Below are 72,089 nucleotides of genomic sequence, written 5' to 3' on the forward strand. Positions count from 1 at the left end.
TTCAGTAATTTTATTTAAAAATATTTATACCATACGTCATTTACATGAAACAATTTAATTTAAAAAAGTATTTATATAATTTAAATTTTATAAATTAAATTATTCTTTCGGCGGCCGGGCCGTCCCTGGTCCTGATTCCTTAGCAGCGAAACCAGGAGATCAAGGGCCATGGCCCATGGATTACTCGTCTCTATAAATGAAATCAAATTTGCATGGAAAAAAAAAAAAGGGGTAATCATGGGGCCCATTTGGCATTTGCCCAAGAAAATGAGATTCTGATGCATAAGTTGACCGAAAAGGTCTGCCACTTCAGCCCCTGTTGAGTTTTGTGCTCCCGGTTTTCATAAAGCGTGGCACAATTTACGCAAGCCGGATCCCCACGTGGATTACCCTTTATGGTCCTCAACGTGGCTGCAAATTACCAACAATTTGTGTGACACATTTCTTTGACCATTTAAAGTGTGGGTTACAAAACCCATATGATCCGGCTTTGACAACTCTTACCATAATCTGCTGGTTCCATGCAAATTCAATATAATATTAATAGATTAAGATAGAAGAGTTTTTTTTTTTTTTTAATTAAATAGGTGGAATTTTTTTTTTTAATTAAATAGGTGGAATTAATATTTGCTTATATATAGTCTAAGATCTATTCGATATGCTCGAACTCAAACACGTGGTAAGGTGATTTTTGTCTCGACCCACAAATTCATTGTAAAGTTTATTAAAATTTATGATATTCAAGTTAATATGACTTGATCTGACGTAACACATTAAATTACAAGTCGATGTTCATATAATATAATCATTGGAGAGTGATGCATGAAGTTCGTGAGTTTTTGTTTTTTTGGGAGGGAGGGAGTGCGTATTTGGTCAGACTCCATCATAACATAGTGGGTTGATTTTATCACAAGGGAATATGATTAAAGGGGAGGGATTCTAGACTCTCAAAGTATCTTTAATTTCCTTCTACTAACATGTCTTAAAATTGTCCCCTAATTTGCCCGATTAAAGCTACAAAATATCTATGCACTAGAAACTTTTGAAACGGTAACTATTCGCAAAATAATTTTTAATTATTTACAAATTAAAAATTATAGAATTCTTGTATGAAACTTAAAATAGAGTAATATAGAATACATGAGGGACCCATATTTTATAAGTTATTACTAATAAATTTATTATTAATCTACCAAAATGAACTTAAATCATATTTATAGTACTTTGGGGATCTCATATTCCATTTTATGAAAAATATAAACAAAAGCTCTAAATAAATATTAACTATTAGTAAAGTAAGATTGGCTAGCTTTTAAAAATGCACAGAACTGCAAAAGTCTTATCAACAAAATATTGGATAGATCAATTAGAACTGGACTAAGCCTCATAATCAGTATTGTTACAAAGCCAACTGGGATGCTGCGATTGATAAGGCGAAGGGAAAGATTAGCATAGATGTGATTATTCGAGATAGATAAGGCTAGGTGATAGGTTCTCTTAATGCTCCTAGAAGTCCATATGCAAATTCTTGGATGGCTGAATCTTATGTTGTAATGGTTGCTACAAATTTCTTTAAATAAATGGGCATTCGATCATTTATAATGGAAGGAGATGCCTTACAAGTGGTCAACAATTTTTTAATGAAAAATCTAGACTGGTCACATGCAGGTTGGTTAATTTAGGATACCATAGCTTTGCTTAATTCTTATGTCTTTTGGTCAATTATCCATACAAGAAAAAAAGCTAATCAGATTGCTCATAATCTTGCTCGAGAAATATTATCTTTACAAGAAGATTCATTGGTTTGGAAGAAATTCCAACATGTATTCAGGCAATTGTATCTTTTGAGATGTTGTAAGACTTGTTGAGCAATAAAATAATTTTATCCTTATATCAAAAAGAAAACTACAACTCTAATTTAATTCTTCATTTTTTTTTTTTTGTTAAAGTTGGAAGAGAATATCTTGAACTGTTTTGCCTTTTAAAACACGCCAACTTGTTTAAAGAAATTAGAAGGGTGAGCCTAATTTTTAGCACCGAACAAAGAAGAGAAAGATGCGCGAGCGAGAAAGAAAGGAAAGTGACAACGTTTTCCTTTGCATTTTGGGGTATTGGTTAAAGCGAATAGGAAGGCACGTTACTCACTTCATACTCTGTAGTACGGACATCAGGAGGGCATGGAATCAAAGAATCACAACAGCATTCATTCTTTGGAGGACAGCATTTCTTTGTAGTGAATAATTTAAATGAAATTTAACTAAAAATATGCAAAGTTCCACAACTTACATAGAGTTTCCAATATTCCAATGAGAAATATAAAAATATTAAATGAAAAATTATTTATTATTTATTATTTATCAATTATTTGATGAAATATCGAGGGACGATGAAATTAAAATGATTAAAACGATGATGCTGAATATCTTTCTCTGATCAATCTCAATTGTTACAAAGTAGATGACCTAAGTATAGAAGTGTTTAAGACAGTTTGTTTCTTACCTGATAATTTTTAGATCAAAAATTCTATGTGCAGTCATTTTTGTGCACTCTTTTGTGCACTTCAGTGATATGATTGGTTGGATATTAAAAAAAAATTAATCCAGCCAATCATATCAGTAGAGTGCGTAGGGAGTACGCAAAAGTGACTGTATGTAACATTGCTCTTTTTAGATACATAATGGTCAGATTTCCTTATGCATAATTCTCTTAAAAAGGGGTCAAAAGCGATCAAATCTTTATTGAGTGGTAAAGATTGACATTAAAAAAGAGAAAAAAAGAGCATCCTTTGGGCCATATACCTTGCTCGTTTCAACTTTCAAGGTTTGTAATTGTAAATAGCACGATATTTTAGTATTTAGAAAATGAAGGGCCGAAGTTAATCTTAGAAATGAACATCATAAATGTAAATTTTGAAGGAGATGATGCACAAAAGGTGATTAAAGTCTTAAAAGAGATTAATGCTCCTATAGATGCTTGGATGGGGCAATTGTAGAAGACATCAGATGTGTCTTAACTAAAAGATTAGATTGAGATTTTGGCTTTATTTTTAGAGAAGGAATCAGAATAGCTCATGAACTTGCTAAGAGAGCTTTGCAGACAGAGGGAGAATGCTGCTCGATTGAAGATGGACCGACTGAGTTTAATTCTATTGTAATCAAAGAGATGATTTGTAATGAACAAGTTTCAGTTATGAATGAATAAGAAGCCGTGCTTGTTGATTTGGAGAGTTTGGATCCCCTCCAAGCCATGTTCCCCAATTATTTTTATAAGCAAATAGTTTTATGGGATGGATATAGTTTTCTTCCAAAATAACGCGGAGTCACTAAATTTCAATCATTCTATAAATTTACCACGTCTCTTTAAGATGTGAGAAACACCTTTTTTTTTACTAAAAAGACACGTGGCAATTTTATAAATTATATTTTAAAAAAAAATATGTGGTCATTACATGCGTAGGATACACAATCATCTTTATAGATGAATAGTTCGGAGGAAAACTGTGTCTTCATGGGATAGCTATCAATAGAACTAGATCCCACAAACTTTATATATATAAATATATATATATATATACACACATATATATGTATGTATATATGTATGTATGTATGAGGAAAAAAACTGGAAGTAGTTTTGAATGAGTCTGTAAAATGCAAATACATTTTTAAAGGTTGATGGACTATGTTACTATGGTAGTGAAATAAGAGTAGAAAGAAAATACATTTTGTAAGAACTTTTCAATTTAATAATATGTCATTTTGCGATAAATGAAAATATAAGAACATCCATACTCTCAAATTCCATAATAATTTTTCACATGAGAAGTGGTAGCTAATAAAATTGATGATCTGATCCCATAATCATAAATTGGGCAGTATGGTAGCAGTTTCAACTAATAAAAAAGCCACTTGTTTTGTTGGTTAGTGCCGTGAGAGGACTTTCAAGTAAAATTCATTACTTATTAGTGCTGCATCTGTTTAATTTTGATGGCTGGTTTGGACTTTTGAAGTATTTTAGAATTCCTATAATAATGATAAAATGGTTTGTAAATAATAATAGGTTTTATTAATTTTTTTAAATAAATATATTAGAAAATTTAAAAAAAAAAAACTCCGGTGGATGATTGTCAAAAAGAAAATGATAGTATGACTAATGGATATGTCAGTAAATGTATCAACTCATATATTTTTATTTTTATTTTATTTTTTCTTAATAATTAAAGAAGAGACTATTAGTAAATTTATATCTATATTTTTTTATTTTTTTCTTAATGGTTAAGAAGGTTTAAAGAAATTATCAAAGAAAAATTAAAAAAACTCATTTATATTTATATTAGTGTGTATATTGAATACTCATTTATATTAGGAGTGTCCTTATCAAAAATATCCAAAAAAGCAAAGGTGATGAAATAAAATATTTCTCTCTCTTTTTTTTTATAAGGCAAAAATATATATCCTAACTACTTTCAGAATCCCATCTCCAAGAAAGTAAAAAACAAGTCTTCTTGGAGGTTATTTTCGTCAATTTAAAGCTTTCAGTTTCTGTTCATCTTCAAAATCATTGATTCTATGCTTCACGCCAAAAGAACAAACTCAGCAGGGTAACAGCAGAAATAGAGAGCTAAAATGATGAGAAGAGAACTACAACAATATAAATAAAATAAAATAAAAAAAGAGACTTCTAAAGTGAATTAAAAAAAAAAAAGGGAGAAAGGACAGTTTTCTGAAGAGCTGAGAGGGGGAGGAGGTGTGCAGGGCATGTTAACAGAATCGATACACTTTGGTACTTTCAAAGACCCAACTTGTCTTGGTCCACAAGCAAACCTACAACACTTTTATCATCAGTATTCAGTAAAATGGGGTACACTTTTAAAATCATGGGTTCTGCTACTCATTCATGGTTGCTGCACCTTATTGGAGTATGAATCCTTTGAATTGGCCATAACCAAGCACTAGAATTTTGTCAAGCTACACACTACTTAGAATTTGTAAAAGTAAATCTGTGCATCATCATTCAGAGAACTGAATTGAAGTCACTGCTGCAAATATAAATAATAGTTAGACATACAGTGGATGGATCACCAAAAAGCATTTGATTTACTAACAAAAGTAAGGAAAAATGCTCTAACTACAGCCTACACAGGAAACCCAGTTTACCCAATTAAACAAAACAGCATGAGATGTTAGAAATCAAAGAATTATGCATCTGAGACCACACTGAAAACATCTTCTTCCACCGGAGCAGGCAAGTTGAGATCTATGGCACTTGTCTCCGATTTCAAAGGACTTGAAGTAGCAGCATTTGTGACGATTGTTGTAGTAGTTGTTGTTGTTGTTGAAGAAGAACCCAAGAGGTGAGATCTCTTGTGGCCACCAAGTGCTTGTCCAGACCCAAACACTTTGTCACAAAACGGGCATTCAAAGATTCTCTCATTGCCATCATTACCCGTTTCATCTCTGCAGCAAATCGTTTTGTGACTCCCCAGAGCTTGAAAGGATCGAAACGTTTTCTTACATTTCTCGCACCGATGCTTCCCTCGAACCTTCCTAATTTTGATCTCCTCGGATTCCCGAACCTTAACTTTGACCGATCTTTGGACTTGTTTACCTTGTTCTTCATCTTGCTCCTCGTTGTTTCTCATCCATATATCCCTCGAAAGCATCATCAGGCACATAGCAACATCTTCTTCTGGAGAAGTATCAGAAACCGAACTCAGCAGCTCGGGCGAGTCGACCAAACTGGAACTGGGCTTTGGCTTCTTCATTTCCAAGTTCTGACTCTGAATCTCCGACACACTCGGTTTCCGATTCCGCTTAGATCGTTGGCGAGTTGGGTTCTTTGACTCGGTCTCGCTCTCCCTATCCTGGACCACAGACCCAGCATCGACCGCAAAAGAGAACTCAGGATCTGCAAGTCTGAAGCTTTTCTTGGGATTTTCTCTCAATCCATAAACCAAAGCTTTGTCCTCAGCTTCTTCTCCGAGGCTTTGATCCTCTTCTTGTTCTTCACCCGAGGAAGAAGATGAAGATAAGGCTGGCTCAGTATGGCCACCGAGTTGCAGTGGCTTTGGAGGAAGAGGCAGGTTGGCCAAATGAGCCTTCATGTGACCACCCAAAGCTCTCCCATTAGCAAAAGTCCTGAAGCAGAGCTTGCATTTGTGCCTCTCCATTGGCACAGAAAAGAGAGAAGAAACAAAGCAAGCAAAGATCGAAGCTTTTTTTTTTTTTTTACTCTCTCTCTCTCTCTCTCTCTCTCTATCTGTGCCTATGAGACTTTGAGAAGCATTGAGAGATTGGGAACTTAAAAGGAGTAGGTGACAAGCATTCCTCCACCAAAAGACAGCACAACCCAAAAAATAATATGGTTTTTGGTATAAAAATACATATTTCTTAGTTAATTTTATTTTTCAGAGCGGCAACCAAAAAAAAAAAAAAAAAGACAAAGTGTGATCATGAGTGGTGAAAGTGGGACAAGTAACATGCAAACCTTGCCCCATCTGGATAATAAGCTCTTCTTTTTACCACTTTTTGCAAGCTCATAAATTGCCAAACTGGCAATTATACAGCTCTTTTCTGGGCTTTTAATACATTCAATTATATTCCATAAATATGAAGGGATATGGTGCTATTCATTGCCAAGAGCATCATCCCTCTCCAATTTTTGCCCCCTCCCATTATAAAGTTGATCATGCAGCATGGTTTTAATTTAAAGTTTGTTGGTCGGATTTATCATGCAAACCTTTTGTTTCAAAGCCATATTGCATGATTTGATCTTTAGCCGATTGAATTTTAACATCTTAACCAACTTTTCCCCGTCGGTTGTGGACATGTTAACAAACATATTGAGATGTCCAATTGCATAGCTCAAAAGTGCACCATTTCACGTTTTCCCTACCTCAAAACTATGCTACATGATGCTTCAATTTCTTTTGCTCAAATTTGGGACCCATTCCAATTGCGTTTTCGCAACAAAATTGTCTTTCCAAGCACCACCTTCAGCCGACACACCACTCCCCAGTCGTCAATCTTCTTATATAAGAAGTATTATAATTATAAAAAAATCTTACACAAATAAACTTATAAATTAATATGATTTCATATGATATGTTAGATCTATTTTATTATAAAAGTAGTTTAACAATCTAATATACCACAATAAGTCACGTCAATTTGTGTGTTTTCTTTTGTTAGATCTATTTGTATCTAAAACATTTCTATTTTTAATTTCATATTTCTTAGATTTTACCAACTCACGCGATTCTCCTAATTGAAAGATTTAGAGGAAGAGGAAGTATATAGTCCGTCAAATACACCACAATAATTAATTACAAAGCGCTGGTGTGCATGAAAATTGAGCTGCCTCTTTCAATGCCGTGTTCATAAATTCTGTGATGCATTTAGTTTAGTCGGTGAATATTGGGGTTACCAAGTCAAATGGGTGGCTGCTCAGTCTTACAACTCAAAGCACAGTACTGGGGTTTGTTTGGAAGTAATTGCAGCCAAGACTTTTGTCTAATGTTATTGGTCGTTTGTGCATCATATGAATTTTCAATGTAACCGGAAACTTCTCCCCACCCTACCTGTGGTATGAGTTTGTTTCCGGATACTTGGTCCAAATATAAGACGATTTTTTCTTTCTATTTTTAATTTTTATTTATTTATTTATTTTCGAAGAGAGAGTAAAATAAACCTCTGAATTAAGCAACTTGAGCGGAAGAATTGGTCCACTTGCTGAAGTGACTATACATCACATTGTGCATAAGAAGCTCCTTGATTTTCTTTTAATATATATATATATATATAAAGCTCTTGATACCTTCTCTTTTTTTGGGTTGTCTTTCTGCCTCAATGGAAGTTGGTAGCTAATATTCCACCAGTAAAAAAAGGCAAAATTGATGGTATATATCACAATTTAAAATTAGTGATACTTGCATGATTCATAAAAATTTCAAAGATCCTGCCTCCTTTTGTCACTGTAAAACTACTACAAGGAAATCTTATACCACATACCTCAATCTAGCTAATATGTAATTTGTTATTTTCGTCATTCTATTTAAATACAAATATTTAAATATTAAGATAAAAGGATAAAAAATGTAAATCACATGTTGATTAAGTGTGATGTGTGGTATAAGACTTTCATGTCGAATTTCTCTTTGCCAATGTTATAAATAACAATGGTAAAACTAGGATACAAAATGATAGGAAGAAATTGTAAATCTAATTGTTATCGATATAGAGTAGGTCTCGTTTGCTTTTACAACTCTTCTCAATTTATCACATCTTGTTTAATTATTACAATTTTTTTTTAAATTTCACATAAAAAAAATAATTTAACATTTTTAAATCTCAAAATAATATTAAAAAAATAAATTTTAATAATATTTTATTCGACTTTTAATTTGATCTCCTACAAAAACAAACAAGGGCTAAGTGTTGAAAAAGAAAAATATGAAAAAGTATTTATTTTGTTGCAATATAGTTCACCTTGTTGTGGGTGTTATGGCGCCAATAGTAAAGAGAAATGTTTGGAAATTTAATAAAAATAAATCTATTATCTTACGTAATTTTATATGATATGTCAATTTGTAATCCCTTAAATAAATAGATATGATATTTCTTGTTAATTGATGTTAGTTTGTAATCTCTTAACATTTGTCTAAAACTAAGAAGATTTAGTATTGCTAAGAGTTTGATAACTTGATGACATATGATCAGATTTTCTAAATAAAAAACTTGGATTCGAAATCGCCTAACTCCTTGCATAATTTTTTTTTTTTTAAAAAAAAAAAAGAGGATTTAGTATGGGATCGATGTCTTTTATTAATAATTATATTTTGTTTGTACTGTTATGTTAAGATTCGGTTTAAGCCTATTTTTGGACTGTGCTTGATTTTGGACTTTTGAAAACAGAGGTCCTCTCTTTCTAACATTAAAGAAAAGTATAAGCCCAGCTTAGATTGGACTGGGCCTTTCTGTTTGTATTTGATAAGCTTATTTTAATTTGGACATACAAATTACGGTCCATTTTCAAATTAAGGACTCCAATTTTTTTAAATAAGCCGCTCAGCCTCATAATTTTAGGAAAATTATAAAAAGAAAAAAGAAAAAAGAAAAAAACAAAAGAAAGAGAACTAACAAAATTAAAGCAAAGTCAAAAGAAGTAAGAAACTAATAGAAGCAAAATTAGAAGAAAAAGATAAAAGGTTCATCATCATCGACATCACATCCATTAGTAGTCACAAAAATACACGCCACACCACAATTCTAAACTTTGGGGGTTTACATCATACATGAATACTAACACAATGGAGGGTCCCAAAGCACCAAATCCAACTACCAGCAAGCATAAACCAATGATCAAATTCCAACACCACACCACCAAGCAACAGCATTATATCCCAATCCAACACTACAACACTCCATGTTCCGTCGCCATCAAGTGTTAAATCAATAGCATTGAAAACCAACAAATTTTAAACAATACTCCACCACCACAAAATGTAAAGAATGTTCAACCCACCCTATATTATGTTGCCCATAAAAAAATATTAAATCCTTAATTACTTGAACAAAAAATATTATGTACAATCATTTTTATATATTCTTTATGTATTTTATTAATGTAATTTGTTGCATCATTTTTTTAATAAAAATTAATTATTTTGACCAATCACATCATAGAGTACATAAAGAATACGCAAAATTAACTATATGTAGCAAAATTTTATTGAAATAGCACGCATTCCCAAATTTGTTGCGGAAACTAGAAGTTCACCTATGAAGGGATAGATATAAAAGAGTGATGAATGTGATCTCAACTATTTTGAGATAGAAAAGTTGTTGGGGGTTTTATAAAATCTCAAATGGTTCCAATCATATGACTAACGAATTATTTGGAAGTATAACGCAATTGAATATTTGCAGCCCAAAGCCCAATTGTAAAAAGGAATAAAAATCAAAATCTATTCCCCTGGTTTCTATCTTTATACCATTTTTTTTGTTAAGGCTGCGTTTGGATGTTAAGATGAACTCAAATTATCTAAATTGATCTATAAATAATAATATTTTGTAAGTTTTATTGAGATGTGTTTGAATATAAATAGGTTGAGATATGTATTTGAATATATGAAGTATGTTGAGATGAGTTTAATTTAGAAGTTGAAAAAGTAGTGAGTCCCATCAATGATTGATTTGAGATAAGTTAAGCTTTCTCCAACAACCAAACACAATCTAGTCAACCCAATTTTACAATCCTTGTCAAAACCTCCTCCTACATATCTCTTATTTTTTCTTTATTTATGAATAACCATTGTACAATAAATAGCACCAGATAGGGATAATAAAATATTATTTATCATCTTCTCACTTATTATTTGTTTATGTGATATTAAATGACTGAAAAGTAATTAAAGGATGATAAATAGTTTTTTAATAATTTAATATCACATAAGAATACGTGTTGAGAACGATGATTAAATTGAGAATGAATATACAACACCTCTCATAAAAAATATTATTCAAAGAGTAATTGGAGGGTCTAATACTGGCCCAACCCCGAACATTGGTGCTAATAATGGACAAAGGCCCAAGTTGCGGGCTAAAGGCCCAATAAGGTCTGATACTCTTTTGGTTAGCAAGATGGATAAGCGATAGGATGACAGGTGGATAACTCCTATTTAGTAGAGATAAGCTTCACGCCTACTTAGCCGTGATGATAAATAAGTCATAATGACGATCCTATGTGACTCTACACCTATATATATGGGTACCAGGTAACTCTAAAACACATATGATCATATACTTGACTTATTATATACCATTTTTTACTGACTTAAGCATTGGAGCAGTTGCAGGCACCCCGTGCTATCAATCTTTGATCTGCAGGCTGACGTTTACGCATGGTAGTCGGACACGTCCTTAATAGTGGCACCGTCTATGGGATCTATTTTCTCTAAATTCAATTACTCACTAGATATCAACATGGTTTGCATATGCCGACTGTAAAACATTCTCTAGAAAATTGCGAGCCAGAAACATTACCTATCGCCATGGAAGCACGATTAGCTACAGTGGAAGATAAGCTGAAGATGGTGTTGGATGCCATGGAGAATCTGAAAAAGAAAAGATCTAAAGCGAAGAAACTTGGAGCTCAACGACAAGGTCATGCCCAGCCACAATGAACAGGGTGAGGGAGAAGCACATAGTAATGAGGAATGAACTAGGAGGATGTAGAGAAGAAGAAGATGCATGAAAAGCTACGGAGCCTTACTGGAAAGTATGAAGAGATGGCGAAAAAGATGAGAGGATCTTCCTCAGTAGAGTACTTGTTGAACCTGATTTGGTGTATAGTGAGAAAATTATGACCATGCCGCTTCCATAGAATTTCAAAGTACCACAAATAGAGATGAACGATGATTTAAGTAACCAATAGATCCTTAGAGAATTTCAAGGCGCACATTACGCTCCACAGCTTTTTCGGAAAAATCGCCTGCTGGGCTTTTCCCCTAACCTTGAAAAGAATGGCGAGAGGATGGTTTGGAACTCTTTGGTCGACAGACAGCTATGAAGAGTTAGCCTAGCAGCTTCTAACGCAATTCATGCCTAGTAGGTGATATCGACGCCCAACTACATACCTTTTAATGGTCAAGCAAAGAGACAAAGAAAATCTGAAGGCATACCTCACCCGCTTTAACAAGGAAATGTTAACAACAGATGATCAAGATGAGAAGATCACTCTCATCGCCCTTCTAGGTGGAATCTGGCCACTCAGCCCCTTAATGGTTGAACTAGCTAGGAAGACTCCTTCTACCTTGAGAGAATTCATGGACAGGGTAGATAATTTTGTCAATGCTGAAGACACACTACAAGCCTTAGTAGATTCGAGGAAATGGGAGCACAAAATTGAATGAAAAATCAACCATGGTGACCAAAAGCCTACATCAAATGATCAAGATAGAAGACGAGAAAGGCAGCCAGAACACAACAATAGATTGATACACAATAATCTAAATGTACGAGAAAAGAAGGAGCCATACAGAGATCATCCAGTCTAGAATAGGTAGTCGTTATTGCAAATATCATCGAAAAAATTCACATTAGACGGAAGATTGCACGACCATGAAGAAGAGAGTCGCAAAGCTGGCGCGCACAGGAGAATTAGGGAGAATGGTCATATAACGTTCAAAGCCTAAGTAGCAATACGATTCAGGTAATAATCCATTAAGAAGTAACAATCCCAATAGGCGGTGACTGCATCAGGAAAATACTCACAATAACGATAAAGATCGAGCACCCCCAACTAATGACAGAGATAGAGACAGGGCGCCTAAAGGGGAAATCAAGACCATTCACCAGGCGTGGCATCTCCTCGTCCAGCCGAAAGGCACATGTATGAAGAGCAAGGTATGAATAAATTTATGTGGCGTATAGGTCCCCTAAGTATCAGAAGCTTAACACCCCAACGACCATATCCTTTGGGGAGGATGACCAAGAGGGAGTCTTGTACCCACATGATGATGCATTAGTAGTGACTCTCCTGGTTGCCAATTATACGATTAGGTGTATACTTATTGACAATGGCAGCTCAGCTGACATATTGTTTTGGGAAGCCTTCACAAAAATGGGAATCAAGATGACAAAGCTAAGGCCTTCCCCAACATCGTTAAAGGGGTTATTTGGAGATATGATACAATCGGTGGGTGCCGTAACTCTCCCAGTCATAGCTGGAACAGGAACGTGTACAGCCACCACCATGACCAACTTCTTGGTCGTGAAGGCCCCATTTTCATACAATGCCATATTAGGGTGACCAATGCTTAACAACCTTAGGGTAGTCACATCCACCTATCATCTGAAGATGCAGTTCCCAACCAATGGTGTCGTAGGTGAAGCATAGGGCAAGCAGGCCCTAGCATGAGAGTGTTATGTGCAGGAGTTGAGAAGTAATAAGAACGAAGTATGCGCCGTTACAAATAGCAACGAAGATTGCAACCGGGAGACCTCTCCACCACCCCTAGCGGTTTCACTAGAAAGGGCATGGAGGTTAGGGATGAACAAAACTTACAGTAGGCCGAAGCCAATGAACTGTTGGAGATAGTGACGTTGTATCCTGACCGCCCCAATGCCATCACACGCATCGGGACCTAAGTTCCCCCTGAGGATAGAGAAGCCCTAAAGCAGTTGCTAGTAGGCCACCAAGACGTGTTTGCCTGGGGCTATGAAGAGATGCCAGGAATAAATAACAATATTATAGAGCACCATCTTTGTGATGCCCCCAAGTCCCCACGTACGGACACTGAAAAATCGAGACGTTTGGATGATGACATCACGGGTCACCACCCTATCGACGTGTGCAAGGTGTGTGCATAAGCAACGAATGTGCAAGAAAAACACGCAACGAAAAGCAAAGTTAATAACTAAGTACTAGAATTTTTTCTTAGCTTAATACAAAGCTGTTCAAAATATACATAATAAAATATTACAAAATACAAATATTATTTCAAAGCCAAATACAAAACATAAACTCCACTCAGAACTCCGGTGGAGCCGCATCCTCGGGCTCAGCCTCCTCCTCCTCCTCGAACTCAGCACCAAAATCTACGGAACCAAAAATGGTGTCGCAGGTAAGTAAAATCCAAATACTACTAGATAAAAACATATAAAACTCAAACAATATGCATGAAAGAAAAACCAATGCACATGTCCCGTAAAACCATATTTTTCCACGCACGCCAAAAATCCATTTGGCCTAAAAAACATATCGCTTAAAACCAAACCTCGCCATTATCCCAGATAATGACCCAACCTACCATTTTCCTAGAAAATGGATCAAAAGCCTCAAAACCAAACCTCGCCATTTTTCTAGAAAATGGCCCGTATTGGAAAACCATAAGAACCATCCAATTATGCATACACCATGATCTCCCCTAGGGATCATCCGCACACCCTGGCTCTGTGCCATACCGCAGGTAACGACTACGCATGTGACACCTAAACGAGCGATGTCCAGACTCATGCCCCGCGCGTACCTGGCTAGACCATCCTCTAGTCCCCGCCACTCTAGGGATCACGGAGTCGACACAACGGCTTTACTGTATCGTGCGATTCGGTCGTCGCCCTGCGACAACCCAGGGGATGTCACTCAATATTATCCACTCCTGAGTGACCAGAGGAGCTCCACCGAGATAATAACCCATCCCGGCTTGGGCTCGTGAGACTCATATACCCGAAATCCATTTACGCTAACAAAACATGATTTTCTCAAATAAATAAAATACACATGCATGCACCATGTAAATGCAATACCAATGCACAAAACAACCAACCAACCATAAATCAACAATCTAAACGTCTCCGTCCTCAAACCATCCGACCCCCGAACTCCTCGGACTCAGTCCGGAATCAGCCAACCAACAACAAATATTTATTGTATGAGCAAAATATATTTAAATCTAAAAGTAGAGTTTGAAAAATACTTACAGCGCTATATGGTATTTTTTGAAAGCTCGGGGCATTGCAAACGGCGGAAGAAAAGCAACGTAACAGTGTAATTTACACTATGGCCGTGGGTAATAAATTACCCATTTTTGAACGGGGACAAACCAAAGCTCGGGATTTATAGGGAATGGTCTAAAGATGTTTATGAAGCTAGTGGAAGTGGAGTTTGGCTGTGGGTGGCGGCGAAAACGGAGGAGGAAGGCCAACATACCCAAATCGGAAAGCTAGCTTGTGGGAGTTGCTCCGGTGACAGAATGAGGCCGTAAATGGGTGGGTTAGGACTACAAGGAGTCGGTAATGAAGTGGTGAAGAGGTGGTGGCCGGAGGTGGAGCGACGACGGAAAATCGGAACCAAAACCGTGCGGCTTGATGAAGGTTTTCCGGCTAAATGGCGGCACGGTTGGGGATGAAAGTTGGTGGGGTGGTTCACCGGAGGGAGGGGAAGAAATTGATGGTGGTGGTGTGGCTCACGGCGCCGGTAAGCGGCGGTCCTCGATGGCTGGACGGAACGGCGTGAGGGAGAGGAGAGAGAGTGTGTCACGCGGGAGAGAGAACCGGGGAGGAGAGAAAAGAAAGAAAAAAAAGAAAGAAAAAGAAGAAAAAAGAGAAAGAAGAAAAAAAATAAAAGAGAAAAAGAAAAGAGAAAAAGAAAAGATGATGGAAAAGAAATGAGGTCCAGTTCTCACTCCGGAAACCAAAACAGATCTGCCGAAAACGATTTTAAAAACCGTAAAACGACTAAATAAATAAAACAAAACATCAAATAAATTAAAAAACCAATTTAAAACACAATTATTTAAAATAAATAAACCACTATATTAATTAAATTAAAAACAACCCTTCAGTGAAAATACACGTAAAAGCGGGTCATCACAATCTTTGTGTAGACCCTACACACAAGAAAGTATGTCAGAAAAGGAGATCATTCAGTGCTGAAAAATATGCCGCCATTGCTAAGGAGGTAAAATGCTTGCTTGCCGCCGGTTTCATCAGAGAAGCCCACTACCCTGAGTGGCTGTCTAACTTTGTCCTTGTGAAGAAGACAAATGAAAAAATGGAGAATGTGTGTAGATTTCACTGACCTGAACAAAACTTGCTTGAAGGATAGCTTTCTTTACCATAGATAGACGTTATCGTAGATGCCACCGTAGGGCACAAGATGTTGAGCTTTATGGATGCATATTCAAGCTACAGCCATTCGAATGCACCCAATGGACGAGGAGAAGACATCGTTTATCACGGATCGAGGACTCTAATGCCACCAAGTCATGCCATTGAATTTGAAAAATGCAGGGCTAGTTACCAGAGGTTGGTCAACTGAATGTTTAAAGAGCAGATAGGATGGTTGATGGAAGTGTATGTAGATGACTTATTAGTAAAGAGCAAGGAGCCTGCCCAACATTTGGCCAACCTAAGGGAGGTGTTCACAATCTTACGCCAGTATAAAATGAAGTTAAACTCAGTAAAATGTGCGTTTAGGGTAGGGTTAGGGAAGTTCTTAGGTTTCATTATATCTGAGAGAGGAATCGAAGTCTCTCCCAAAAAGATTGATGCAATCCTAAACATGAAGTCCCCAAAAAGCTGAAACAACACTTATAGACTGGCAGGAAAGGTAGCCGCCCTAAACAGGTTTGTTTCTAGGTCGATGGACAAATGCCTCCCTTTCATTAGGATATTGCGTAAGGTACACCCTTGGAATGAGGAATGCGATGAAACCTTTGAGAAACTGAAGTAAAACTTGGCCAACCCATCACTTCTAAAACAACTAGAAAAAGGCAACAAACTCTACACATACTTGGCGGTTTCCTCACATGCTGTTTCTGCTGTCCTGGTCAAAGAAGAAGGAGCCACCAAACTACTTGTATATTAAGTTGGTCAAGCCTTGAAAGGAGTAAATGTAAGGTACCCATGGGTGGAGATGTTAGCCTTCACCCTAGTAACAACAGCTAGGAGATTTCGCCCATATTTTCAAGCTCACATGGTAAGGGTGCTCACAGAAAGCCCACTAGCAAAGGTGTTGCAAAGATGAAACAACTCAGGAAGGTTAGTAGGGCTGTTGATTGAGTTAAGCGAGCTTGATATAGAGTATCTACCAAGAAAGGCAGTGAAAGGGAAAGCACTGGCAACTTTGTAGCCGAATTTTCAGATTTCCCCCTAGAGGAGGTGGTGACTTTAGTAGGGAAGCCATCTTTTCATATACGACTCTTCCTCTTAGCCAACGGAGGGATAGGAATTCACTTAATTAGTCTTGAAATTCAGGAATATCATTACATGGTGACCCTCACCTTCAAGACGACCAATAACGAAGCTAAATATGAGGCACTGGTGGCAGGACTTTTGATTGCCACATCATTGGGAGCAACTGATGTGGATGTAAAATCAGACTCACAGGTGTTCAACCAAGTGTTGTGGGTATACGCCACTAAGGGCGGGAAGTTAAAGAAGTATTTGGCTCAGGTTTGGGAGGCACGTGGCCGATTCTTGTACTTCAACATATCCCAAATACCCCTAGAAGATAATGTAGCAGCGGACAAGTTGGCACATCCAGCATCAGGGATGAAGGATGCACCCATCGCTAGGTAGGTCGAAAAGAGAATTGTTGAAGTTCTAGCCATAGGGGCAGAGGTGTGCATGTTGGGTTAGGACATCCTTGATGGGCCGACGACGTGGTCAAGTATCTCGATATAGGTGGACTCCCCGAAGGGAAGGAAGAAGCAAGGAGGACAAGAAGGAAAGCGACTAGGTTTATGCTTATCGATGGGATTCTCTATAAAAGAGGTTTTGTGGCCCTCTTACTCCTGTGCATCTCTTTTCAAGAAGCATTGTATATTTTGGTAGAAATACATGAAGGAATATGTGGAAACCATTTGGACGGGAAGGCCTTAGCCAAGCAGGCGGTAAGAGTTGGGTACTATTAGCCCAACGCACTGAGAGAATCCTGGGAGTTTACAAAGAAATGCATCAAGTGTTAGATGTACGCACTAGTCCTTCATGCTCCCTAGAGGAATTAACCTCCATGATCGCCCCTTGGCCATTCGCCTAATGATGAGTGGACTTAGTTGGACCTCTCCCACTTGGAAAGGGGGCGTAAGATTCATAATGGTGGCAGTTGACTACTTCACCAAATGGGCGGAGGTGGAGCTGTTGGCGACCATAACGAGCAAAGCCGTAACAAAGTTCTTGTGGAGGAACATCATCTGCCGATATGGCATCCTGCAAAGTATAGTCTTAGACAACGGGTGCTAGTTTGACTCAGACCATTACCGAGAATGGTGTGCCGAGCTAAAAATACAAGTCAAGTACTCCTTTTTGGGACACCCAGCAGCGAACATGCAAGTAGAGTTGACAAACAAAGCATTACTAGCAATTCTAAAGAAGAAACTTACAAAGAAGAAATGGGAATGGGTGGAAGAATTACCAGGAGTATTATGGGTGTACAAAACCTTAGTGAAGACACCCACTGGAGAAACCCCATTCACGCTAGCATACGGGTGCGAGGTTGTACCCCAAGTAGAACTAGGGTTGCCAAGTTTCCAAAGTCTCCATTTCTTGGCACCCCAAAACAACAAAGTTATGGAAGAATACTTCGATTTTCTAGGAAGAAAGGGAGGTGGTTGATGTTAGAATGATGCATGAGAAGAAAAAAGTTGAGCAATACTTCAACAAGAGAGTGAAGTCCAGAACCTTTAAAATAGGGGACTTGGTCCTAAAGGAGAGCGGAATCACCACCAAAGAAGAAGGCAAGTTGGGGCCTCATTGGGAAGGACCATACGTAGTAGTGGCCAATCATAAGCTAGGGTCCTACCACCTAAAGGATAGCCAAGGAAAAGAATTGCAACATCCCTAGAATGTAGAGCATTTGAAGAAATTTTACCTGTGATAACACCTTCCTCTCGACCTCAGGATTACTCAGATAGCTATGTTTTTATTTATGTAAGTTTTTATCATTTGTTGATTATTTGTTGGAACTCTGTCATTATTTTATCATATTATGAATAAAGTGCTCATTCTAACCCCATGCCCATGGACAAAAAAGGGGCGCAGAGGTCATCAGATCACGCCACTCTAAATACCAATGACGAGCCTAAATGACTTGCAGTGCCATGTAAAAAGGGTGTGAAGGTCCTTAGACCATGCCATCCTTAAACACCAATGACAAGCCCAAATGACTCGTGGTGTCATGAAAAGGTGTAGAGATCCTTAAACCATACCATCCTTATAAAAAGGGCGCAGAGGTCATCAGACCATATCACCCTTAAACACCAATGACGAATATAAACGACTCGCAGTGCTTTGTAAAAAGGGTGCGTAAGTCATTAGATCACGCTACCCCTAAACACCAATGAAGAGTCTAAACGACTCGCAGTGCCATGTAAAAAAAGCACGGAGGTCATCAGACCATGCCATCCTTAAACATCAATGACAAGCCCTAACAACTAGCGGTGCCATGAAAAAGGGCACGGAGGTCCTTAGACCACCCCATCCTTGTAAAAGGGAGCGAAGGTCCTTAGACCATGTCACTCTTAAACACCAATGACAAGCCTAAATGACTCGCGGTGCCATGTAAAAAGGATGCTTAGGTAACTAGACCATGCCAACCTTAAACACTGATGACGAGCCTAAACGACTTGAGGTACCATGTAAAAAGGGCATTGAGGTCATTAGACCATGCCACCCTTACATACTAATGACGAGCTCGAAGGACTCACGGTGCCATAAAAAGGGCGCAAAGGTCCTTAGATCATGCCACCCTTGCCGAAAGGGCGCGAAGGTCGTCAGGCCACACCACCCTTGCAAAAAGGGAGAGGAGGGCCAACTGACCATGCCACCCTCCGAATTCAATGCGCACAAGAATAGCAAAAAGGGGAGAAAGGAAGGCAAAGGGGAGCAAATTGCATCACCCAATGCCCACCCAATGACAAGAAAACACAAGGAAAAAGCAAGGCAATCAATCATTTTTTATTTTTATTTTTTGGAAAAATAGGATGGCACCTCCAAACTTTATTAACGAAAACCCTCACTTATGGTAAACCATAACTAGTAAACAAATGACCAACAAAACAAACAACCCCAAACTAGTACAATAAAAAAAACTTAAACCAGTGAACTAGGCAAACAAATACAATCCAATCTAAGCAAACCTCTAACTCATAGGGGCAAATCATCGGAACGCACATATCTACAATTCAAGCCCACCTCCCCTTGTCTTGCTAGGAAATTTGTCACTTTATTTTCTGCTCGAAACAAATGAGAAATCATGTAATCAAATCCAAGAAAAAGTTGTAAAAGCTCCTCCTAAAAATCCCATAAATACTAAACTGTACAAGATTTATTCCAAATCCATTGTACAACCAAAGTTGAATCACATTCTATCTCAACTTTTGAAATCCCCATCTCAAAGAAAGTAACAAGGTAGAAATAAGCACTCTAAGCTTTGCTTCATTATTTGAACCAACATCAAATTTAGATGAGAAAGCAGCTACCATTCTCCCATTAGCATTTCTCAAAATACTACCCCCTTCACAGCTCCCTGGATTACATCTACATGAGCCATCAACATTGAGTTTAGCCCAGCCTTGTCTTGGACGAGTCCATTTTACAAGTTGTGGATGACGCACTACTGCAATTCGTATGAGAATATTCACCTCTGCAAGAAGCAAGCTGTCTGAGTGTGAAGCCTCAGCCTTGTCACTGTATAGTGATGAAAGAAATACCTGCCTCAGCCAATAAACAATTGAGCACCATACGACCTCTACCGACAACAACTTTCCTTCCATTCTAGCACCACATTGCTGTTGCCATAATTTCCAAGTAATCACACATGGAAGTAGATCAATTAGCAACCCTTTAAAACTTGATTTTCTTGCACAACGAAACCAACAAGGTACACGAGTCCACCAACTATCAACATGCATACATCAAACCCTGAAAAGCTAAGCTGTCTTTCTCCACACTACCTGAGCAAACTCCCCTGAGCACAAAACATGATCTCGGGTTCTAACTGACCTCGTATGCAACAATCACATCGAGAGGCTAATGGAATACCAACTGATTGCAACCTTCCATCCATTGGTAAACAATTAAATCATGCCTTCTACATACAAACATATATTTTTTTTGGAGCTTAGAATGCCATATCGACTCCATCCCTTCTAAATTTTGAGCCTTCACTCAAGTAACTTGCCAAGCTGATGCTGTCAAGAAAAAAGCATCACTATTCATTTGCCAGATCAAAATGTCCTCCCCTCATTTTAGCTGCACCAATCAGTTCCTCAAGAAACTACCTCTTGAGAGAGAAATCACAAACCAAGCAATACATGTAAAGCTAAATGATTATGTCAAAACAGCTGTTCATATGAATTAAAAAGTGCTTATTACCATGGAGATTCAAGCATTATCGCCTCCAGAAGGCGGAGGGGAAGTAGGAATATCCTTAAAAGCGTCGGACATCTCCTTCCGACCAAAAGCATCGACAAAATGGCGAGAGGCAGCGTCAGGCTTGAGTAGATTCAAATCCAAATGTGTCAAGTTAGCAGAGGGATTGGTAAGCAGGTGGGACCTAAGCCTCAGTGCACCAGCACCATAGCCATAGGCAAAATCCTGATCTCTGGCTACAGGGGCGGAAGTTAATTTGGGGGGGCAAGCAAGAGAGCTCCTTTCGTGTGGTCACAAGTTTGGCCTTTTTCTCATATAGGTAACTGTCCATTGCCACGATAGCCAAGTGTAGCTTTCGTTGCTCCTCGTTACTACGACTTTAATAATGTTCCCAAGTGTAGGATTGTCATGAAGTAATAACTTGGTGAGTTCGAGATTGAATCCACAAGGAAGGGTGTAGAATCGCAATCCAAAGTAAAAAAATAAAATAGAACAAGAAAACTTATAGGAAAAATTATCAAGGGTTGATTGAGTTGCTGGAAAAAAAAATCAAAACTATGGAGAAAAATATCAATATCTTAAAACACTAAGGCTCCGGGATTCCCACACAAGGCATCTAATGATAGTATCAACAATCTATTTTATAACTTGACTAAACTTTATATGAAGGATGATCTTATTCGGATGATTTAGCAATTAAAGCACATATTACTTTTCAAAGATAGTTTCATGAATTGGATTGATTTTAGGCAAAACAGATCTAGAGAATTTATGCGCAGGGAATTCTAAGCATTTAACGTGCCCGGAGTCTGATAAATCAAAGAATTATATAGAATAAATCTCTTTTCTAGAATGGTAACTCAATTCAAAAACATTAAAACTTAACATAAAAACCATAAACAGATTGTTAAGAACATACCAAAAGATGAGGTGGCTTTCCCTTACACCTTAGCAAAGTGTATAGCAATCCATAAAAAATAAAATAATAAACTAGGGTCTCCTTTTCTTCGCATCCCTCCAAATTTTTCTAATAATATGCTTTCTCCCAGTAGAAAAGTAACTAACTTTTCATGATTCCCGCTTAAAAAATTGTCTAACTTGTAGGACTTATATTGGCAGCCTCGTATGCATCTTAGGAGTCAGAATTTATAAATCCTTACCAGAGTCAAAGTTGTAGCCGTTTAAGATATATTTCCAACCTATCAAGAATTACATCAATCGAATACATGAGTAAAAAGTTATGATCAAAAAATTAAAGTATGTCTAGGTAGTCTCATAGCGCATTTCGAACTTGGATTTCTTGTAGATTCATTCTGTGATTTCTTTCTCTTTTTCTTGATCCAAATTAGTCTCAAACCCTACAAAAAATATATTTATGCATTAAGACTCATTTCAAACACAAACTTAAGAAAAGCACATTATTCTAAAACAACCTATAATATGCATGAATTAACCTTAACTAAATGTGATAAAGCTATCTACTAATGAGATAAATTACAAAACTAAGGTATTATTACTCGTTGGTGTCAGCATGGCTCTTTTTGCACTATTCATGTCGCTGCTACAACTCTGCTAAGGAGCTACTAGCCTTAGAGAGGTCAACCTTAGCCACCCGCCCCTTCTCCATTGAAGTTGCTAGCTCTTGCGTAAGTCCTTTGTTATGGTCCTGAGAGCTGGATAGCTTCCAGCAAACAAAGTCTAACTCCCTCTAAAGGGCTAGAATATCGGAGTTAAGGCGACCTCGCTCGAACTCAAAATCCCTTTGAATAAGGGAGAGTTGAGCCCTAGCAGAGTCACACTTTGACTTCAACAACCCCAACGCAAAGCCGTCTCTGACCTTCACCTCCCAGGCATGACAAAGTTCATCATGAAGGTGAACAACTTCATCTACAAGGATTTCCATGTTGCTGGATAGAGCGCGGGCACAACCATCAGTCTACTGTAACAATACCTCCATTTCTACACTCTCGACCTTCCACCTCTCAAATTCTGCCTTGACGTAGAAACCATACTTACACCTCTCTTGAACTTCCTTCTCTAAATCAGCTCGGTCTCCCATGATCCAGGCTGTTAAGTCGTCGACGCCCTACAAAAGGCAAACGCCAAAATAGAATAACCAACAAGCAAACAAACATGTAGTTAAAAGGTGGGCCATGAGCAATTAAAATTAACCTAGAAAGAAATTGCCTCAGTCGATAGGCCATTTTGGAGGTAGCTTCACCTCGAGCATTGGAAGAGGAAGAGGATGCCCCACCTTGAATCCCCTCGAGATCATGACCACCATCAAGCAAAAAGGCCCTAGGAGGCATACCATCTGAGCCAGCTCCCCCTCAAGGAGGCTACTAAGATCTCCTAATGGGCGAGCAGTACTATTGTAGGCTAGATCCACATTGACCAAGCAAACACCTTCGACCACGAGGCCGCCCAAGGAAATGCACCTCTCCAAGAGAGAGGACTCAGTCTCCCCTCCAAAAGAGAAAAGAAAAGGAGAAGAAATGGAGAGACACTCACCACTCACATCAAAGGAGGGAGTATCCCCCCAGAGATGGTTGATTCGATCTCAAATGTGTTTCCAAATGTAGTAAGTATCAAGTTGTACTAAGGATAAGTCTAGGATCGTATTCTATAGGGACAACCGATTATCATAGAATTTGTGAAATTTTGTTGTAAAAAAGATGTATTGACTATGAGAGATAAAAATAAAATGAAAGCAATGTGAAGAATCTTTTTGTACTTTTTTTTATGGTTGTATAAAAATAGAATATGCTATGCAAAACTAAACTTAGATCGAAATGGTGAATTTTACTTTTAGTACTTAACACATGAAGATTCTTAAAGATGAATCAAGAAAAAGTATGAATTTAATTTCTGCAAACTTAAGTGAAAGATGGACTTAAGGTTTCTAACCAAAGAGACAAATTAACAAACACTTGGGTTTGGGTATAAGACTCTCTTTGTTTCGGTTCCTAGATAATTTTCTTGATTAACAATCTAGTTAAGGCATTGATAAATGGACGATAAAACATGTTATAGTTAGGTTTTGTAATATTTTTCTAAGGGATTCACTACTTTACTAGCCAAACACACATTAACAATCAAGTGAGAGAAGCTTTGATAATTTTCAAGTTTTTGTTGTGTCTTACGTCAACAACAAATTAAGAACATGAGCTGTAATCTATTTTCAATTCGAATCTAACTAGTCATATAGTGAAATCAACATTTATCAACAAAATATTGCATTAATATATAACCCAAAACAAATCAAGTCTCATTCCACAACTCAAACTTTAGAAATTAGCTACACATAATGTTTCTAGCAGCAAAAATTAGTCTAAATAAAGCCATTATAATATCTAAGAGCAAAAAAAAAAAAAAAAAAAGCCCCAAATGGGATAAACCCTAGAGTGCAAACAATAACTTTTGAAATCTAGTCAGGAAATTGAAACACACAAAATGCTGTAGATGACGAAAGAAAGAAAATCGAAAAGAAATAAAACCAAGAAAATACAAAGAACAAGCCACAGTGCAGAGAAAAGGAAACTAAAAGAACAGTCGAAGGAAAGAAAGATGAAAACTGGAAAATGAAAAAACTCTACCCTGAAAACAAAAAAATAAAACAACGGGAAAATGAAACAAAAAGAACAGTTGCAATTTTTTCTTTCTTTTTATATCCCTCACACACAGCTCCCTTTCATTTGTCCTTGCATCCCAGGCTCCTAGCCAACCCGTAGCACTGCTTTGTTGTGCATCAGCTTGAGGCCATTTCATTCTAGCTCATCTGTTCATTTCGTTGCTCATACTTGCTCCCGTAGGAAAGAGTTGTAGGCGTGCTTCTCCTGCTCCTTTAATTTGTGCGGGCCATTTCTTGGTTCCCATTAGATGGGTTCCCCAAAACCTATAAATCAATTCCCCAATTTCATCTTGGGTCCTGCATCCAGGTAAAATTACCCTTGAACTCTTATTTTTCCTTTACTTTTCAAAAATGCCCTGCAGCACAATATAAGTCATTATTATTTTAAGGGCAAATATAAAAATTTTGTGTGCAAAATATTGACATCAATTAATTTGCATCCAGTACTAGAATTTAATGAATAATTAAGTGTTCAACTCTTTTTTTTTGATGAAATAAATCACTCAATTAAACAATTTAATTATACATTTCTAACATTTTATCAATGGTAGTCAGTAGCAACTGAGGAAGGGAGCCTCCCGCTTCATAGTTTTCATTAATTTCCTCTACAAGAGGAACTCTATCATCATCCTCGCCACCCTGACCATCCGCTCTGCCTGGCATGACAAACCCTTGACTCTCGTTTGGGGTAGTATCTCCCTCTCCACCCAGGCTGGTGTCTACTTCCTTGTCATGCCCTCCAACATTCACTTGGTTAGCAGGAGCCTTCTCTCCTCTTGAGAGGGGGCCTACCTCCCCTACAACAGCTTCCTCCACGGAAAAATTAAAATTAAGGGCGGCTACAACATTAGCACTCAACTCGCCATCCCCCACTAGATTCTCAAACACAGGGAACTCAAAAACGGGGTCGGATGCCAAGGTAGACACCCCTGATGAGGAATTTCAAACTGAAATGTGGCAGCTAAGTCAGAGAGGGCTTGACTTGCCAAACCCTCAACATCGCCAAGGCTTGGGAAGTTGTACATGCGGGTGAGGTGTTGAGTGTGGAAGATGGGGTAACAAACGGAGGAGTAGATGCCTGGTGAGGGCTATCAAGTCTATCTCTTGAAGCCTTCTTCTTTTTAGCAGGAGAAGAATCATCCTTTGAACGAGCACGTTTCTTTGAAGCTTTCTTTAAAGCTTGTTTCGGTGGAGAGGGCAGCACCATGGTCTTGGTTAGGAACAAAAGACCTTTGACATGGGAGCGATCAGGAGTTGTCAGGAAGCAGTCTATGTTGGCAAGGGTCAAGCGATCAGGAAGCGGTCTGGATGGCTTTCCGCCCAGGCGCAAACTAGTTTGACTCGGACCAGTTCTCATTCAGACAAGGGATTCCGGCCTACCAACAAGGTTTTCTCCTCAAGGATTTTGTCCCAATTGGACTTAATGGGAAGATCCTGGTGGAGGGTCTATGAACTCGAAAACTCCCAACCCTTACCAGAAATAAAGAATAGTTTTCCCATCCAATTCTTAGCATTAGAGTGGCGGGTCTCGAATTTGGCTAGTGTTTGTCCTTATCCTGCTTCTGGAAGCTTAGAACATTGCCCTTGACAGATGATTGCAGTTGGTGTAAAAGGCCAAGAAGTCCCTGGCAATTAGATCTGGGTATTCTTCACCAGTGGGCTCAAGGGCCATATGAAAGACAATACATGCACAGAGAAGAGTCCTCCACGAGTAAGAATGGAGTTGAGCAAGAGCAAGGCGAAGGAGGTCAAGAAGGCCACGTATGGGGCAAATGAAAGGAAACCTCAACCCATGTGACAAAGCACAAATAGTTAGGGCAACCTTGCCGCTAAAACCGTCTTCATCCATGCAACTGCGTTCAAGGATTTCCAAGTGAGCAGTGTCCAGGATTCTAAAATCCTCACGCAGATTCTTTAGATCATGAGACCTGAGAGAAGAACGTCACATGTGCCCCTCAAAGGATAGGACATCCAAGACATGGGAAGATTGTGCGTTGGTGAGATGGAAAGAAATGCCGTGTTTAGCCATCGAGAACATAGAAGGATGTAGGATGAGAAATGCAAAAGTTGCAAGAAGGAAGCAGAATTGCAAGAAGGAAGTAGCAGACGAGGAAAAAAGAGAAAGGAGAAGCAAATGAAAGGTAAATGGAGAAATGAGAGTAGTGTGCAAACTGAGTGGGGAATACGAGGAGCCGACGGCTCTGGCATCATGACTTGAAAAAAAGACTCGATGGAATGGGAATGGTTACATGTTACCCATTAACCGTCACCACGTCATGAGCAATCAAAGCCCCTTTTCTTGATTCCTGAAATTTGAAAACAGTGGGATGAAATATTTAATGGGCTAGCAGGGTGGCCCATCAATTTCACTAAAAGAGTTAGCGGGATAGTTCAAAAGCCTGAAATCCAGTCCAAGTCACTCGTAGCATGAAAAGTAAATTTACACCTTGGGAATAAATTAGCATGGTCATAAAGATGGATTCACTAAAATAAGATTTCCTTACGCCTACAAGCAAAGGGAATTAGCGGGATAACTGGAGAGTCTAATATTGGCCCAACCCTGAACACTAGTGTTGATAATGGACAAAGGCTCAAGTTGTGGGCTAAAGGCCCAAGAAGGTCTGATACTCTTTTGGTTAGCAAGATGGATAAGTGATAGTACGACAGGTGGATAACTCCAATTTATTAGAGATAAGCTTCACGCCTACTTAGATGTGATGATAACCAAGTCATAATGACGATCCTATACGACTCTACACCTATATATATGGGTACTAGGTAACTTTAAAACACATTTGATTATATACTTGAGGTATTATACACCCCTCTTTATTGACTTAAGCATCAGAGTGGTTACAGGCACCTCATGCCATCAATCTTTGATCTGTAGGCTGACGCTTGCACATGGTGGTGGGATATGTCCTCAACAATAATGATACCTTTACATTTCCTTTACTACTGCTTTACTATTTAACTATTTTTTTTTTTCTATTTGAATATGAATTAAAAATCTCAGAACATGACGTTCTTATATAATTTAGAAGAAAATAAATTCAATCAACCAATTAATAATGTAATTTAATTATAAATAAATTCAATTTTATAAAAATTGACTCAAAAAGTAAAAGAATGTCAATTTATAAATTTAAATTTATTTTTAATGAAATTACATGATTATGTTAGTTAATTGAATATATTTTCTTCTAGATTATACAAGAAGGTTTATATTTTAAAATTTTTAATCCAAATTCAAAGGAAAAAAAAAAGCTGATAATAAAATAAAAGTAAAAAAAGCGTAAAAGTATTAAATGGCTACCTACGTATTTGACGTTCTAACTATAATTGCTCTCCTTTTTCTATCTTTCTCCCTCTCCTCTTCCTGTCGTACCCATACTGCCAACCACATGTTTGGCAAGTCTCCTAACTGTCCAAATCAATGTGATACTCTCCTTGTCTTTTCCACCAGCGTTACGGTAAGTCACGCTTTGCAGCTTCACGATTTTGGCGAATTTATTTTGTTGATAGACTTGGGAATGAATTAATATCGGATTTCATTTTTATTTGGAAGTTAAGGCCATGTTTGGTTATTTCCTTTTTTTAGATTCTTTTGATTGTTAAACTCAACTAAAATTAACTTAGTTTAATTTAATTTTAAATTGAGTCTAACATTCAAACATGCAACTCTCAAATTACTAAATTAATCTCAACTCAACTCAAAATCTCTTTACACATGAGATTCACAACTTTTTTCAACTCAACACTTCTTTATACATATGATCTATAACCTTTTTCAACTTTCTATAAATATTTTTAAACTCATCTTAATATATAAATACATTTAAACTAATTTTAGGCGGGTCTCACAAAACTCACTCTACTCTCTCAACTCATTACTATTCATAAAAAACTTAACTCATCTCAATATCCAAACCTAACAGTTAAGAAAATAAACTTTAATCATCGTTTAAGTTAAAAAAGTGTTCTATTTCAAAATATTCATCCAATTATTTGCCTAGATTGCTGTAAGAAATTACAAAAAATTAATAGAAACTTTTACAAAAAGATAAAAAAGATTATACCTAAAATCATATTCAAATAACTTTTAACCATACCTACCCACAAACTCTATACAAAATATATCTCAAATAAACTTTTATTTCAATTTTCCTTCTTTCACGAAACCTAATAAATTAAATGAAAAACTCAAAGTAATGGATCAATTTGATCGTAGACAATAATTCAAGAATTCAATACAAATAAGAGACTAAAGTGCAATCAAGATAAGTAGATCTTTCTATCCAGGTGCTGGTAGTCTACGTCTTCACCGATATGTCTATTTCACTGATTCTCTCTTCGAGACAGTGCCTAGATCGTTATGTCTTGAATCTTATTATCAATAATTACATTTCCATTAATATAATTAAATGTTTTTCATATGAATATTTCAACTTAATTAAACTTAGGCTTAATTTGGATAGTGAGTTGAGATGAGATGAGTTGAGATCGATGATTTGTAAATAGTAGTGAGATATTTGATTGTTGAGATGAGATGAGTTAGAAATGGTTTGAGTTAAAATATTTTATGAGTTTTTAGAAAATGAGAGAGAAAAAGTTGAATAAAAATATTATAAAGTTAAAATATTGTTAGAATATAATTTTATAATATTATTTTTGTTTTGAAATTTGAAAAAGTTGATTTTTTTTATGTTTTGTTAGAAAGTTTAGGAAACTTGTAATATTAAGTAATGATTAGATGAAAAAGTTGAATATTTTAAATTGGAAAGTATTTGTATTTTTTGTATTTAGATATTGAAATGAGATGGGATGAGATGAAATGAAATTAAATATAATGAGATGAGATGGAAGCATCTCTCTATCCAGATCAGGCCATATTAATATAAAATGATCTAATGGTATATAAAAGTTGAAGAAAAAAATAGGTGGGATACGCGTATATTATGTAGGGAGATTGAGTTTTCTATTGGTGTTTAATTCATTGATGATGAAAATATATTAAAATCGAGTGAGACATGTGCTTGAGAGAAAGGGATTTACCTTGAATGTTGATAAGAGAGTCTTAGAGATAATTGAGTAGTGGGTTCAGGAACACCCAAAGGAAGCTGGAAAGAAATACATCAATAAAACCAACCCGGCCATTTCTACAAGAGAAATGCTTTAGTTACCCAAAAAAAAGAAAAAAGAAAAAGAAAAAATATAAAAGTAAATCGACAAACTGACGTGACTTAATATATTATGTTAAATTATAAAATTACTTTTATTGTAAAATAGATCTAACGTATTATATGAAGTCATATCAGTTTATAGATTTATTTTAATGAGATCTTTTTGTAGCTGTAACACTTTTTTTTAACAATGCCAAATTTGTAATAGACGTTAGCCATCCTACACATCAACGCTTAAAAAGGAAAGGTTTTTTAGCCTTTACAAGGGATCTCTACCATCTCTATAAATTTTTAAGTACTCAACACCCAAAGGGCCAAAGCTCATAATGCTTCAGCAAAAGCATTTAAATTTTACAGTCTTAGAACATTGTTGAGAATTATGCAAAGTTTGTTATCTTAAATAGAAATAAACATGACTGTAGGTGCATCTGAACAAGTCAGTCACCTATTACACTATTATATCATGGTCTTTTCTTGAGTACATTCCATTTTCCTCTTGTATCTAACTTGATACAAAAGTAGCACATTTTCTGTTACCATACCTCTAACATCCATTCATGTGGTGGAATTTTTAGAAAATGATTTTAGAAAAGAGAAGGGAATTATCATTCATTTTAAAACTTTTTCCTTTCCTACCAAGGATACAAAAGACTCCATTTTTAAAATAAAATATGCTTTAGAGTAAAAGAGAGTTACAAAGGAAAATATTAAACTTTAAAATTAAAAGTCCTTCATACAAAACATCATGCCTTGGCTTCCATACTCTTCCCCTTGGGCCGCCTAGGCTTCCATGCTCTTCCTCTTAGTGTGATGACCCGCTTTCGCTTGTATTTTCGCTGAAATGGTTGTTTTTATTTTAATTAATATATTAGTTATTTATCTTAATTTATTGCGTTTTAAAAATTAGTTTTTAATTTATTTGATGATGTGTTTTATTTCTTTTAGTTGTTTATAGTTTTTAATCTCGTTGCGGCGGTTTAGTGTTGTTTTCCCGGAATGAGGATTATACCTCATCTTCTTTCCCTACACCTCTTTTCTTTTTTCCTTTTTCTTTTTCATTTTTCTCTTTTTTCTTCTTTCTTTTTCCTTTCTTTTTCTCTTTCCCTTCCCGCGTCGACCCCCCCGTCTCTCTCTCTCTCTCTCTCTCTCTCTCTCTCTCTCTCTCTCTCTCTCTCTCTCTCTCTCTCTCTCTCTCTCTCTCTCTCTCTCTCTCTCTCACGCCGGAGTGCTTCTGCCCTCGACCCGCCGCCGTCCGGCCACCGTGCGGCTCACCACCACCACCGTTCGACTCCCCTCCCTCCGGCGCACCTTCCCACCAATTCCCAACCCCATCCGGCCGGCCGTTTGGCCGGAAAACCCCTTTAAAGCCCGCACGGGTTTTGCTCCGATCCGCCGCCGTCGCTCCACCTCCGGCCACCATTTCTTCACCACTTCATCACCGGTCCCTTGCCGTCCTAACCCACCTATTTTCGGCCTCCAACGACCACCGGAACAGCTCCCACGAGCTAGCTTTCCTTTTTGGGAAATCCGGCCTCTCTCCGGCGTTTTCGCCGCCACCCATGGCCAACCACCACTTCCAATAACTTCACAATCATCCCTAGACCATTCTCTATCGATCCCAAGCCCTGGTTTGTCCCCGTTCAAAAGTGGGTATTTCACAACCCACGGCCACAGTGATTTTTCACTGTAACGTTGCTTTTTCTCCGCCGTTTGCAACGCCGGGTGTTTTCTAAAATTACCGTATAGCGCTGTAAGTATTTTTCCAAACCCTATTTTCAGATTTAAATATATATCGCTCATTCAATTTATTTTATCTGTTGGTTGGTTGATTCCGGACTGAGTCCGAGGAGTTCGGGGGTTGGATGGATGGAGGATGGAGTTGCTTGATTTATTGTTTTATGGTTGGTTGTTTGTTTTGTGCATTGATAATTGCATTTGCATGGTGCATGCACGTGTATTTTATTTTATTTGAGAAATCCTGTTTTGCTGGCGTGAATGGATTTTTGGGTGCGTGTGTCTCACGAGCCCAAGCCGGGATGGGTTATTATCTCGGTGGAGCTCCTCTGGTCACTCGGGAGTGGATAATACTGAGTGACATCCCCTGAGTGGTTGCTGGGCGATGACGGGAGCGGGGCTAGAGGATGGCCCGGCCAGGTACGCGTTGGGCGCGAGTCTGGGCATCGCTCTACTCACCGACTCCATGGCCCTTCGCTGGCGGGGGCTAGAGGATGGCCTGGCCAGGTACGCGCTGGGTGTGAGTCTGGGCATCGCTCGTTTAGGTGTCACATGCGTAGTCGTTACCTGCGGTGTGGCACAGAGCCAGGGTGTGCGGGTGATCCCTAGGGGAGATCATGGTGCATGCATAACCGGATTGTTTTTATGGTTTTCGTATGTGGGCCATTTTCTGGGAAAATGGCGATGTTGGTTTTTCCGAGGCTTTTGATCCATTTTCTGGGAAAATGGTGGTTTGGGCCATTATCTGGGATAATGGCGAGGTGTGGTTTTTAGGGATATGTTTTTATGGGCCAAATGGGTTTTTTGGCGTGTGTGGTAAAAATGTGGTTTTGCGGGACATGTGCATTGGCTTTTCTTGCATCCGTGTTGCTTGAGTTCTATGTGTTTTTATCTGGTGGTGTTTGGGTTTTACTTACCTGCGGCACCATTTTTGGTTCCGTAGCTTTTGGTGCAGAGTTCGAGGATGAGGAGGAGGAGGCTGAGCCCGAGGATACGGCTCCGCCGGGTTGCTGATGTTATGCTTTGTATTTGATATTATATTATATGCGTGTTTTGTAATATTTTATTTATGTATGTTTTGGAATATCTTTGTATTAAACAAGAAAAATTCTGGTACTTAGTTATTGACTTGCTTTTCGCTGCGTATTTCTCGTGCACATTGTTGTTTTTGCACACACTTGGCACACGTTGTTAGGGTGGTGACCCGGGATGTCATCATCCGGACGTCTGGATTTCCCCGTGTCCCATGCGTGGGGATTTGGGGGCGTCACAGGTGGTATCAGAGCGGTTTGGATCTGGGTAAAACCACATGTCCCGTAGGCAGTACCAGAATGCTTTTTAAAGTTGTGTTTTGAAAATTATGTTAAGTACAGCTATTTGATTTGTTTTATTTGTTTGAGCTTGTTTGTTTGTTTTTATTTATTTGGTTATGTTTTTGCAAGTTGGTTTCTTTTGTTTTCTGTCATGTGGTGTTGGTCTGTGGTTCTGTTTTTGTTTGTTGTTGGTTTTAATTGTTTTTGTTTTCTGAAAGGGGGGTCAAAGGTTGTGGTGACAGGAAAAAAAAATGGGGAGACCAAGGAAATCTGCTCAGGAGCCACGTGACAATACCTCAAGGGATGACTCCATAGCCGAAGCAATACGGCAGATGACAGAGTTTATGCAGCAGAATATTAGGCCACAACAGGCAGGGCCTTGGCCACAAGGAGGACCTTGGCCATCACAAGGGGGTCCCTGGCAGCCACAAGGAGGGCCTTGTCCGCAACAAGAAGGATTTTGGCCGCAACCAGGAGGTCCTTAGCCATATCAGGGAGGGCCTTGGATGTACCCGGGAGGGTCCAGTAGCATGGTGCAAGCCGGGTGCACCTATGAGCGCTTCCTGGCGCATAGGACTCCACACTTCACTGGAGAAGATGATCCACTTCAAGCTGGAAAATGGATCAAAGATCTGGAAAGGACATTTGAGGTGTGTGGTTGCACCGAGGCGCAACAGGTACTCTACGCCAGCTATCTCTTGCAAGACACGGCGTCTGATTGGTGGGATACCAAGAGGGTGATGTTGGAATCAGAATTGGGGTCTTTCGCTGCTGTGACCTGACAGCGCTTCAAGAAGGAGTTTAATGACCGCTTCTTTCCCGTAGCGGTAAGGAAGCAAAAGGCAAGAGAGTTCTCAAATCTGGTCCAAGGGGGTGCGACAGTGGAACAGTACGCCCGGAGATTCATAGAACTTGGGCGATTTGCTCCTCACCTTATCGCCACAGAGGAGATGCGAGCTGATCGTTTTCAGGAGGGACTACGCCCTGATATACGCCGTATGGTGGTCAGCCATCGGATATCCACTTTTCAGGAATTAGTGGATGTGGCCACCCTGGTGGAACGAGAAAATAATCTGAGTATGGGCTCCCCTCCAGGGCATAAGAGGCGGAGTTTTTCTGGAGAAGGAAGCAGCTCGGGTTCGCCTCAGAAATTTGTTCAGCGGACCGGGACTCGACCGCAAGCATCCTCAAGTGTTCGCATGGGAGGACGTGTGCCTGTTTGCGGAGTTTGTAATAGAGCCCATGTGGGTGAGTACCCTTCTGGTGGAGCTCGATGTTATAATTGTGGCCAGCAGGGTCACTTTGTCCGAGAATGTCCAAGAACAGTTCAAGGAAGCCGTGGAGGTAGACGCGGTGGAAGAACAAACCCGAGACAAACAGTGCAAGCCCGGGTTTATGCTGTCACACCTGGAGAGGTGGATGATGAGGCGCCAGCGACCCATGATGCTGGAGTAATTACAGGTATGGATTACTTTAATTTTAAGTTGGATTTAATTTTTGGTGTATTTGGTTTCTTCTTTGCTTTTTGGATTTCATGGGTTGATGTGTTTGGTTCAGGAAGAGTCCGTTTATATGAGTTTTATGCTTGTACTTTGTTTGATTCCGGTGCGTCGCAGTCATTTGTATCTTCCACGTTTGCGCGGGTGTGTGATTTGGTCACGGAACCGTTGCCGAAGGCTATGGTAGTGGCTCTACCCGATGGTGAAATGGTGTGGTGTTCCAAGGTTGCTTTGGGATGCCCGTTAAATTTTGAGGGAAGGTTCTTGGATGCTGATTTAGTGGTATTCAAGCTGTTGGGTTTTGATATCATCCTCGGAATGGATTGGCTATACCGATATTCTGCTAGTATTAATTGCAGAAGTCAAAAAATTAGCTTTCAGCTTCCAGATGGTGATTTTCTGGAATTTGCGGGGAGTAAATTAAAAGAAAAGCCGATAATTATATCGGCGATTCAAGCAAGAAGAGAGATTGCATGGGGAGCGGATGCATTCTTGGTTCAAATAGTGTCCATGCCGTCTGAGGAGAAGTCGTTGGCAGACATTCCAGTTGTGGAAGAATTCCCCGATGTGTTTGTGGATGACTTGCTCAGATTACCCCCTGTTCGGGAAATGGAGTTTGTTATAGACTTGGAACCTGGAGCGGCTCCTGTGCATAAAGCTCCTTATCGCATGGCACCGGCTGAATTAAAAGAGTTGAAGACTCAGTTGCAAGAGCTGGTAGAGAAGGGATTTATTCAACCTAGTACTTCACCGTGGGGTGCACCAGTTTTGTTTGTTAAAAAGAAAGATGGAACCCTCCGTATGTGCATAGATTAATTGGAATTGAATAAGGTGACCATCAAAAATAAATATCCTCTCCCGCGGATAGATGATTTATTTGATCAGCTTCAAGGAGCAGCCGTGTTCTCTAAAATTGATCTGAGGTCGGGATACTACCAGCTGAGGATCAGAGACAAAGATGTGCCTAAAACTGCCTTCAGGTCGAGGTATGGACATTATGAATTTAAGGTGATGCCGTTTGGGTTAGCTAATGCCCCTGCTGCTTTCATGGATTTAATGAATCGAGTGTTTCGACCTTATCTGGATTCCTTTGTGGTAGTATTTATTGATGACATTCTGGTTTATTCCCGAGATGTTGAAGAGCATGTGTATCATCTTCGTCTGGTACTTGGGAAATTGAGAGAACACCAACTGTACGCCAAGCTCAGCAAGTATGAATTCTGGTTGGAAGAAGTTAAATTTCTTGGGCATGTAATTTCCCGAGACGGAGTGGCTGTTGATCCTTGTAAGGTGGAAGCCATTTTGTCATGGCAGCGCCCGACTACAGTGCGCGAGATCCGGAGTTTCTTGGGGCTGGCCGGGTACTACTGAAGATTTGTGGAGGGATTTGCTCGCTTATCCGGACCTCTCACAGCTTTGACTCGGAAGAATACAGAATTTGTTTGGTCAGATAAGTGTGAGAGAAGCTTCCAAGAATTAAAGAACAGGTTGACGACGGCACCAGTGTTAGCGCTCCCAGAACCGCATAAGCCATTCGTAGTCTTCAGTGATGCGTCTAAGTTTGGTTTGGGTTGTGTCCTTATGCAGGAAGGACGGGTTGTTGCCTATGCATCTCGTCAGCTAAAGGACCATGAGAAGAATTATCCGACGCACGATCTAGAATTGGCTGCGATTGTTTTTGCTCTCAAGATCTGGCGGCACTTCTTGTATGGGGAAGCTTGTGAGGTATTTACTGATCACAAGAGCTTGAAGCATTTGTTTTCTCAGAAAAATCTGAATATGAGGCAGAGGCGATGGCTAGAGCTAATCAGTGACTATCAGTGTGAGATCAAGTACCATTCGGGGAAGGCTAATATAGTTGCTGATGCTTTGAGCCGGAAGTCGCACTTAGAAGATGAAGCCGAGCCGTCAGATTTGGATTCGTTGCTTTGTGGGATGAGAAGGCTCCTTATAGAGAGTTCGCAGCAAGAAGAGATTTTATCTTCAGTTCTTGATATTCGGGTAACTGATTTTGAAGAATTGAAGACTCTTCAAAGGAAGGATCCGAAACTGCTGAATATCCGAAAAAGAGTCAAAAAATCTCGAGGGCCGTTGCATTATAGCATGGATAATGATGGGATACTTCGGTTTCGAGATCGCAGAGTGGTCCCCAAGGATTCAGAATTCAAAGAACGAATCATGGCAGAAACTCATGCGGCCCCTTATTCAGTTCATCCCGGCAGTACAAAGATGTATCGAGACTTGAAGAAAAATTATTGGTGGGATGGAATGAAGAAGGATATTGCCTTGTATGTTGAGAAATGCCACACATGCCGTCAAGTGAAGGCCGAGCAGTAAAGACCTGCAGGTATGCTCCAACCCCTCCCTATTCCTGAGTGGAAATGGGATGACATCACGATGGATTTTGTAGTGGGTTTGTCGAGAACGCCTAGTGGGAAAAATTCTGTTTGGGTGATTGTTGACCGGTTAACGAAGAGTGCTCATTTTCTGCCTGTTAATAACACCGACTCTTTGGGTAAGTTGACCCGCTTGTATGTCAAGGAGATAGTGCGGCTGCATGGCATACCAAAGAGTATAGTGTCAGATCGAGACCCAAGGTTTATGTTGCAGTTTTGGAAGAGTTTGCAGGCAGCTTTGGGTACTAAGTTGAAGTTCAGTACTGCATATCACCCGCAGACAGACAGCCAGTTAGAGCGCACCATTCAGACCCTTGAAGACATGTTGCGAGCATGTGTCATGGAATTTCAAGGGAGTTGGGAAAACCATTTGCCGCTCATCGAGTTTGCATATAATAACAGCTTCCATGCGACCATTCAGATGACTCCCTATGAAGCTCTTTATAGGAGAAAGTGCAGGTCGCCCTTGTGTTGGGATGAAGTCGGGGAGAGTAGGATAATTGGACCCGAAATAATTCAAGAAATGCAAAGCCAAGTCCGGATCATCAGAGATAAAATGGCGACAGCTCAGAGTCGCCAGAAAAGCTACGCTGATACCAGGAGGAGAGAGTTGTCTTTTGAAGTTGGTGATTGGGTTTATCTCAAAGTCTCTCCCATGAGAGGTGTTAAGCGTTTTGGTAAGAAGAGGAAGTTGGATCCGAGGTATGTTGGCCCTTTTCAGATTCTGGAGAAGGTAGGGTCCGTCGCCTATAGAGTTGCTTTGCAAGGATATTTTGGGGATATTCATGATGTCTTCCATGTATCATCCCTGAAGAAGAGCTTTGGACAGCAAGAGCCACGCTTCGTCGACCCAGCGGGTATTCAGTTGCAACCGGATCTCACTTATGAAGTTGTTCTGTCGTAGATCATGGATTGGAAGGAGCAACAGTTGAGGTCCAAGATGATACCTTTGGTTAAGGTGGCTTGGGGAGATCCGTTAGCTCAAGACTTCTCTTGGGAGCGAGTAGCGGACATGAGGGAGCAGTACCCGTACTTGTTTGAAGGATGAAGGTATGTATCTTAATCTTGGTCACAGTTGATTTATGTGCTTTTATGTGGCTTGCTTTAAGTTGGTGGTTGATCTCACAAATTTTGAGGACGAAATTTGTTTTTAAGGGGGGGAGGATGTGATGACCCGCTTTCGCTTGTATTTTCGCTGAAATGGTTGTTTTTATTTTAATTAATATATTAGTTATTTATCTTAATTTATTGCGTTTTAAAAATTGGTTTTTAATTTATTTGATGATGTGTTTTATTTCTTTTAGTTGTTTACGGTTTTTAATCTCGTTGCGGCGGTTTAGTGTTGTTTTCCCTACACCTCTTTTCTTTTTTCCTTTTCCTTTTTCCTTTTTCTCTTTTTTCTTCTTTCTTTTTCCTTTCTTTTTCTCTTTTTTCTTTCTTTTCTTTTTTTTTCTCTTTCCCTTCCCGCGTTGACCCCCCCGTCTCTCTCTCTCTCTCTCTCTCTCTCTCTCACGCCGGAGTGCTTCTGCCCTCGACCCGCCGCCGTCCGGCCACCTTGCGGCTCACCGCCGCCACCGTTCGACTCCCCTCCCTCCGGCGCACCTTCCCACCAATTCCCACTCCCATCCGGCCGGCCGTTTGGCCGGAAAATCCCTTTAAAGCCCGCACGGGTTTTGCTCCGATCCGCCGCCGTCGCTCCACCTCCGGCCACCATTTCTTCACCACTTCATCACCGGTCCCTTGTCGTCCTAACCCACCTATTTTCGGCCTCCAACAATCACCGGAACAGCTCCCATGAGCTAGCTTTCCTTTTTGGGAAATCCGGCCTCTCTCCGGAGTTTTCGCCGCCACCCATGGCCAACCACCACTTCCAATAGCTTCACAATCATTCCTAGACCATTCCCTATCAATCCCAAGCCCTGGTTTGTCCCCGTTCAAAAGTGGGTATTTCACAACCCACAGCCACAGTGATTTTTCACTGTAACGTTGCTTTTTCTCCGCCGTTTGCAACGCCGGGTGTTTTCTAAAATTACCGTATAGCGCTGTAAGTATTTTTCCAAACCCTATTTTCAGATTTAAATATATATCGCTCATTCAATTTATTTTATCTGCTGGTTGGTTGATTCCGGACTGAGTCCGAGGAGTTCGGGGGTCGGATGGATGGAGGACGGAATTGCTTGATTTATTGTTTTATGGTTGGTTGTTTGTTTTGTGCATTGATAATTGCATTTGCATGGTGCATACACGTGTATTTTATTTTATTTGACAAATCCTGTTTTGCTGGCGTGAATGGATTTTCGGGTGCATGTGTCTCAAGAGCCCAAGCCAGGATGGGTTATTATCTCGGTGGAGCTCCTCTGGTCACTCGGGAGTGGATAATACTGAGTGACGTCCCCTGAGTTGTCGCTGGGCGACGACGAGAGCAGGGCTAGAGGATGGCCCGGCCAGGTACGTGCTGGGCGCGAGTCTAGGCATCGCTCTACTCACCGACTCCGTGGCCCTTCGCTGGCGGGGGCTAGAGGATGGCCTGGCCAGGTACGCGCTGGGCGCGAGTCTGGGCATCGCTCGTTTAGGTGTCACATGCGTAGTCGTTACCTGCGGTGTGGCACAAAGCCAGGGTGTGCGGGTGATCCCTAGGGGAGATCATGGTGCATGCATAACCGGATTGTTTTTTTGGTTTTCGGATGTGGGCCATTTTCTGGGAAAATGGCGATGTTGGTTTTTTCGAGGCTTTTGATCCATTTTCTGAGAAAATGGTGGGTTGGGCCATTATCTGGGATAATGGCGAGGCGTGGTTTTTAAGGATATGTTTTTATGGGCCAAATGGGTTTTTTGGAGTGCGTGGTAAAAATGTGGTTTTGCGGGACATGTGCATTGGCTTTTCTTGCATCCATGTTGCTTGAGTTCTATGTGTTTTTATCTGGTGGTGTTTGGGTTTTACTTACCTGCGGCACCATTTTTGGTTCCGTAGCTTTTGGTTCAGAGTTCGAGGTGAGGAGGAGGAGGCTGAGCCCGAGGATGCGGCTCCGCCGGGTTGCTGATGTTATGCTTTGTATTTGATATTATATTATATGCGTGTTTTGTAATATTTTATTTATGTACGTTTTGGAATAGCTTTATATTAAACAAGAAAAATTCTGGTACTTAGTTATTGACTTGCTTTTCGCTGCGTATTTCTCGTGCACATTGGTGTTTTTGCACACACTTGGCACACGTTGTTAGGGTGGTGACCCGGGATGTCATCATCCGGACGTCTCGATTTCCCCATGTCCGTGCGTGGGGATTTGGGGGCGTCACACTTAGGCCATGTTCGTCCTAATGCCTTCTGCTCATTTTATTTTTGGGAGGGGCATACATAAAAACTAAAATGAGTTAATGACTCATAAGCATTATTTCATACACTAAAACTATACTAACATAGGTTTTCATTCATGCATTCATGCATTCAACACTTCACACATACTATACATAAGACATATGTTCATTTAAAATATTACGAGATGGAGATTTTCTTAAAAAGAGTTTTCTTTCGTAAAACATTTCCCCATGCCTCGTGCCTTCATTTCTTAAAGAGTGAGAGCATACATACATTTTCTTATCACTTTCCTTTGGTTGGTACACACTGTTATGCTCTATGTGTAAGGGTTAGCGGGCATTGCAATCTGCCCATACATTTGGCACCTATTCATTCATTTATTCATGTGGCCGTTATATATTTTAATACATTAAAACTTTCATTCATTCAGTCACTATAGGCGAGAATCACAGGCGGGATTTACCACCATCCCTGCTTACCATTTCATGAAAATACATCCAATACTTACTACTTATACCATCCATTCACATGCATACACTTAATACTTTGGGGTGCATAAAAAGGGACTGCCAAGAAGAGTCGTTACATATATATACCTTTAAACGATATACTTAGCATACTTTCGTAAAATATCGTTCATGTCGTTTCGTAAAACATTGTAAAGGAAAAATATTTCTTTTTCATTTCATATCATTTAGAAAACTTTAGAAGAGTGTGAACATAATACTTGGATTCCATGCCACACTCATTTCATGTAGTCTACTCATGTGCGTGTTAGATGACAACCTACTTGCATACACAACCTCAATGTCATTCTCCATCTAGTGCATAGGCAACTAAACTAGAAGACACAGACTACATTTCACTTAGACACACTCTCCTTCTATCTCGTCTTCTATGTCTTCCTTACTATGCTTCCTCTTTTTTGGGACCCACTTGGGTCACCTTTTCAAACTCAGCATTCTATTTCGAGGTCTTATCCTTTAAAGCAAACCTTCACCTTAGGGTTAAGACACTAGTACCTTCGTCTTACTCTTCCTATCAACTACATCCCGATGCATAATTTAAATCGACCAAGTCATGCATCTCAATTCTAGTCCATACATACGTCACTTTCTTCCTGCATCCTAGCCCACATTTCATCCTCATTCCCATCCATGCATGTCACACAACTTTAAGTCGACTCTTAGGCTTAAACATCATATTCCCATGGTCAGACAAGTTACCCATTACATATGGTAAATCTGTCCAGCATATGTGTCTAACTAGATTACCTTTTATCATCTAAGATCAACATACAATCTGTTGAACGCTCGTTTGAGTAAATAAGCTCCATACTACGATACCAACTTTCAACTCAACTTGGCTAGCATGACTCTTCATGCTACTCATCTAGCAACATACTTCATCCCAACATTTAACACGACAAGACTCCATTAACAGCTACACCTTCGTTGAGTCACGTAGCTTGACACTAATCCCAAGTTACACCGTTATCCACTACTTTGCCTGACATCATGCCACATCACTTCAACACCAACTTCTAGCTCATCACGAGCATGACTTCTCATGAGCTCATGCCACTACACAACATCCCGTCATGTTTCCACTACGTCACTCTTACACCACTCTGTGACTTTACACATACTCCCGTCCATACCCAACTACACTGTGACACCGATCATTATGGCAGGGTCATATCACAACTATTTTGGAACACTGTTTCAAAATTCCTGACACAACACAACACGCTCTACGCTCCCAACTATGCAATCATCCAAACCTTCGTGACATGTCATTTGGTGCATCATGACTTCACCACACAGAGTACACTCCACATGTACTCCCTCCAATCCATACTATGCCACATCTCACCACAATGACATACTACACTTCACAACTATGCCCAACACTTCATGTACACAGCCACATTTCACATCACCTCACTACATAGCGAACTCCACAATACCAACAACACAGTCCACAATCAACCAACTTCACATAAATAATGAGAGAAAGGAAAAGAGAGTTATACCATCGGGAATAACCCGTGCGTTGCTCGCTGCCCGGCACGGCCAATGGCATCAGTAGCCACTAGCTTGGGCGGTAGTTGCTTTGTCATGGTCACTACTGTGACCTTGGAACGGGGCTACTCTGGAAGGCTAGATTTAGAGTTTCTTGACTAAATCTAGGCTTTGGCAGTTTAACGTGACTGTAGAGGGTGGCCGACGCAATGGGTAGTTTGTGGGTGGTGGCTAACACCGCATACAATGGTTATCCACCATGTACGATGGCTGTTTTCGACATATGGAGACTGTTTGGGCATTAGCAGGCATGGATTTCGGGAAAGGGAGGCCCTGGGTGGCTTGTGGTGGCTGGGGTGGCGGAGCACGGCGATGCCGTGGGTTTCACGGGCTGGATGACTTTAAACAGGAGAAACAGAGAGGGAGAGCTAGAGGAACTCAGGCTGGGCATGGAGGAGCTTACGGGAGTCGGTGGAGTTGGTGGTAGCATTGGGGAGGTAGTATGATGGTGGGGTGGCGATGGATTTGGGCTGCATGAGAGAGAACCCATGAGAGAGATGTGATGCGTGAGGGGTAGATTGGGAAGAGGGGTGGTTGGGTTCGGTGATTGGGTGTTGCCGGTGAAGGGAGGAGGCTGGTGGTGGTGGTGATGTCACAGAGTGGCACACGGCGGCTTGAGGCTTGGTTGCTTGAGGGAGCTGCTGTAGGGTGTAAGGGGGAGGGAGGAGAGGGAGGGAAAGTGGGGAATGAGAGGCTAGGGTTTCATCTTTAGGGTATTTAATCCTAACCCTTCATCTATGATCCCTAACCTAGATCTAATGGTGGATAGCTAAACACTGATTTAAACCAAATAAACTGAGAGGAATCAAGATAGAAATACTATATCATCAATTTAAACTCAACTTTAGTTTATAAAATATAATCTTTTATCATTAAATAAATGATGAAGTTTTGCTAATTACTTTTAAGAGAATAAAACCATCTAAATAATTAGAGTTTTGAACATAATTCAAATCTCATAATATTTTTAACTAACTAAAATCATTTAGATAAAATGATTTTCTACAATTATAATATTTTTGGAGCTCTTAAAAATATTATAATTCTCTTACTTAAAAATCAAGATTGGTTCAATAATACTAAAAATATCCCATTTAAAATACTTATCGGACATTTAAAATATTTGAGGGCTCTAAAGCATTTGGCTTGCCTAAGAAATTACTTGATATCTTTAAAATCACGCCATCGAGATTCGACACATAGAATGAGACTCGTGACCATTTGATAGAGAAAGGAGTAGGTTGTTACAATACCAACTTAAGAGAGGCTTCTTTGCACTGTACTCACTTTCTATGTCATCCTATCTTCACGGTGGTAACCTTCTTTCCCTTTTGCCCACAGCACAAAGTAGAGGCCAATGAACATGAGGAACATGCCAGCAAGGCTGCATTCAACATTCCAATATTGTCACATGTATATTATCACTGAGCAGCCCCGTATTGAACAGGATGATGACTTTTTATCACTAATTTTAATTACCTTCCAATGTTAACGGTGTCTCCGGTGGTGGCCACTGAGAGAATAACCGAGAAGGCTGTACCAATGGGGCTGAAGGTGGAAACAAAGACTGGTCCTCTTTTCTTCATTGCCCATCCGCTGAAGCTTACACATACTCCAGTCACAAATCCTCCCTGTGCATTAAATTATACAAGAGCATTAATTATTCTTTCGCAAAAAATGCTGCTTAAGTCATGTTTGGCTCAAGTGAAAAATCACAGGGAAAAGAAAAATCAAAGGAAGAAGTGGTGGTATTTACCAGCAGTGAAAATCCAATCAAGTCTCGGACGCTCAGGAGCGGCCAACCCAATTCAATTTTGTGATCTTGAATTAGTTGGACAGCTGCAGTCAAAACCACGCCGATCAAGGATGTTATTGCACACAACGACATTGGTGCAGGAAAATCAATCAATGTTGTTGCCTGTCAATCAATCATTGTTACCTTATTAAAAATTAAAACAAGTAATATCCCTGTAATTATATTCTCTCCGCATGATCATGTGTCTGTATAGATCTCATTTACTTTGGTTTCATTGAGGTTGTTACCTGCAAAACAACACTGCTGGACAAAGCAAAAACTGCAGCAATGAGGTAGAGGCAGCCGATGATCTTGTCTTTGTCCAAGGCAATATCAGGTGAGGGAGATGAAATTCGGGCATCTTTTGCAGCAGCCCCAGTACTGTGCATTATGCTCATTGTGAGAGCACCTACAACGCAGAGCAACGTGCCTATTATCTTCACTTTGCTGTACAAGCAACCCAGTTTCACCTTCTCCATTCTGCAAAGTAATTTATTGCATGAAAACTACATCACTAAGCAGATAAATATCATTCTCCACCGAAAAATCGTTACTCTTTGTTTTTTATTTTATCATCCTTAATTAATATTGAGGGGTGGCGTTACACAGTAAATCATTTCCCAATCTTGATTTACCCAAAAAAAAAAAAAAGAAAGAAAAAAAAAGAAAGAAAGTAACCAAGCCAGCTATTACCTGAAAGTCCAAGCAATGACAAAGATAAAGCCAGGAGAAAGGTTTGGCATGGCTGTAGCTATTGCTGGTGAAGTTAGCTTGATCCCTTTTAGGAAAAGGCTCAGGAATAAGGTCACCCTGTAAGCAAACATATCAAATTAGGATACAAGCATCATGAGCTGCATGCCAGCCACCGTGCTTGCTTTCCATTTCTTTTCTTCAAACCAATATTTTTTGGCAATTTTCGCCAGAAAAGTTTGGACATTAGTAATTCGCATAAATTAAAGAGGAGCACACGCTTACACACATGATGAAATCTTTGAAGATATATATAGATATATGTAGGGGTGAGTTCGGTCCGGTCCGAGGAGGTTTTGCGGACCGGACCGGACCTATTCAGTCCAGGGTTTTCCCACCCTGGACCGGACCGAACTCCCTAAGGATTCGGACGGTTCGGTCCCATCTAGTCCGGTCTGGTAGGTCCATGCTTGACTTTGTTTTTTTTTTTTTTTTTTAATCCTATAACATTTTGTTTAATACTTATATAATTATATTGTGATATATTTAATATATATAGTATACTATTATATATATTAATATATATTAGTAATATGTTAATACTATTAGTCCATTAGTATATAGTAAATTAGTAATAGCTATTAACTTATTTGCTATAACTAATAATACACTAGTACTAATACTATAACTAATAACTATATGTAATAATAGTAATACTATATGTAATATACTAGTATTACTATATCTATTCAAACACCACACATTTATTAATACTCTATGTCATACTATATTAAATAATAGTAATACTCTTATTACTAATACTATATGTAGTTATATTAAATACTATATTATTAATACTCTATACAGTTATAGTGATTTAATACTAACATATTACATATTAAGTTAACTATACTAATACATTATAAATTTATACATACATGATATATTATAATTTATACCATAACTCTTATAATATGTTAATATATTAATATATACTAGTATTATATATTATAGTTAATAGTTATACATTAAATAATATAATAATACATTGATACTAAATATATATAGTTATAGACTTATAATGATTTAGTTATTATAAATTTACAATTAGTATAACTATATAATAGTATTTGTATTAGACTATTAGTAATTTAGTATTGCTATATTATATTAGTAATATTAGTTATGTTGAATCAATCAGTTAGTATAACTATTTTTTACATTATTATTATTAATAATATTAGTATTAGTTATAGCTATATAGCCTATATTAGACTTAAGAGTCTTAGACTATATAATAGACTAATAGTATTAGTAGAACTGTATAGCTATATATTAATACTAATTATAGTGAAAAGTATAACTATATAATAGTATTAATAGTAGACTAATAGTATAGTTATATATTAGTATTAGTTATATTGTTATAGTGATTTAGTATATTATAATTATTGAACTCAAGATTTCAAGTTTCATGTGATTATAAATCTACACATGGATTTTGATGATAACAAATGAATTCAAAGAATAAAGGAGTTTCAAGCTCAAGTTGTTCATACAATGGAATCAAGCACATCAAAGAACCAAGCATGAGCAAGAAGGAAACAAGTTCACATTAAAGTTATAGAGTAATGTTGTAAATCTCTTAAAATTCGAAATTAGGATTAATGCTCAAAATTAATATTTTATCATAAAGCATTAAAATACATTTTCCACATGTGCATGAATATTTTTGAAAATTAAATTTGAAAATTTTGAAAGATGATTGATTGTCATCTTTTGCATGTGCATGCCTTGATTAAAGGGTTGAACTTTGAAAATATTAAAGATGATTGATTGTCATCTTTCACATGTGCATGTTTTATTTGAATATTTTCAAAAGTGATTGATGCTTTTTTAGATTTATACAAAACGTAAAAGATTAGGTTTGAATTTTTTGAAAAGAAAAGTGTGCTCCTTTTGTCACATGCAAAAAGTAAAAGATTAGGTTTAAATTTTTTGAAAAAGAAAAGTGTGCTCATTTTGTCATATGCCAAAAGTAAAAGATTAGGTTTGATTGTTTTGAAAAAGTGAATGATATTGTCTTTGACAATTGAAAAAGAAGAACCTTTTATTTGAATTTTTTGAAAAAATGAATGATGTTGTCTTTGACATGTAAATCTTTTTAAATTTGAATATGAAGTCTCATATGCCTATAAATAGATCATTTGAGAGCTTCACATTCACAACACCAAGAGCATACAACATTCATTCAAAGCTTTCATTCTCTCTTCTCTAAGCATTGATCATTAATCCTTGTTCATTTTGAGAGATATAGTTTGTGTTGTATTGTTCTTATTTCACTCATTGAGGAGTGTTTTCTGATAACCTACCCACTATCAGCTTTTGTATCAGAAAAAGAGTGTGTATAACCCTCGTGCGTGTAGAAAGTATTCTACACGGGGAATAGTTGAATCACCACGTGTAAGGTGATTGCAAGTGTATAGGGTGTTCTACACGGATCCTTTGTAGCGGTGTTGTTCAAAGGTGTAATAGGTTTCTATCTCCACCTGAAAGAGGTTGAATAGTGAATTTGGGAATCCTCAAGGGGTAGCTTGAGGTGAGGACGTAGGTAGTGGGGCCGAACCTCGTTAACATACTGAGTTTGCTTCTCTCTTACCCTTACTCTTTATATTTATTGTTATTTCATATTTTGTTTATATTTTATATTATATATTTGATTTATAGTTGTTATTTTTTTTAATACAACTCAATTCATCCCCCTCTTGTGTTAGTCATCTGGGCAACAATAATTTATACTATAACTCTTATAATATGTTAATATATTAATATATAGTAGTACTATATATATATATTAAAGTTATATATTAATAATACATTCATACTAAATATATATAGTTATACTTATAGTGATTTAGCTATATATTAGTATTAGTATTACTTATAGTATTTAATATAACTATATAGTCTATATTAGTATAAGTATAACTATAGTATATTATAATATTAGACTATTAATATTAGTATATAATTATAAATATTAGTATTAGTAAAAAATTATATAATTAATTTATAAAATTATTTATATAAATTATATATATATTTTTTCATTCGGTCCGGTCCGGGGTGGAAAACCCCTGGATCGGGACTGGAACAAAACTCCTTCGATCCCCTCAAAATTGAGGTCCGGTCTAAAAATGACTGGTTCGGTCGGTTTGGCCTATCCGGATCGGCCGATACTCACCCCTAGATTTATGTTAGTCGAACACATATGGCATGGGATGAGTAGTTGCCACTTCAATCAAGTTCTGATCTTCACCTCTAAAACAAGAAATGTCATGATCTACTTTGATTTCATAATGTTTGACGGACAGATGATCATCCAGTACTTCGTATGGTTTTAGCAACAGGTGAACGTATATTTCTATATATGATCTTCTTTTTGTTTATCTTTTTTCAAGCATCAAGAGTTTTAAGATATAATCTTGTGTCTTTCTCATAATTTCGTGTTTGGGGGAAGATCATGAAGAAATAAATAAATAATTGGTGAAAAACATCAGAAGAAAACAGAAAACCCAGATGCGTTAGGGGAAAAAGAGGAAATCTTATATATTCATGAGATGGAGGATTATGGACCATGGTGCTTACGGGTTTGAAAAAAAAAAAAAAAGAGTAAAGGACAAAACATGATCATTCTTTGGTTTCCCGCGTCCCCCTCAAATAAAACAAAATAAAGTCAACTTTCTCAGAGAAATATAACGCATATAAATCAAAACCAAAAAGAGAAAAAATAACGTATAATGCTCTCCTTACTCATTTTTTCCTACATGAATGCAGTAGTACTTGTAAATACTGAAATATCTGGATCAAAATTTTCTTACCCTGCAAAAGAGATCAAAAGCAGCTGAGTTATCAATTTCAAGCTGAGTTTCTTGGGCCACTTTCTCCTGCAATTCATGCATAAAAACTTTCACTTCCATGAAGCCCTATAAATAACAAGGAAAAATCGAAATGATGCCAAGCATTCACCAGAGAGAGAGAGAGAGAGAGAGAGAGAGAGAGAGAGAGAACCTTTCAAAATAGATGGAAATGGGAGAGAGGATGAGGAAGGTAGCAAAGGCAGAGAAAATAACAACGGTGAGAGGATTGAGGCCCATAGACATAAGATAACTTAGCAACTCCGAGTTCCCTGCGTACACAAACTGCACCCCTATCAAACCCCCTATTATTCCCAAAGCTTCAAACATTTCCTTCCTCATCATCAGCTCCGTTTTCTTTCTCTCCAATATCTTCTTCTTTTCCTACACAAAATATATACACAAAATTCTCTCTCTCTCTCTCTCTCTCGTTACCAGAAACAAGTTCCCATTTCTCCGTTTTCCTGCTTTCCTTGTGCGGCGGTTTCTGTACAATTTGTCTTCTTCTTCTATATATTTCTGTTTTGGTAAGTTTGTAACTGTGTTACCAGAAACAAGTTCCCATATCTCCGTTTTCGATCCTGCTTTCCTTGTGTGGCGGTTTCTGTACAATTTGTCTTCTTCTTCTATATATTTCTGTTTTGGTAAGTTTGTAACCGTGTTACCAGAAACAAGTTCCCATTTCTCCGTTTTCGATCCTGCTTTCCTTTTGTGGCGGTTTCTGTACAATTTGTCTTCTTCTTCTTCTATATATTTCTGTTTTGGTAAGTTTGCAACTGTTTTTCCTTCAACAACAACAACTTTCAGGTTTAAGCTCAGCTAATGTTCATGGGGCATCCCTACATGTAAATGACGTGTTCTATCCCCGAACATAATCCCGAACCTGCGAATTATAGATTGATGGCACTGGACGCTTGCAACCACTCCGATGCTAAAGTTAGTCAAAAGTATATATTAACTCAAGTAGATATTCTAAAGTGCTTTAGGATTACCTAATATCCGTATATATTGGTGTAGAGAAATATTGGGTCAGTATCACGATTATATTACTTTCATGTGATACTCATTTGTTCATCCTATCCCTAGATGGTACGAGAAGTCTGCTCGCCATACTAATGCTTATCCGCTCTATTGGCCTACGGAATATCAGGCTCTCGTGGGCTTTAAGCCTCCAATTTGGGTCATGCTCATTATCATAATCTTTAGTTGGGCCAAGGTACTAATAAACCCTCCATTGCACATGCTACCGGTCTTCTCCTGGGCCTCGTGTCCTTTTCTTGGTATGCTTTGGAGATAATGGTAGGTAGCCGGCCTATTAATTTTATTAAAACTCCATTTAATAATAAATATATATTTTCTCAAAAAATAAAATAAAATAAAGATATATTTTATGAAAAATACTTTAACTACAAAGGGATTACATAAAAATAAACTTACAAATTGATGTAATTTAATTAATATAGTACGTCAAATTGTAAAATTACTTTTATAATAAAATAGATTTATCAGATTTTATAAAATTATATCAATTTATGAATTTATCATAATTTTTTACTATGTTCGCCACCTCCATGTGTTTTTTAATTCAAATCGGACGTTTCATCGGTTAAAGTTTCTAATGATATCCAACTTGCTAATTTGATTCTTTTAAAGATTTTTAAATGTTAAAATATCCAACTTGATTCTTACTAAGATACTCTTAGTGTTAATGTCGTGTTTCGTATGCCCTTGGGTCGGGTCGCTTAGCCAGACCTAGTTTTCATTCGAGCCGAATCCTGAGGTAAGAGAGGAGTGGCCCTGCGGTGGCCCGGGGAATCTCCAATGCCAAAGTTAGTATAGAGATTAAAATGCTTTAAAGAAGAAGACAACAATGGAGTATATTCACAACATACTTGAGTTCAACCTCCTTACTTTGCAATTCTGGGTTTATACTTAGTCTTTTAGGTTAGGTGGGCAATGCCTTGTGTTTTGGAGCAAAGGGACACCTCCCCCCAGAGTCTCCACCGCCATGCTGCATTTAATGCGGTGTAGTTTTGTTGGTGTCAATTATTTAATGTGACGTGGGTCTCTGGCAGAGTTGCCTGGCACTGTCTTTTCCCTTTTTCCCGATCATGATTTCCCGTGCCTTTTTGCAATATCCCATCTCAATGATGATGATTACCTCCGACTTATACAAGTCTGGAGCCTGCCCGACTTGCATGGGTCTAGGACCCGCCTTGGGTTACCGAGGGAGGGCCCTTCCAGGCTCGGGCCAACATTCCTGGAGCTCATGGGCCCTGGGGCAGTATCATGGGTTTTAGGCCCTGACGAAAATATCCCCTAATAGTTACCCCACCAATTCTCATTGGGCTGACCTGATGGAAATTTTCATAGTTACTTGCTTGTTGCAGCTGATCAATTTTCTTGTCATTGAATGGCGGCATGGGCTAGTCAGTGGCAACTCCACGTGTCCGATGTCGATTCCCCATATGCCACCCTCGGGGTGTTGATACGGCTCCCATCACTTCGCAAACCCTACAAGTTAGGTTGTTAGATGCTACCCCCTGGCCACGATTGTGAGACCGTGCCTTTAAATTCACTTCCTCCTCTGTCTGCGTTGTTACCGTTCTTCTGCCCTCAGTATTTCTGCTATGCTCCCTGCTCTCCATTCCTTGCAAACTCCACTCCTACTTGCTTAACCTAGTCTTCCTAGCCCCAATGGCTTCCCAGAAACCCACCAACTAGACTGGCTCTGTGCACTGCTCTGAGGCCGGCTCGTCGGAGCCCAGGTTCTTGGGTCGTCGCTAGCACTCTAGGGTCACCCTCGCCTTTCTTCAATCTTTAAGACTGACCTACCATATTCCGAATTCAGTTATTCTAGAAGCTCCTGGGTCACATGAAGGGGCCGTGAGATTTGAGTTATGCAATTTGACCCTTGAAATTGTGAACTTAGGACGTTGGATGTGGGGGAGGCTATCTGATGGCCTTGTGGGAATACACATTGTTTTTCCCTTAATTGCTTCGTGATGTGGGTTACTGGACCTTTGTACAGTAGGTAGATTAGTTGGCATGAGGTTTCTCTAAGCGTAATCCTTGACAGTGGGGAATATTTCAGGGTTCAAGGGGATCTTCAACTTTGAAGGCTACTCTGCTATACTCCTTCTTTCCATGTTTATGGTTCAATTTACAGTGTTATTTGCTTTCATGTGACAGTGTTAAAAAGCTTGGTGACATTTATCATCACCCCATAACATGTGCAATGTTACCTGAATACCAATTTCCACTAGTCATAACCTTGCTTTTTTTATTACTCTCCTATATGAGTATTTCACCTGAATGTAACACCCGAAATGAAAAAGCCTTAATATGACCCTTTAAGCTTTATACAAATTCTATCTAGCTTAAATAGTTTTGCTAAAGGAAACTTTTATCATACCCCTGTTCTTGTTTGAGGTTTTTCTTCTTCTTCTTCTTTTTTTTTTTTTTTAAATAGTAAATGAAAAAAAAAATGTACAATTTTGTATGGTAATAAATAAAGCTCATTTTACTTGTGACAACTATGCTTCCAGCTGCATACCCATTCAGTTCACTGGGTATTTGCATTTTTATTTCATGGACTATCTTTTGCAAGGATCTATGAATCTAGTAAACAATCATGGCATGTCATTCTTATATCTTCCATTCACTTCATTACTGTTGAATTTTTATTGTCTAAAAGTTAAGAAAATATTCCTAGCTACCGTTAATTGTGCCATGCATTGATCTTTCCTCTATGAAAAAGGCTATTTCTAATTTGTCTTTTTCATTCAAATAAACCTTGGTTTTATATATAACTCACAAAAGACAGCCTTACACAGGATGTACACAAGATTCTGTACTGATCACCATATTACAAATCTGGCTTGCAATTTTAAGGAAATCATGTAAACAATCTGCCTGTAAAAAAACTCCATTTGAGATAAATTATCTTCAAACTGTGTAAAAATAATAACAACAAAAATTATCATCAGTCACATGGTTTATGCAAGACTGGTAGTTTGAGTTGAGGGTCAGATACAAGTCTAAGGATGTTAATTTTGTCAAACATTCACGAAAGTGGATGTTAAATAATTTTTTATTTCCATCACTTGGGTTGTTGGGAGAAACTTTAAGATACCATGCGGGAGAGTTGTATGTTAAAATCACATTTTAAAATTAGCGATCATACTCTCAACTCCTGATGACATCTCTTGTCATCTCTTGGCTTGCATAAGCTCAATCTTATCTCCACGGTCGAGAACCTATACATACAACACACGATTTCCACAGGCTTTTTTGTTCACAACTTCTGCTTGTAGAGATTGTGCTGAATTATAAAATTGTGACCTATACGATCATACTATTTGCCACTCTGAAATACTTGTTTACAGTTTGCATTGGCCATAGAATCTAAAGTGGAGTATTCAAACGGGGATATTATATTTTCTGGCGTTCTTTCACAACAACCTACTGAGTTTTTTTTTTTTTTCCTTCTCTCCCTATCTGTGATAAACGCATGCCCCTGGAATGGGGAATCCTCCACTACATGTGTTTATCTTTTTAATGCTTTTATATTGGTAAAAAAACTCATTAAATACATGATCAATGTCTTTAGTCATATGTGTAATCTTGGAATGTCTTTGTAACGCCCCATATCTAAGAGGGTCGGAGAATTATTACCTGACATCTGTAATTGGGTTTCCCAATAAAAAAAAAAATCCAAATATTTCAAAACATTCATACAATCATCTCTACAACTTCAAATCATAAAGACATCAAAACATAAATAAATAATTAACATAAATCCTTATCTCCACAAACTTTCAGTAATCTTAAAACAATGGTCTAATAAAATTAATACGTTCATATCCAAAAACCATAAAGACTCCAAATATTCAATTTAAACCCTTCTAATGACCTTAGCAATCCTTAGGTACTCGACCAGCTATTTCGTAGTTAGCAAAGCTTCAAATTCTATTCCTGACCTCTAGCTGGGTTGTCAATACCATTTGAAAAAAAAAATAGGAAGATAAAGCAGTGAGTTATCAACAATTCAGTAAACAGGAGATATATGCAAGCATGCAAACATGAGCATTTACGGAGTACATCATATAGAAATAAATATTTTCCAGAGTTATCAATCAAAACAAAACAAATTTTCAAAAGTAACATAATGGTGGTTATAAGATATATAAACCCAAAACACTTTGGCACAACATAACCTGAGCATCATTGTGATGACCCGCTTTTACGTGTATTTTCACTGAAGTGTTGTTTTTAATTTAATTAATATATTAGTTTATTTATTTTAAATTAATGTATTTTAATTAGTTTTATTTATTTGATGTTGTGTTTTATTTATTTAGTCGTTTTATGGTTTTTAATGTCGTTTTCGGAGGATCCGTTTTGGTTTTCGGAGTGAGGATTGGACCTCATTTCTTTCCTATGTCTTTTTTTTTTTCCTTTTTCCTTTTCCTCTTTTTCTCTTTTCTTTCTTTTTCTTTTTTTTCTTCTTTCTTTTTTCTCCCTTTTTTCTTTCTCCCCGAGCCCCCCGTGCGTTGACCCTCTCTCTCTCCTCTCCTTCACACTGTTCGACCATCAGCCCTGACCCATTGCCGTCCAGCCACCGTGCTCGACACCACCCCCGCCGGTCGACTCCCCTCCAGTCGGCGCACCACCCCACCGAATCTCAGCCCCAGCCGTGCTGCCGTTTAGCCGGAAATAGCCCTTTAAGCCCCACGGATTTTGCTCTGATTCGCCGCCGTCGCTCCACCTCCGGCCACCACCTCTTCACCACTTCATCACCGACTCCTTGCCGTCTTAACCCACCCATTTCCGGCCTCTAATAGTCACCGGAACAGCTCCCACGAGCTAGCTTTTCATTTTGGGAAATCCGGCCATCAACCACCGTTTTCACTGCCACCCACGGCCAACCTCCACTTCCACTAGCTTCATAAACATTCTTAGACCCTTCCCTATCAATCCCGAGCCTTGGTTTGTCCCCGTTCAAAAGTGGGTATTTTACAACCCACGGCCACAGTGAAATTTCACTGTTACGTTGCTTTCCTTCTGCCGTTTGCAACGCCGCAAGCTTTCTAAAAATACCATATAGCGCTGTAAGTATTTTTCAAACCCTACTTTTAGATTTAAATATATTTTGCTCATTCAATAAAATATTTGTTGTTGGTTGGCTGATTCCGGACTGAGTCCGAGGAGTTCGGGGGTCGGATGGATGGAGGACGAAATTGCTAGTTTTATTGATTTGTGGTTGGTTGATCTTTTTGTGCATTGAAATCACATTTACATGGTGCATGCACGTGCGTTTTATTTAATTGGAGAAAATCCTATTTTATTGGCGTAAGTGGATTTTCGGGTGCGTGTGTATCACGACCCCAAGCCGGGATGAGATATTATTCCGGTGGAGCTCCTCTGGTCACTCGAGAGTGTAATAAATTGAGTGACGTCCCCTGAGTTGTCGCTGGGCGACGACGGGAGCGGGGGCTAGAGGATGCTTGGCTACGAATGCGCCGGGCGCGGAACCGAGCATCGCTCTACGCACCGACTCCGTGGCCCTTTGCTGGCGAGGGCCAGATGATGCTTGGCTATGAACGCGCGGGGCGCGGAACTGGACATCGCTCGTTTAGGTGTCACATGCGTGGTCGTTACCTGCGGTGTGGCACTTGAGCCAGGGTGTGCGGATGACCCCTAGGGGAGGTCATGGTGCATACGGTTTAATTGGTAAACAGTTTGAGTTTGAGATGGGCCAAATGTGACTTTTGGCGTGATATTTGGAAAGGTTATGTTTTTGGGCCAAATGGGATTTTTAACGTTTGTGGAAAAATATGATTTTATGGGTTTTGTGCATTGGCATCACTTCATGCATATTGTTTGAGTTCTATATGTTATTATCTGGTGGTGTTTGGATTTTACTTACCTGCGGCGCCATTTTAGGTTCTGTAGATTTTGGTGCAGGGTTCGAGGAGGAGGAGGAGGCTGAACCCGAGGATGCGGCTCCGTCGGAGTTTTGAGTTGAAGTTATGCTTTGTAGCTGTTTTTAAAACTATATTTGTGTTATATAATATTTTATTTATGTATGTTTTAAACAGCTTGTATTATATTAAGAAAAATTCTGGTACTTAGTTATATGACTTTCGTTATCCGCTGCGTTTCCTTTTGCACATTTGTTGCTCTTACACACACTTGACACTCGTCGATAGGGTGGTGACCCGGGTTGTCATCATCCGGACGTCTCGATTTCCCCGTGTCTGTGCGTGGGGATTTGGGGGCGTCACAATCATCATCATATCAAAACAGAGCATCTCACAAAGTAGTGACCATATTTCACCCCCGTGGTAGGGTTGTGCTAATCTCAGTGGCCAAACTAGGCAGAGACAGAGGTGAAATCTTTCCTTTATTATGCTTGAAGCCCCGAGTATGCACATAGGAAAGACCACAAGTAAACCACCTTACTTTGAAGGTGGGTGCACTCAGAGACAGAGGAGTTGGTACCAACCCAAATAGAGCAGAGCAGAGATCAGAATCAAATACAAAACCAGTACACTATGCCAAAGGTTTTTCAGATGCCATATCAAAAGGAAAAAGAATACCAAAACATATTTCGATCATTCTCACATACTGAAAATAAAGGTCGAAACATCATTCTAAATAAATGCACAAATTTTCAGAATTTCAATATTGTTCTTTTTCACAATTCAGAGACGGCATGACAAAATGAAGCTCATGTCAACACAATGCATGTCAGAAAACATTTTCCCTCTTTTATACAGATTTCATGTGTATTGCAAATAAATGATTGGGGTTGTTTTTTTCAAGTTCTCATTTCACAATAAAACATGCAAAATTTTTTAGAAAGTCAACCTTTGCTTGAAACAATTCATTTAAAGCTTAGCATATGAACCCTGCTTACCTGATTCCTACAGCGTATAATCTATGCATTGAATTTGAATTCTATTATTCTCGTTACCTATTCATAAAAAAATATACCCTAAGCGTTAATGACCAACAACACAACTTCAATCTAAATAATTAAAACCCATAATTCCAAACCAAAATTTAGTACATTTACGCAACTTAAGTAACCACATAAAAATCCAAACAGTCCACACTTCAAATATACCAATGTCAAAACTGTCCTATACATCCACCAACCAACGTTGAACTCAAATAATCAAAATATCAACACCAACACAGCAGCCCATATCTCAAAACAACCACCAACTCAACCAAATAAGCAAAACACACATCACTTTTTTCTCCATTCACAACTCCACAAAAAAATGTCCAAAACCTCTTAAATTCTACTCCGCACCCATTGATATTCTCCACTGTTTATACCCAAACAAGAACCACCAACTCAATTGAAAAAAATCTACCCAAATTGCAGCACTTAAATCCCAAGAAAAAACACAGTAGAAGCACGGGTTGCATATAAAAAAATATAACTTTACAGAAAAATTAGAATGAAAGATGAAACCGCGTGGAAGCGAGAATGATGCAAAAGAGAGTGAGGAAAAATCTGAAATTGAAGGGATAAATAAAACAAAGATGAGAGTGCACGACGTAAGTACTTTAATGGTGAAACCTAGGATTAAAATCCAATCCAAGCCAACACAACACCATTCCCCAAAAATACCCAGAGGGAAAAAAAAATAGAGAAGGCGAGAGAGAGAGATGAGATCAAAAGAGAATTTACCAGCTTGTGGAGTGATAGGCAAAAAAAATTTAGACTTGAAAACCTCCAAAAAAAAAAAACAAATGCAACAAGAAAAAACACAAGGAAAAGAAAGGGGAAGAAAACAAGAGAGGCTTATTTTCGGTTTGGTAGTGAAATGAGAATTTTGAGTTTTACGATGAAATATTAAAATATTATATTGGAATATTATTATTGTTTTGAAATTTGAAAACATTAAGAAAAAGTTAAATTATTTATTATATTTTATATGAAAATTTGGAAAAGTTATAATGATGAGATGAGAATTTTGAGATTGAGATGAGAATTTCTTGCTGCCAAACCGAACCTTACCGGTGTGTAGTGTTGAGCATGAAAACAGAGCTACAAAATCCCAAAATCGCAGCACCTAGAGATCACTGAAAGAGGGGCTGTGCGAGAGGGAGATAAGCACGGTTTTGCCCAGAAGTTTGAGAGCATGTAATGGTGTGAAGTAACTAAAAAAATGAGTGAGAGAAGAAGGAATTTGGGGGAGAAAAATAGGGAAACTGCATGCCCAAATAGAGAGAAAATCAGGGGAGAAGAAATTGTAAAAGGGAAGGAAAAAAAAACCTTACCCAAACGATGCTGTTTTGTGGACTCACGAGTTGGCTACTCTAAACAGGGTTTCAGCCTGGGCTTTACATCCTCCCCCCCTTATAAAAAATTCCATCCTGGAAATTTACTACAAGATATCAAAGCTCCCATCAAAGAGTCGTGGGTGTTTATCTCGCATCTCATCCTCAAGTTCCTAAGAAGTTTCATTTGTAGCGTGATTATTCCACAACACCTTAACCATTGGAATGGTCCGAGTCCGTAATACATGTGCTTTCTTTTCTAAGATTTGCACTGGCTCTTCAGCATAAGTCAAATCTTTCTGAATCTGCAATGGCTCATAGTCAAGAATGTGAGTGGGGTCGGGGACGTACTTCCTTAACATGGAAACATGGAATACATTATGCACCCCTGCAAGAGAAGGTGGGAGTGCTACTCTATAAGCCACTGGTCCAACCCGATCAAGAATCTCAAAGGGCTCGATATATCTTGGGCTTAACTTGCCCTTTTTCCCAAACCTCATAACTCTTTTCATTGGTGCTATCCTCAAAAACACTTTGTTCCCGACCTCAAATTCTAACTCGCATTAGTGATTATCAGCATAACTCTTTTGTCGGCTCTGAGCTGCTTTCATTCTAGCCTGAATGATATCTATCTTCCATGTGGTCTTCTGGTTGATTTTTGGCCCAAAATCTTCCTTTCACCCATTTCATCCAAAAATAATGGAGATCGGCACCTTCTTCCATACAATGCCTCATAAGGTGCCATTCCAATACTGGCATGGACGTTATTATTATAAGCAAACTCGACTCATGGTAAATGTTGTAGCCAAGTTCCCTTGAAATCCATCACACACACCCTCAACATATCTTCTAAGATCTAAATAGTTCCTTCTGACTATCCATCTGTCTGAGGGTAAAAAGCAGTATTGAAGTTCAACTTAGTACCCATTGCCTCTTGTAAGCTTCACCAAAACTTGGAAGTGAAACAGGCGGTCTCTATCCAATACAATGGATACTAGGCACAAAATGAGCAGTCTAAGTTAAACGGTCAACGATCACCCAAATAGCATTTTGCTCGCTCAAAGTCCTTGGTAAGTCTGTCACAAAGTCCATGGAGATATGCTCCCACTTCTATTCTGGAATTTGAAGTAGCTGTAACAATCCTGCTGGTCTTTGATGCTCTGCCTTCACCTGTTGGCAAATTAGGCACTATTCTACAAATTTGGCAATTTCTCTCTTCATACCATTCCACCAAAAAGACTCTCTCAAGTCCTGATACATCTTGGTACTCCCTGGGTGAACTATGTATAAAGAACGGTGTGCTTCCTCGAGAATTACCCTATTTAGTTAATCATTAGCTGGCATGCACAATCTATCTCTGAACCTTAAAGCTCCATCCTCGGAAACGCTAAAGTCAGATTTTTCTCCATTCCCAGCTTCTTATACTAGCTTCACCAACCTTGAATCCACTTCCTGAGCAGCTTTGATTCTATCTACCAAGGCTAGTTGCACAATCAAACTAGCCACGAAAGCACTTGAATCACTAGTGATGACCTCAATACCTTCTCTTTCTAGATCCATTAACAACTATTGTTGAGTGGTGAGGGCAGCAAATGCTAGTCCCATTGTCTTCCTACTTAAGGCATCTGCTACAACATTGGCTTTGCCTGGATGATAATTGATGGTGCAGTCATAATCCTTGATCAACTCGAGCCATCTTCTCTGTCTTATATTTAATTCCTTTTGGGTGAAGAAATATTTCAAACTCTTGTGATTCATATAAATTTTGCTCTTTTCCCCATAGAGATAGTGCCTCCAAATGTAAGTGCAAAATGACCGTAGCCAGTTCCAGATCATGCGTGAGATAATTTTGCTCATGTTCTTTCAGTTGGAGTGAGGCGTATGCTATAACCTTCCCGTGTTGCATCAATACACACCCCAATCCAAGCCTTAAGCATCGCTGTAAACTACAAATCCTCCCCTTGTGGTGGGGATTGTTAACATCGGAGCTGTCACTAATTTCTGTTTCAACTCTTGGAAACTTTCCTCACACTTTGTTGTCCATTCAAACTTGTTATTCTTTCTGGTGAGTGCAGTGAGAGGAACTAGTATCCTGGAGAAGCCATTAATGAATCGATGGTAATAGCCTACCAATCCCAAGAAACTTCTAACCTCATGAACATTCTTCAGTGTTGACCAATTTACTATTGCTTCCACTTTTCCTGGGTCCACTAAAATACCATCTTTTGAAACCACATGCCCCAGAAATGTGATTGAATCTAACCAAAATTCACACTTCTTCAATTTAGCAAATAACTTTCTATCTCTAAGTGTCTCGAGTACCATCTTCAAATGTTCTTCATGCTCAGTCTTGCTTTTGGAGTATATCAGTATGTCATTAATAAAGACAACCACAAATTTTTCCAAAAATTCATTGAACACTTTGTTCATCAAATCCATGAATACTGCTGAGGCATTATTCAGGCCAAAAGGCATGACTAGAAACTCATAATGACAATAACGAGTCTTGAAAGCTGTCTTAGCCATGTCTTCTGCCCTGATCCTCAATTGATGGTACTCAGATCAAAGATCAATCTTAGAAAATACTTGAGCTGTGACGCCCCCAAATCCCCACGCACGAACACGGGGAAATCAAGACGTCCGGATGGTGACAACCCGGGTTACCACCCTAACGATGGGTGCCAAGTGTGTGCAAAGTCAACATATGTGCACGAAGAAACACGCAGTGGATAACGAAAGTCATACAACTAAGTACCAGAATTTTTCTTAATGTAATACAAGCTGTTCAAAACATACATAAAATATTACAAAACACTAACATAGCTTTAAACCAAAAACAAAGCATAACATCAGCAACCCGGTGGAGCCGCATCCTCGGGCTCAGCCTCCTCCTCCTCATCCTCAAAACCTGCACCAAAAGCTACGGAACCAAAAATGGTACCGCAGGTAAGTAAAACCCAAACACTACCAGATAAAAAGACATAGAACTCAAACAAAATGCATGAAGCATACCCAATGCACAAAACCCATGAAACATAATTTTCCACACACGCCAAAAATCCCATTTGGCCCAAAAACACATCTTTTCCAAAAACCACGCCAAAAGTCACATTTGGCCTCTATAACCGTCTCAAACCAAAAACCATTTTATCCGTATGCACCATGACCTCCCCTAGGGGTCATCCGCACACCCTGGCTCCAGTGCCACACCGCAGAGTACCACTACGCATGTGACACCTAACGAGCGATGCCCAGTTCCACGCCCCGCGTGTTCGTAGCCAAGCATCCTCTAGCCCTCACCAGCGAAGGGCCACGGAGTCGATGCATAGGGCGATGCCCGGTTCCGTGCCCGGCGCGTTCGTAGCCAAGCAACCCCTAGCCCCCGCTCCCGTCGTCGCCCAGCGACGACCCAGGGGACATCACTCAGTTTATTCCGCTCCCGAGTGACCAGAGGAGCTCCACTGAGATAATACCCCATCCCAGCTTGGGGTCGTGATACACACGCACCCGTAAGTCCACTTACGCCAATAAACAGGCTTTTCATAATTACACAAAAATACACGTGTATGCACCATGTAAATGCCATATCAATGCACCAAAATAAACAACCAACATATATCAATTAAACAAGCAACTCCGTCCTCCATCCATCCGACCCCCGAACTCCTCGGACTCAGTCCGGAATCAACCAACCAGCAGATAAAATAATTGAATGAGCAATATATTTTTAAATCTGAAAATAGGGTTTGAAAAATACTTACAGCGCTATACGGTAATTTTAGAAAACACTCGGCGTTGCAAACGGGGAGAAAAAGCAACGTTACAGTGAAAATTCACTGTGGCCGTGGGTTGTGAAATACCCACTTTTGAACGGGGACAAACCAGGGCTTGGGATTGATAGGGAATGGTCTAGGGATGATTGTGAAGCTATTGGAAGTGGTGGTTGGCCGTGGGTGGCGGCAAAAACGCCGGAGAGAGGCCGGATTTTCCAAAAAGGAAAGCTAGCTCGTGGGAGCTGTTCCGGTGGTCGTTGGAGGCCGAAAATAGGTGGGTTAGGACGGCAAGGGACTAGTGATGAAGTGGTGAAGAAATGGTGGCCGGAGGTGGAGCGACGGCGGCGGATCGGAGCAAAACCCGTGTAGGCTTTAAAGGGGTTTTCTGGCCAAACGGCCGGCCGAATGGGGGTGGGAATTGGTGGGGAGGTGCGCCGGAGGGAGGGGAGTCAAACGGTGGTGGGTGGGGGGTTGGGCTGTTGCATGGCGTGGGTGAGGAGAGAGAGAGGGTCGACGGACGCGGGGAGAAGGAAAGAAAAGGAAGAAGAAAAGAAAAAAAGAAAAAGAAAGAAAGGAAAAAGAAAAAAAGAAAAGAGAAAAAGGAAAAAGAAAAAGGAAAAAGGGAAAGGAGGTGTAGGGAAAGAAGATGAGGTCTAGTCCTCATTCCGGGAAAACAACACTAAACCGCCGCAACAAGATTAAAAACCGTAAACAACTAAAAGAAATAAAACACAACATCAATTAAATTAAAAACCAATTTTAAAACGCAGTAAATTAAAATAAATAAACTAATATATTAATTAAAATAAAAACAACCATTTCAGCAAAAACACAAGCAAAAGCGGGTCATCACATGAGCACCTTGAAGTTGATCAAATAAATCATCTATACGGGGTAGAGGATACTTATTCTTTATGGTCACTCGATTAAGCTCCCTGTAATCAACGCACATTCTCATCGATCCATCATTTTTCTTCACAAAAAGAACAGGAGCTCCCCAAGGTGATACATTGGGCCTAACAAAAACCCTTGTCAAATAAATCTTGCAATTGCTTCTTGAGTTCCGCTAATTCAGACAGTGCCATCCGGTAAGGCGCTTTCGATAGGGGTGCAATGCCTGGTACTAAATCAATAGCAAACTCTACCTCCCGCTCAGGCAATAGTCCAGGTAAATCTTCTAGGAAAACCTTTGGATAATCACTTACAATAAGTATCTGCTCTAACTTCAACTCCTGCTTCTACCACACAGGTTAAGAACCCTTGACAACCATCACGTATCAGTTTTCCAACCTGAACGGCAGATATGGTGGGCGGATGCAACCTCACTTTTGACCCTGTAAACCGAAATTCACTTTCTTTTGGGGGTCTAAACACCACTTCTTTTTTAAAACAATCAATACTAGCCTGGTAGGATGCTAGCCTGTCCATACCCAAAATCACATCAAATCCAATCATGTGAAACACTATTAAATTAGCTGGCATTAGCATTCCTTCAATAGATAAAGGACACCCCGATAAAATCTTATCACAGACTACCAAGTTTCCTATTGGGGTCGAGACCACTAACTTGTGCTTCAATTTTTCGGTTTCTAAAGTGCAAAATTTAGAATAAGCCATGGAAACAAAAGAATGTGTCACTTCCGAATCAAATAACATAGTAGCGTTATTAGAAAACAAAGAAAGGGTACCTATGATCATGCTCAGCATTATTCATGAACTAAAATATTCAAAGTTTTAATGACAGCCAACAAATTAATAACTTAAAACAAATTAAAGAAGTCATACCAGTAATCACATCACTCCTATCCTCAGCTTCTCCAAGCGTCAATGCAAAAACCCATGCAAGTGTAGTACGACGTTGGTTACTGCCTCATGATATAACTTCGTTTCTCTAGGTTGGTGGTATGATCACCTGCTTGTTGTCCAGTTGCAAAGGGAAATCCTTATGTAGTGTCTTGGTTTGCCACAACGGAAACATAATTCTGCCTCTTTTATGCACTCTCCTAAATGCACTTGGTTACAAGTCCTACAACGATAGGGCTGTTGGTTACCCTGAATTGGCCTCTTACCCGAGCTATTACCTTCGTTCCTCCTTTTCCACTATCCCTGGTCCATGTCAGAATGGTACCCAGATGGAGTAGTCCTCTTCCTTTGCTCATGCAGTGCAGCGCTTCTTTGAAGGCTTCGCTCAAAAACTGTAGCTTTATTCACCAACTCTGAAAAGTTTTGTATCTGAAAGCCTACCACTTATTCATAAAGTTTTTCATTCAGCCCGTGCTCAAACTTATGACACTTCTTCTCCTCATCCGGAATTAGATATGCAGAAAAACATGCCAACTCCGTGAATCTGGATGCGTACTGGTCAACTGACATAGCTCCCTAGACCAAAGTGGCAAATTCCATAGCCTTGTCATCTCTAACCGAGCTTGGGAAGAAGCGCTCTAGAAAAACCTGCTTGAAATGTGCCCAACTGACTATTTCTGTCCCTTTAGCTTCTCTAATAGTTCTTTCAGAAATCCACCATCTTTTCGTCTCTCCAGTCAGGTTGAAGGTGACGTAAGCCACCTTCTGCTCATTTGTGCAAGTCAGCACTCACAAAATCTCCTCAATATCCTGAATTCAATCCTTTGCTAGAGTTGGCTCACCCCTCCCATCAAAAGAAGGAGAGTGCAACTGGTTTAATTGTTCCATGGTACAACTTCCTTCATTAAAATTGCGTTGGCAACCCAGGGGATTCTGCATGAGGTCATCGATTAATTGGTGTGCCGCTGCTCTAAGTACCTTAGAAGCACTCAGGTTTGCTTCCATTTTAGTATCGGTCACATTCAAATCCGACATACTTCATTCCCAAAGACGAGGTGGCATCCTGAAAACTTGGACCTTAAATAAATGTTTCAAAGATATAGAGTTTATTTAAACATAAAACATAAGGAAAAGAAAAAGCGGAACCCATAAAGTAAACATATATATACATATAACACTTTAAAGTTATCTAGTATGAATAAAAAAAGAACAAAAAGGATCATGCAACAGTAGTATTGCTCTCTCTCCAAATCTAAACCTTTAACCCCATCAATTCTTTATATAAATTCTCCAGAATCAAAACAAACCTCAACTATCATGAAACCAACTCATAAACCTATATATTCTACACCTCAAAATCATTCTTAACATCTGAAAATTCTAAGTCCTTAAATATCAATAAAACTATTTCTTACCGTCCCCTCCAATCCACCATCAAATCTGAAAATAATCTCCAAAAATCTGTTTATGTTCCAAAATCTCACATACTATAGTCTACAGAACCTCAAACTTGTCTTTGATACCAATTGTAACACCCCATACCTGAGAGGGTTGGAGAATTACTACCTGACATTTGTAATTAGGGCTGAGAATTGGATGGTCCGGACTGGATAAACAGACCGGACCGACCACTTTTCGACCGGACCAGACCGGACCGAATAGAAATTAAAAAAATATATATTTTTATATATTATTTATATAATAGTTGTATGTAATTAATTATATAATTATATATGGTATAAAAAATATTAATAGTCTAATATAGACTATAGTTATACTTATACTAATATATAGTTATACTAAATCACTATAACTAATACTTCAACAATAGCTATAGTGACTTATACTAATAGTCTACTATTAATACTAATATACTATTATATAATTTATATAGTTATACTAATCATAATAAGTTAGTAATTAAATCACTAAAAATATAACTATATATATTTAGTATGAACGTATTATTATATTCTTTAATATATAACTATAATATGTAATACTAGTATATATTAATATATTATAAGAGTTATAATCTAAATATAATATATAAATTATAATATACTAAATCACCATAACAGTATAACTAATACTAATATATAGTTATACTAATCACTATAATTAAAACTAATATATAGTTATACAATATACTTATATAGTTGTACTAATATTATTAAAGACTCTCAATTCTAATATAGGCTATATAGTTATAACTAATACTAATATTTATATTAATACTAATAATGTAGAATATAGTTATACTAACTAACTGATTCAATATAACTAATATTACTAATATAATATAGCCAAATTGAATTACTAATAGTCTAATACTAATACAATTAAATAGTTATACTAATCATAAATTCATAATAACTAAATCATTATAAGTCTATAACTATATATATTTAGTATCAATGTATTACTATATTCTTTAATATATAACTATTAACTATAATATATAGTACTAGTATAACCGATCAAAAAAAATATATATAGTACTAGTATCTATATTAATGTATTAACATATTATAAAAGTTATGGTATAAATTATAATATATCATATATTTGTAAATTTATAATAATATTAATATAGTTACCTTAATATGCAATATGTTAGTATTAAATCACTATAACTACATAGAGTATTAGTAATAAGAGTATTACTATTATTACTATTATTTACTATAGTATTACATATAGTATTACTATCATTACATATTAGTTACAGTATTAGTACTAGTATAGTTATTAGTACTAATAGACTAATAGTATTAGTTATTAGTATTACATATAGTTACATATATAGTTATCACTATTACTATTATTACATATAGTTATTAGTTATAATATTATTACTAATAGACTAATAGTATTAGCGTATTACTAATATATATATATATAATAGTATACTATATGTATATATATATTAGATATATCACAATATAATTACATAAGTATTAAACAAAATGTCATTGGATAAAAAATAAAAAGTCAATAGTGGACCGAATGGACCGACCGGACCAAATGGGACATGTCCTGAGGGAGTTCGGTCCGGTCCTGGACCGAACCGAATTCACCTCGATTTGTAATCGGGTCTCCCAATACAAAAAATAAAAAATAAAAATAAAAAAAAATCCAAAGATTTCAAAACATTCATACAATCATCTCTACAACTTCAAATCATAAAGACATCAAAACATAAATGAATAATTAACATAAATCCTTGTCTCCACAAACTTTCAGTAATCTTAACACAATGGTCTAATAAAATTAATAAGTTCATATCCAAAAACCATAAAGACTCCAAATATTCAATTTAAACCCTTCTAATGACCTTAGTAATCCTTAGGTATTCGACTAGCTATTCTGTAGTTAGCAAAGCTTCAAATTCTATTCCTGACCCCCAACTAGGTTAGTTGGGTCGTCAATACCATTTGAAAAAAAAATATTAGGAAGATAAATGGATGAGTTATCAACAACTTAGTAAGCACGAGACATATGCTAGCATGCAAACATGAGCATTTACGGAATACATCAAATATTTTCCAGAGTTATCAATCAAAACAAAACAAATTTTCAAAAGTAACAGAACGATGATTTTAAGACATATAAAACCCAAAATACTTTGGCACAACATAACTTGAGCATCATCATCACATCAAAATAGAGCATCTCACAAAGTAGAGACCATGTTTCACCCCTGTGGTAGGGTTGTGCTAACCCCGGCGGCCAAATCGAGTGTGCACATAGGAAAGACCACAAGTAAACCACCTCACTTCCAAGATGGGTGCACTCAGAGACAGAGGAGTTGGTACCAACCCAAACAGAGCAAAGCAGATATCATAATCAAATACAAAACCAGTATACTATGCCAAAGGTCTTCCAGATGCCATATCAAAAGGAAACAGAATTTCAAAACATATTCAGATCATTCTCACATACTAAAAATAAAGGTCGGAACATCTTTCTAAATAAATGCACAAATTTTTTAGAATTTCAATATTGCTCTTTTTCACAATTTAGAGATAGCATGACAAAATGAAGCTCATGTCTACACAATACATGTCAGAAAACATTTTTCTTCTTTCATATAGATTTCATGTGTATTGCAAATAAATGATTGAGGTTTTTTTTTCCCAAGTTCTTATTTCATAATAAAACATACAAAATTTTCAGAAAGTCAACCTCTGACTGAAACAATTCATTTAAAGCCTAGCATATGAACCTCACTTACCTGATTCCTGCAGCGTATAATCTATGCCTTGAATTTGAATTCTATTATTCCCGTCACCTATTCATAAAAAAAATATGCCCTAAGCATTAATGACCAACAACACAACTTCGATCTAAATAATTAAAACTTATAATTCCAAACCAAAATTCAGCACATTTACGCAACTCAAGTAACCACATAAAAACCTGGACAGTCCACACTTCAAATATACCAATTTCAAAACTGTCCTATACATCCACCAACCAATGTCGAACTCAATTAATCAAAATATCAACACCAACACAGCCGCCCATATCTCAAAACAACCACCAACTCAACCAAATAAGCAAAACAAACATCACTTTTTTCTCCATTCACAACTCCACAAAAAAAAAAAAAAAAAAAAGGTCCAAAACCTCTTAAATTCTACTCCGCACCCATTGATATTCTCCATTGTTTATACCAAAACAAAAACCACCAACTCAATTGAAAAAAAATCTACACAAATTGCAGCACTTAAACCCCAAGGAGAAACACAGTAGAAGCACGGGTTGCATATAAAAAAAATATAACTTTATAGAAAAATTAGAAGGAAAGATGAAACCAAGTGGAAGAGAGAACGACGCAAAAGAGAGTGAGGAAAAATCTGAAATTGAAGGGAATCTACCAATGAGAAGAAGAAAATAAATAAAATGGAGATGAGAGTGCATGGCATAAGTACTTTAATGGTGAAACCTAGGATTAAAATCCAATCCAAACCAACACAACACCATGCCCGAAAAATACCTAGAGGGGAAAAAAAGTAGAGAAGGTGAGAGAGAGATGAGATCAAGAGAGAATTTACTGGCTTGTGGAGTGATAGGCAAAAAAAAAAAAAAAAAAAAAAATCAGACTTGAAAAACTCCTGATGAGTGTGCGAAAGTGCACTCTAAATACCCTATTATTGGACTAAAATGCTAAAATGTGAATAGAAATCATAGGAATTAATATGTATTCTTTAATTGAATTTCTATTTATGTTGGGATACTCCTAAGCAGTTTTAGTTTTTTTTATTTTTTTTTTATTTTTTATTTTTTTTATGTTTAATTTCAAAGTTTATAAAAGAGCAAGTCAAGCCTAGTCAAATTCAAAGGAGGACATTCATGGGGTTTGAGAGCAATTTGGAAGAAAAGAAAAAGAAAAAAAATCACAAAATGAAACTACAAGAAGTCCAAGTCTGAAATTTTCTAAGAGACAGTCTGGACATACTTTAGTCTTTTGACTGTATCTTTTTACTCACATATCGGATTGATGCGATTCTTGATACATTGGAAAGGTATCTTAAAGTGATATAACTTTGTCTCTAATAAGGATTTCCAAATTCAAAATCTTGAAGGCCGTACGTGGCTACCAAGATAAGTCCTAAAATTTAGGCGATTTTTTTATACGAAAATTAAGAGGACATTAGGGTTTCTTTCCTACCCTATATAAGTATATCATTAGTACGAAATGGAGGGAAGGAGGCACAAGAGACAGATTTGAAGAGAGGAGAAAATCACTTCCATGGCCACCGTTGGCTTCAGTTTTCTCTGGAGATTTTTGTTGTCCAGTATATTTATGGGTAACTAAATTCTCAAGTAGGGTTAGGAATGAACTTGCACATTAGATGGTATTTCTAATTCATGTATTTGATTTTCAATTGCTAAAACTCTTTTGTTTTATCATTCTCAATTCATCGTTGATGTTTTATTTTTCGAATAATCATAGAATTTATTCTGTTATGAATTCAGTCATGTTTTTTCTATTGAATGGATTAGTTATTTGATTATGTTTGGATCAATTATTTATCTATATTGATTTAGTTTTCTTGCTGCAATATCGCTCCCTGAATATATTGTCGTCTTTGGATTTTCTCAATAGGGGTAGTAATTTACGTATTTTAAAAGTGGTGAATGATTTTTCAAAGGGTTAAATTTTATTTAATTTTGGTTTATAAATCTATACTTTCCGATTGGAAATTTCGTAAATTGAGTTCCTAATTGAGTTATCCAATGAATTAAGAATAATTAAAATACCGGATTTGTGCAAGGGATCCCAACGCTCTATTGTTCGTCAAATTTGAGTATTTTTTCCGTTAATCACATTGATTCACTTAAATTTACATTTAAAATTAATCTTTATTTTCCATTACTTATTTAATATTTTTCTTTAGTTTCTTTGTTCCTCTTACTTTTCTTTTAATTTGTCTCCCTGTGGAATCGAACCCCAAAGCTGTACTACAACTACCGCATTATTTTTTGGGCGTAATCAAATTTTGGCGTCATTGCCGGGGAGACGCTAGAAGAATTGTGATATAGTTTTTCTTTTCAACAGTTTGTAAAGGCGGTAACTTCGTTCCTTATTTTAGCTTGCTGCACTTTTTTTTTTATTTTTTTTTTATTTTCTTTTTCTTTTTGTAGTTTTTTTAGTATTGCGTTTTTCTCTACCTTGCATGCACAGGTATAGAGACGCCTTGGGTCGGTTTGCTTGTAGACCTGTGTTAGAATCAGAGTTTAATTTTTCTGATCATTTGTTTGATAAGTCTTCTAATTCTGAGAAAATGAGTGAACACGAAGATCAACCCACTAGGACCCTTCAGGATTAACTCCACCCTACACGCACAGCCACACCATCATGCATCATGTTTCCAGCTAATATTTGCCAATTGGATTTTAAAACATGGATGATACAATTAATCCCTACTTTTCATGGCTTGGAAAATGAAAACCCATATGTACACATTAGGGAGTTTGAGGAAGTAGTTGCGACTTTTCATAGTCAAAATACAACTGATAACATTGTAAGACTTAAGTTCTTTCCTTTCCCTTTGAAGGATAGAGCTAAGAGTTGGCTATACTCTTTGAGACCATGATCTATTGGATCATGAAATGAGACGACTCAGGTCTTCTTTAATAAATACTTTCCCCAACATAAGACCAATGCTTTAAAAAGGCAAATCTCCACCTTTGTACAAAAGGATAGTGAGACTTTGTATCAGTCTTGGGAGAGATTTAAAGAGCTATTAAGTATGTGTCCTCACCATGGGTATGAGAATTGGCGCTTAGTGAGCTATTTTTATGAGGGATTTACACCTAGAGAGTGTCAATTTGTAGAGATGATGTGTAATGGTGAGTTCTTACAGAAAGATCCTGATGAGGCCATAGAATACCTCAATAAGCTTGCTGAAAAAGCTCACACTTGGACTGGACCTAGTGCTACTGAGAGAACAAATAGGTCACGACCTGCAGGAAATCTAAATGGTGGTGGAATTTACCATCTCAGGGAAGAAGATAACCTAAAGGCTAAGGTTGAGATGCTCACTAGAGAGCTAGAGGCATTGAAGACTAAGGACTTAAAGCCAACACACGTGGCTAATCATGCAGAGTCTTTTGGACCATGTTTTGTGTGTGGTGGGGTAGATCACCTTGCCCAAGAGTGTCCCACATTTGCTGAGATGAGAGGAATATATGAGGAATAATGTAATGCCTTAGGTATGTATGTACAAGAAGCCTTTTACACATTTCTCTAATACCTATAATCCGGGGTGGTGTAATCACCCCAATTTTAGCTGGAAGTCTGAAAACCAGCCGCCTGCACAACCCCCTAGATCATATCCTGTACCATATCATGCACCTTCATCTTCTAGGAGCCCCTTAGAAGATACTTTACATGCTTTTATTGAGGCACAAGGTAAGACTAACCAAAAGTTTGAATCTTTGATTACGCAGGTTATTGAAGAAAATAAGGAGATAAAAAGCCAAATGTCCAAATTGATGAGCTCCTTGAGTATGAATGAGCGAGGTAAGTTTCATTCTCAAGCTCAATCTGTACCCCATGGTCAACACATGACACAAGAGAATTTGAAGGATGCGAATGCCATTGTGACACAAAGTGGTAAGTCATTACACATCCCAACAACGAACAAATCAGAGGATGTGGAAGAGGATCAAAGCAATAGTGGTGTCGAGCTGCCCAAAGAAGCCGAGGTAATAAAGAGGCCAGTTAAGGTACCATTTCCTCAAGTTTTAAAACTGAATAAGCGAACTTTGGATTCTAACAATGAAATTTTGGAGAATATCAAGCAGGTAAAAATTAACCTCCCTCTTTTGTATGTTATTAAACAAGTTCCTACTTACGCAAAAGTTCTTAAAGATTTGTGTACAGTCAAGAGGAAGCACCATGTTAAGAAGACAACATTTCTGACAGAGCAAGTTAGTACTCTAATTGAGTAGCAGATTCCTCCCAAGTACAAGAATCCTGGTTGCCCAACCATTGCATGCAGCATTGGAAATCATGAGTTTGGGCAAGCTTTGCTAGATTTAGGAGCTAGCGTGAATCTAATGCCATATTCTATTTATTTGCAGTTGGGGTTGGGAGAAATCAAACCAACCACTGTGGTATTACAATTGGCTGACCGTTCGGTCAAAGTACCCCGGGGTGTGGTAGAGGATGTTCTAATTCAAATTGATAAATTTTATTATCCTGTTGATTTCCTAATCCTTGACACTAGCTCTGTTGTTGATACTACTTCTAAAATTCCTGTGA

At 38.3% G+C, this 72,089-nt stretch overlaps 3 protein-coding genes and 1 non-coding gene across 4 annotated transcripts; all 4 read right to left on the minus strand.

The window, feature by feature from the left end:
* Window positions 1-5,012: 5,012 nt before the first annotated feature.
* On the minus strand, window positions 5,013-6,294 carry LOC122280510 (zinc finger protein ZAT4-like). The gene has a single exon (XM_043091435.1). The coding sequence runs from the start codon at window positions 6,167-6,169 to the stop codon at window positions 5,198-5,200; it is 972 nt and encodes a 323-aa protein (XP_042947369.1). The 5' UTR covers window positions 6,170-6,294; the 3' UTR covers window positions 5,013-5,197.
* A 36,967-nt stretch (window positions 6,295-43,261) lies between these two features.
* On the minus strand, window positions 43,262-48,781 carry LOC122282706 (WAT1-related protein At5g47470-like). The gene is made up of 7 exons (XM_043094691.1): window positions 48,586-48,781; window positions 48,396-48,461; window positions 44,518-44,634; window positions 44,073-44,304; window positions 43,786-43,947; window positions 43,509-43,660; window positions 43,262-43,413 (listed from the first exon to the last, which is right to left on the minus strand). The coding sequence occupies exons 1-7, from the start codon at window positions 48,774-48,776 to the stop codon at window positions 43,320-43,322; spliced, it is 1,014 nt and encodes a 337-aa protein (XP_042950625.1). The 5' UTR covers window positions 48,777-48,781; the 3' UTR covers window positions 43,262-43,319.
* A 13,742-nt stretch (window positions 48,782-62,523) lies between these two features.
* Window positions 62,524-64,345, minus strand: LOC122282323. Its single transcript, XM_043094281.1, has 3 exons — window positions 64,289-64,345; window positions 63,893-64,075; window positions 62,524-62,745 (listed from the first exon to the last, which is right to left on the minus strand). Exons 1-3 carry the CDS (start codon window positions 64,343-64,345, stop codon window positions 62,524-62,526), a joined length of 462 nt encoding a protein of 153 aa, XP_042950215.1.
* A 6,139-nt stretch (window positions 64,346-70,484) lies between these two features.
* Window positions 70,485-70,592, minus strand: LOC122283550. The gene has a single exon (XR_006230950.1). It is a non-coding gene; the product is annotated as a small nucleolar RNA R71 (small nucleolar RNA).
* Between the last annotated feature and the right edge of the window lie 1,497 nt (window positions 70,593-72,089).

This window comes from Carya illinoinensis, chromosome 11, assembly GCF_018687715.1.
Source record: "Carya illinoinensis cultivar Pawnee chromosome 11, C.illinoinensisPawnee_v1, whole genome shotgun sequence".
Taxonomy (NCBI): Eukaryota; Viridiplantae; Streptophyta; class Magnoliopsida; order Fagales; family Juglandaceae; genus Carya; species Carya illinoinensis.

Coding starts and splice junctions, on each gene's coding strand:
- LOC122282323 (XM_043094281.1), bottom strand. CDS start 64,345: ATGTCGGATTTGAATGTGACCGATACTAAAATGGAAGCAAACCTGAGT. Junction 64,076..64,288: donor CAAACCTGAGTGCTTCTAAG/GTACTTAGAGCA, acceptor ACAAATGAGCAG/AAGGTGGCTTACGTCACCTT. Junction 62,746..63,892: donor CTATGGAATTTGCCACTTTG/GTCTAGGGAGCT, acceptor CCTGTGTGGTAG/AAGCAGGAGTTGAAGTTAGA.
- LOC122282706 (XM_043094691.1), bottom strand. CDS start 48,776: ATGATGAGGAAGGAAATGTTTGAAGCTTTGGGAATAATAGGGGGTTTG. Junction 44,305..44,517: donor GTCATTGCTTGGACTTTCAG/GTAATAGCTGGC, acceptor ATTACTTTGCAG/AATGGAGAAGGTGAAACTGG. Junction 43,661..43,785: donor TGATTGGATTTTCACTGCTG/GTAAATACCACC, acceptor TTTAATGCACAG/GGAGGATTTGTGACTGGAGT.
- LOC122280510 (XM_043091435.1), bottom strand. CDS start 6,169: ATGGAGAGGCACAAATGCAAGCTCTGCTTCAGGACTTTTGCTAATGGG.